The sequence below is a fragment of the Xiphias gladius genome, chromosome 21 (assembly GCF_016859285.1).
Source record: "Xiphias gladius isolate SHS-SW01 ecotype Sanya breed wild chromosome 21, ASM1685928v1, whole genome shotgun sequence".
Taxonomy (NCBI): Eukaryota; Metazoa; Chordata; class Actinopteri; order Istiophoriformes; family Xiphiidae; genus Xiphias; species Xiphias gladius.
In genome coordinates this window covers 19,950,913-20,011,321 of record NC_053420.1, presented here as the reverse complement: position 1 = coordinate 20,011,321, position 60,409 = coordinate 19,950,913, and the positions used below count along the sequence as shown (strand labels likewise).

At 39.0% G+C, this 60,409-nt stretch overlaps 3 protein-coding genes across 5 annotated transcripts in view; 1 reads left to right on the top strand and 2 right to left on the bottom strand.

The window, feature by feature from the left end:
• Positions 1–15,741: 15,741 nt before the first annotated feature.
• Positions 15,742–43,675, top strand: mapkapk2a (MAPK activated protein kinase 2a). Its single transcript, XM_040115892.1, has 10 exons — positions 15,742–16,557; positions 32,126–32,265; positions 38,761–38,825; positions 39,065–39,144; positions 39,309–39,435; positions 39,576–39,651; positions 39,744–39,868; positions 40,994–41,079; positions 41,203–41,283; positions 41,895–43,675. Exons 1-10 carry the CDS (start codon positions 16,336–16,338, stop codon positions 42,027–42,029), a joined length of 1,137 nt encoding a protein of 378 aa, XP_039971826.1. The 5' UTR covers positions 15,742–16,335; the 3' UTR covers positions 42,030–43,675.
• A 3,874-nt stretch (positions 43,676–47,549) lies between these two features.
• Positions 47,550–49,794, bottom strand: il10 (interleukin 10). 3 transcript variants are annotated; one of them, XM_040158546.1, is made up of 5 exons: positions 49,517–49,794; positions 49,244–49,303; positions 48,877–49,041; positions 48,075–48,137; positions 47,550–47,952 (listed from the first exon to the last, which is right to left on the bottom strand). In XM_040158546.1, exons 1-5 carry the CDS (start codon positions 49,679–49,681, stop codon positions 47,857–47,859), a joined length of 549 nt encoding a protein of 182 aa, XP_040014480.1. In that variant the 5' UTR covers positions 49,682–49,794; the 3' UTR covers positions 47,550–47,856. The 3 variants fall into 3 exon arrangements, with proteins under 3 accessions (XP_040014480.1, XP_040014478.1, XP_040014479.1); XM_040158544.1 differs by having other exon boundaries at positions 47,550–48,137; XM_040158545.1 differs by lacking the exons at positions 47,550–47,952; positions 48,075–48,137 and having other exon boundaries at positions 48,341–49,041.
• A 10,218-nt stretch (positions 49,795–60,012) lies between these two features.
• Positions 60,013–60,409, bottom strand: part of il19l (interleukin 19 like) — a 3,672-nt gene continuing 3,275 nt past the window's right edge. The window contains exon 5 of the mRNA XM_040159044.1: positions 60,013–60,197. Within this exon, the coding sequence (XP_040014978.1) occupies positions 60,105–60,197 (93 nt within the window). The 3' untranslated portion in view covers positions 60,013–60,104. The remainder of the gene's footprint in view (positions 60,198–60,409) is intronic.

The window sequence follows — 60,409 nt, the reverse complement described above, 5'->3', positions numbered from 1 at the left end:
TGGTTCCTTGAAGTTGTTAGTCTAGTGTCCTACCCCAGTACTTTGCACCCCCCCATCCCCCGTAATTTGCCTCTGCTTTCATCTTGTCCACCATACCAAACTATCTGTCCTGTGTCCCATCTGGATGAGTAACAGAGCAGATGCACAGCACCAGAAATACTCCTGTGAAGAAAAGAGTGGTAAGAGGAGATGAATGGTAAGAATGACGGTAGACTGACCATCTCCCGTAACAGTGATGACTCATGGATTTTTACACTTGCAGGCTGGTGTCCCGAGGGAGGAAAAAAATCAGGTATATACACAACATGAGCAGGAGGAGGAGGAGGAACCAGCTGAGCAAGATCATCTACCAAAGAAGACGAAAGAGAGAGAGGTGGTGTGTGTGGTGAGTGGGTGGTGGAGCATGTGTACTGGAATTTGACACAGGTGTTAAATGACAGCTGATCTTGAAAGTATGAAGGACGCTTCATGGCAATATGACGTGGGTATTGTTATTTCCCATTGGCCTTGGCAAGGCTCACTCTTTCCATCATTACCATGTTAATTGAAATGACTATGAGATCAGGTTGAACAAATAAGGAAGCAGGCAGTGTATGACAGAGATGACTTTATTTTGGTTATCTTATTATTTCATCTTAGATGTTCTCCATACTGTTGTATTAATCGTCTTTACGCAATAGTTGTGCTACTCTGATATTATTTGCACTATAGCAGATTAGTTGTTTGGAATAGGTGTCTGTAGAAAGAATGTGTTTTAACAATGTTATATTCCTCCTATATTCTAGTTTTTCTTGAGATTTTTCCTTTAGTTTATATATTTATCACTTCTTCTCAAAATCGTGTTAACTACAATTAATTGTTTTCTGAATGCAAACAATTCTGTCTGTCTGTCTTTCAATTTCCTTCTCTTTCTATCAATGTAAAAGCAGATTAGATCAATCCCATTAGACACCAACCCAGTCACCTTCTGACCATATGGTCAAACGCTCCTTCGCCCCACCATCCACTTTGGCACACTAGCTTCTATACTCTGAACCACACACACTAGATGGTGTCTCTCCCCTCCTCTCCTCTCCTTTCCTCTCCTCTCCTCTCCTCTCTCGTCTCCTTTCCTCTAAGCATTCAGACCATATGGTGCCACAGCGGGACTTCTGGTTGTGAGTTTGGACAAGGAGGGTGGGGGGCAGGTGTCAGAGCGGTGACAGGTCTCTGATTACCATGCAGGTTAAGAAATCTTGACCAGCTTGTTGATCCATGTTTGGCTCAAATTGTGTCCATCTGTCTATGTCTCTCTACCTGTCGCTTATGTTCTTTTATTTTTTTGTTTATGTCATTGTTCGGATACCTGTGATGAGACGTGATTAGTTATTTCTTGACAAGACACCATTCAAAATAAATCATTAGCCAAGTGCTCCATTTTTAGTTTTAAGTGTCAGCTCACCCAAGTTACATAAAAAGATAACTGTCACCTAACGGCACTTGTGTCTAACCATGATGGTGGCCATGTTTTGGTTTTATTTGTCAAGGTTTTGAGACATGTTACTGTTCGTCTCTGAGACTTCTTCCTTGAACCCAAAAAAAATGGAAATTAATAGAACTTTGTTTGTAGGTCTCAGCCATTGCCAACTGCATTTAAACGATTCAATAATAACATCAGCGACAATGTCCCAGTAACACAGGGATAACACAGAGACCTCCCTGTGTTCATTGGAGCTACTTGCTACCCAAGAAATCGTCTCTATGAAAAGAACTGAAAGTGTGTTCTGTAGATTATCCAGAGTGGATATGTCACAACCTAAGCAAATAAAACCCAAACTGTCCTCATTACTATATACCAAGCAAGGTAAATGAGAAAATATGTTTTTTTTTTTGTGGTAATTTGGGTGAACCAACCCTTTAATTTTTTATGTTTTACTAACTTTACGTAAGCTAGTGGCTTTAAGTTTGGTGTTTTGGCTTCAATGGGAGCATATCTAGGACCTACGTGGCCAAAATGCCGAACTTCATTCATTGATCCTTTTTTCATCTAGAGAGCCTCTAGCAGTTCTTTGTCAGTCTGTAGGCTTCATTTTCTATGTGAAGGGACCGAAAACCAACCAAATACTCCCCTAATCTTGCAGTTTAAGGACATATCTGTATGAGTCTTAATTACATTGCTTTTTATATCTTAAGGCATATTTTAAGGCATATTTTTTTCAAACGTGTCTGTCAAAAATATGCTAAATTAAATTTTTTTCATTCTCCTTGTACATTCTCTATGACAGAAGACTTGCTTAACTTGTATTTAGGGATATGACAGTGCCTGTTGTTTTGGTAAAGTTGAAGGGTTGCAGTGCTTTTTTTGATGTTTTGTTTGTTCTTTTATTTGCTCACTATAAAAAAATTTTAAAGTTTTTTTTTTTTGATGTCACTATGAGCTCTGTCGTGATCTACCAGAGGGACTTGTGTTATCTTGTGCTGCAGTGCAGGGTCCTCTGTACTTCAGCCCTCCATTTAAACAAGCCTGTTTCTCAGTTGATGTTGGAACGAACAATACAGTCAAAAAAACACACACACACACACAGTCCTGGGTCACAGGGTGCAGACACACACAAGAACTATGTGTGTCGTCTGGCTTCGGTCCACTGGGACAGCTGAGGTACGAACCAGGCGATGGAAGCAGCAGGAGAATGCCACATTAGTCCCCCTGTTGCACCACCGCCCGCACACACACGCAGAGAGACAACAAATGCCCCAACATTCGCAAAAGCAGACTCCAGCCTACTGTTCCTTACTCCTATGCACACAATGACACACTCACAGCTGAGCTCACACTAGTCACACACACACAAATGCACAGCTGAGCACAAGTCTATACAGGCTGAACAGATGCAGATCGTTGGGAGAGGTGGGGTTGTGCTCCAGGAACATTTGCCCACCCAACCCACCAATCTACATTCCACACAGACTGCAGGGTAGAGGAGCTGTGCACGTGTGCATGCTATGTGATTTTTTTGCAAAAGGCATTTTGTTGAGGCCTTTAACTACTTCTTACTGGTTGAAACTTTAGCTGTCTGTCTGTTCCTACAGTTACTGTATTTGCTGCCTGCATATACAGCCCCCATATTTAGGTTTTCGGTTTCCTTGTCTTGTTTACATGACCTGGCTGGGTCACAGTTGGGACTAGAATAGAAGATGACTCACCCCCTGTCTACAGAAATGAATCTGCCCGTCTGCCTGTTTTTCATATATGTGTGTTTGTTTATGTGTCTGTACGTTTGCATGTGTTTTTACGGTTAGGCCTTTCCAGCTCTCTTATAGCCTCGAGGAAGCAGGTCTGCATAGCAACACTCTGAGAAGAAGCATCAAAGCGATTGTTTCACCATATCTATAAATCCACGCACTCAAAAGCTCCATAGAAGTTATTTTCCACAGTCTGGTCTCATTTCAGTGTATAAATGAAGAGGCGGATGATTATATTTATTATAAAACAAGTAGTTCGGAGTTTTATTTTAGTGATTGATCAAAGTATTGTTTCATAATGACTCAAGACTAATACCATTGCATTTTTCCACCTGCTCCTACATTGATATCCTACTATACTGCATGAAAACAATGACAATTATTTGCTCCATTTTTTCCCCTTTCTGAGCCATACAAAAGAACATGGCTGAATTCTCATACATAACATCTGATTCATCTCTCTTTCTCTTTTATGTCCTCAAACTTTCTATTACCTGTTCTTTTTTCCATCCACTGGAGTATAAGCGAAGGCAGGTTTATTCGTATTTGCATCTTTCAACCAAACAACAATTTAAAGAGCTTTACATAAGACATAAGGCATTAAGACAAGATATGAAAGAAAAATAAGGCAATATAAAAAGACTTATTAAAAGGTTTTTAAAAGAGTGGAATGAAACATTACAGTACAGTCACACTGCAGCACAATGTGAGTGATTAGTTCCAAATTGAATTTAATAAAAGGCAGTGGCAAAAAGAAAATATTTAAGTCTCATTTTAAAAAACAGAAACCGTGATTAAGAGAATCTCCCTACTCCCGTCGTTATAGTATTTCTATGCCAATACTTGTGTTCTTAGCTCATCCTCCGTGATGAATGGGAGGTGGAGAGTTTATGTCCTTATATGTACTCCATTACCACTGGAAGCCATAAACGGCTCCTTCACCCAGCAGTGCCAAAGTACTGTCCTGAGAAGACTTCATGAAACACAATTCAGATAATACAGTGGTTCAGCTGCTCTTTCGTTTTTTTTTCCTCAATCTGCTTTTCTCCCATTCTCTTACTCATTCACTCACACTCACACACACTGCAAAGGTTACAGTATGTTTTGATAAGCATGCTGACCCAAGATTGTCCATTTTAAACATGTCACTGTGATGCAACATAAGCTTTGTCTTACTAGATGTGTAGCTGTCACCAACAGAATGGTACTGGTCGATTATCTGTGGGGAAGCTGTACACTCCTATTGTCTGGTAAGGTACCTACAATCTGGACACTGTTGTCACAACCTTTCTGTTGCTGGGTAAATGGGATATTTATGGTTGGTTTCAGCTTTCATGGAGAAGACAGGACAACTTTTACCAGGGAATTTTTGGAGTTTGGGAGACAGTCATCTGCTGGTGTGAACCTTGGCCCTTGTTGCTAAGCTACATTTAATGTATCTCTCCTTCTTGGTCATGGGTCACTGCTAGCACTCAGGTTACTTCACATTAATTGACCCAGTGTCTGCCCATTTGTAAATCAGGGGAATTGCATTTGTAAAAGATTAAAAAAAAGATCAAGCAAAAATAACATACGAATGCCTGGTACTCGCTGGTCCCTCCAAGTTTGTGGTTGTATGTGTGTGTGTACACGACACAGGCTCATGTGCTGTGTCTGTGTTTGCATATGTGGATGCACAGAGTAAACACAGACTCAACAGTTTCCATCACATGCTCTGTCTTGTTTGTTTTTTCACTTTTACCGAAAACTGCTTTCCCAGAACGAATTCAATATGTGCCGGTTGTTATGGCTGCTATTCTGCAAGTACAAAGAATTCTGTGAAATTGCCATTTTGTGCTACTGCTGGTCAACAAGAACTACAATTTAGTTTGCCTCAGTCAGGCCATCTGTACTTTGAATGCTCTCGTAATAGTGTGTACTTGGTAAGTCAATTCAGTGCTGATTATAGTAAATCTAGTTTGAGGACGACACACTACATTACTTTGTCACAAGGGACAAAAGCTCCATTGAAATGTTCCCTGAAGGTATTAAATAGTACACCACAGGGCAATGTTTGCAGGACAGGATGGCACCAGTAGTGTACATGATAGATACTGTATTTGTATATATGTTTATATCTTTGCATGCGTTTTCAGATGTCCTCTTTCTCTCATCCATCCCTCTCTCCTTTGTAGCAGCTGCTGGGTGAATTGTTGTCCGAAGAGCTTTTTCCATGGCACTGTGTGGAGAGCCAGTTTCCATCTGCTTCTGACAGGAAACACGCTGACCTACTGAGGAGAGGAGAGGAGAAGAGAGGTAAGGAGAGGAGTTTCCCTCAGCAGCCAAAATGACGATCACACTTTGCTTGGTAGACTCTCTATTTTTGTCTATCTCTCCCTCTCTGTTTTTCTGTCTGGCACACACACACGCACATGCACTCTGAAGGAGACCGGGGAAACATTTGAACACAGCCCATCAGCTGGTCATCAATAATTCAGTCATTCTGCGCTGCTTTAATGTTTACAGAAACTCTGCACTATCTTAAGACCTGAAGAGCAGTGTTGAGAGAAAAACTGGCTGCTTCGTAAAACATCACAAAACATACTGAGTGTTGCAGGCAAAAACATTGTGGAAGTGCTCTGAGAATAGCACATGCAGTTGGGGGAAACAATGGTTTTTACTTTCGGGCCTACACTGTTAAAAGAGTACTTCAACATTTTGGGATATATGCCACTTTCTGGCAAAGAGTTAGATGAGGGGATTGATACCACTCTCCTATTTTGTCCACTCGGTACAAGGCTACAGCCAGCAGCTGGTTAGCTTAGCTTAGCACAAAGACTGAGAAAAGGGGCTGAACAGCTAGCCTCGCTCTGTCCATCGGTAACTAAATCTGCCTACTACCACCTCTAAAACTCAGTAATCAAGTAGTTTGTTTAATCCGTACAGAAGCTAAAGTATAAAAATTACAATTTACAGGGGTTATATGTCGGACTAACTCTTCCTAGGGACAGGAGCTGGTTGCCTGGCTACTGGTCAGAGCCAAAAAACAATCCCCCGGATTTTGTGACCTTTTGACAGAGCCAGGCTAGCTTTTTCCAACCGTTTCTAGTCTTTATGCCAGGCTAAGCTAACTGGCTGCTGGCTGTAGCCAGGAGAAATATGATTCTTCACATCAAACAATCTGCTAGAAAGCAAATGAGCACGTTTCTTAAAATGTCAAACTTTTGGTTTTTACTAAAACCAATCATCCCACATAAGCCCGGGCACCTGTGTCCACGTGTGAGAAGGGCGAAACTCTGCTCATGGTGGCTGCATGATGCACACACAGTCAAGGTCACAGTCAAGATCTTGGCTAAGACACAAATACACACACAGACACATGCAAAACAAAACAGTGTGAGGCCAGCAGGATTGAACAGTGGTAGTCCACCCTCTATATTCTCTGGCTACATTAAGTCCAGAGTTCAAGAGTTCAGGGCTTAATGTTACTAATCTTGTCAGTTGGTTAAATGTATACTGGAAACGTGAGGCAGGCAGTGCAGCACTGTATATATAAAGTATGGGCAGTATAGACTAAAGGTCCATAATGATGTCTATTTAGGTCACTTATGTGAAAATGGCACGGGTTCACATCTTATAAATAAGCAGATGTGTGTTTGCTGTATGTCCACATGGACATACTGTATATGTAGAAGAACAGCTAGTTGGCATAAGGCGTGACAGGACATGATGTTGGCTGAGGGAAATATATGTTTGAGGAGTGGGCTCCAGGAATGGAAATCCACACCAGTGGAGCATGCTGGTCTGTGGGTCATACAGCCGTACAAGGGCATAGTAGAGGCAGAGGACCATCGTACCAGGCCGGCACATGCACACACATCTGTGGCGGTAGTGTGGTGGTGGTTGGGGGGGGGGGGGTGCCGCCAGCTGGGCAGCTTAAAAATAGTGCGGGTGGATGATTGCAATGCACGGGACTTTAGGAACACATGACCACCAGTCCAATAGTAACTCACAGCAGATTTCTCTCAGCTTTGTGATGAGTGATGAGACAAGAGAATTGATTGAACTGAGTTTTCTCATGGGGCCCTATCTGAGCTGTCTGTCTTTAATAATAACACACTGGTAGAAGCGAAGTGAGTGCACTGTTTGCAGTTTAGGGCCCGTGTTATGGGTATGTCAGGTAGGTCTGTGTTACAGGTGTCACAAGGCTAGTAAGATGAGGAATATGGAGTCTGCTGCGAAGTGAGCTGAGCAGACCCACAGGGGCAGTGGGGCAGTAGGTTGAGTGTAGGAGGTGAAACGTGATGGGGATCAGACTGGCAGGATTAAAGAGCACTGGACTGACCTCTGCTAATGCACAGAACAGAGGAAAGGGATGAAAAAGCAATGGGAGGCTGCAGGAACAGCTGCTCATTAAAGAAGGACCAGCACACTCTACCTCCTCCCCCCAAACACATACACACTCATGCACATATGTAAATACATGTGCGCACATGCACACACACAAAAAAAACAAGCTATTGTGCGCACATTCAACATACACAAACTGATTTGAATTGGAGGATAATCTCATGCACAAAGTGGCTCTTTCACCTCACGTAATCAGTTTACATTAAGATGGATTATTGGATTACATGAGCCTCCCCCTTCGAGGGAAAGAGACAGACAGACAAAGAAGAAAAAGATGGATAGCTGAAACTTACACTTGGAAAACATAGGAAAGATGTATTATTATATTTAAATATTGTATTATTATCATAATCAATACTATCATTGTTGTTATTATTGGTATCACTATTAATAATAAATTGAATAAGAAATATCCTTTTTATTTCATTTCCCAGTTTTACAGCATATCTATTCACATATGTATGTACACAGTTCTGGATTTTTTTGTGACCTGCAATGCAAGCTCATGTCATTTCCCCCTATTTTTTCTCCATTTCTCTTTTTTCTTTGGTCCTCCTTGTCTCTTCCTTTAAAGCAATGATCCACAATTTTGGGAAATACACTTTTTGCCTCACCTATCGGCATATTTCAGCCACTTATGTTTGTGTTTTGCTCTGGCTTTTTGCACATGAAAAGTTTTAATTAATATTTTTCACTGTCACAAGCAAGGTTCTTCGGACCTTGCTTGTGACAGTGGAAAAGTCTGGAAAAGGAAGAGATGTGTACTTTAGTTGAGCAAATATTTATTTACCAGACATGGGAAGTAGAATTGAATTGAATATGTAAGCATAAACACACAGTGTGACAATAATGCAAATCTATCAGGAACAGAAACATCTGCAAACCGTATATGTACAATCTCTCATTTTACACACACACACACACACACACACACACACAAACACACACTCACAATATCCACATTGTAACAATTTATTGTGTGTAAATATCCATGAAAGGCACCTTATGAGCTAAGACCATCCTATTCTAAGTCATCATAGCAGGCCTGTGACTGCACTTATGTGTTTGTGTCTGTCCAAGTGCCCAAACAGACACATTCAAGTGTCTCTATGAGCGTGTGAGTGTGTGTCTTCCCTCCAAGACTTGGTCAGTGGCCTGGAGTGAATCAGGGGGAGAAAAAGCAGGCTGACATTGTTGTGGCTGTGAGGAAGTCAGTGTTGTGCCAAAGCACCAATAACTGCAAAGACTCTCTCTGTGCAGGATAACTGGAGCATCCTGCTAACCCATGTCACTGGATCAGCAGAATCAGACCTGTGTATCTGTGCCTATGTGTGCAAATGTGCGAAAGAAACGAGACAGCGAGACCTACAAGTATATGAGTGAAAAAGTGGATGTGAATGTGTATGTGTGTGTGTGGTTGTTTCTTTAGAATGGTGGAAATGAAATTAGGGCATTCTTTACAGCTGAGTAGGGCAGAAGACGAGCTGGCAACAGAAGTAGGCTAAATAATCGTCCCCTATCATCAGCATTCTCTTGTTTATTGGGGGGGGGGGGCAGGAATGTCCATGTGACAAAAACGTGACAGCAACTGCTTGCACGTAAGCTAAAAACTTGTCCCACTAACCTGAAAAGAATGAAAGAGAGAATGAAAGAACTAATGCTTCAAGTTTCTAGTCTATTTAACCAATTTTAAATTTCATTTTCAAAGTTTATGATTGTTATTACATCAGTTCCACAGTCCCCTCAATCTCTTTGTTTCTCATTCAGTCACTTTCCCTCTCTTCTCAGCTACAGAGCGGGCCTGAGGTCAGTTTGAAAAGGCCACTGACGGCTCTCATGCCTCTGCAGGGACCTACAGTATGCGGTTCAGTCTCATAGATGAAAGGGGGATTCCAGTGGCGGTCACATGCTCCCTGCAGGGCAATAGAGGAGGCCAAGCCATTTCATGGATGACAAGCCATACATGGTTTCCTTTGTGTGGACGCATGTAAAGATTTCTATGGCATTGTGCAGTTCTTCTGTTAAAGTCAACCTGTGCAGGACGCGTGCCTTTTCACGTTTGGTTTCACATGTGCAGGTGATAATGTGTGTGTGAGTGAGAGAGAGCGAAATTAATGTGCTTGTTCTTGGGCCTCAAGGCTTGTAAGTACAATGCACTAGCAGGCAAAAGAGTTCCATGAGAATAATATGAATGAACCACCATTGCAGATGTACTTAAATATATATGAGATGTATTAATAAATTATATTCAATAGACTCCTGCTTCATACCCATGCATACACACACAAAAAAACACAATAATGTCTTGCAGGCTGTAGTGTATTCTCACCGCCAGAGGCCTGTGTTGCAGAGCTGAAATTGGAAGTGACTTTGCACACTCTGTATCTCTCCATCTCAAGAGTTGAACTGCCTTTGAGCAGAAAACGTCCGTGACTCCTCGCTGGGGTTTTTACGACCTTGTGTGTGTGTGTGTGTGTGTGTGTGTGTGTGTGTGTGTGTGTGTGTGTGTGTGTGTGTGTGTGTGAAAATGAGAAAGAGAGGGAGAGTGTGAGAAAAGAGTAAAGGAAAGAGGGGAAGAGGGATCTTAGTCCCTTAAAAGCTGTTGTCTCTGAAGAACTGTACATCCATCTCCAACAAAAGCAGAACAGGCAAACCACCTCTCCTGTCCTCAGAGAGCTTTATCATGCTCTGCTGAGGTGATCAAGGCCAGGAGCAAATCATCACACACGTAGACCAACAAGTGAACGGGCTGACAGACAGACTTATAGACAAAGTTTTTATTTTGTAGTTCTAGCTTTTGCAGTCTCTTTTAAAGTTAAATTAAGACAGGCCATGTGTAAACAAATGCTTTGCGGTGGTTGAAGGATGCAGATAAAGCAGGGTCAAATGAGATCACATGTAAATATGGGTTCTTGGTGCTCTACTTAGCAATTAGAGAGAGGGGGAGACAAAGAGAAAAGAGCAAGTGAGAGTAGGAGATCATACGAGGGGATCATCTGGGGTGTGTGTGTGTGTGTGTGTCTGCGTGCATCGCAGGGGTGAGCAGGTTCAACAGGTCCCATGTTGGGTGGGGGGCTTGCGAGTGTTCAGGTGCTAGAATCCTATATCAGAGCCAGTGCTGACCATGGGTCTATATCAAGAGCCGGCTAGGGTTTCAGTCCCGGGCGATGATGGAGGATTATTCTGAGAAAGACGGGTTCTGGCCAGCCTGAAATAACTGATCCAAACTCGATCTGACTTTTGCGCACTAATGAAGAACAGAGGGAGGAGAAAGAAAGACGAAGGGAGATGGACCTCTTGCCCCTGAAATTTCCTTCCTGTCAGGAAGTTAAAAGCAGTGCTGTGAAACAAGAGAGAGTGTGAGCGGAGCGCTCTGGGAAGGATTGGAGAAAAGGAAAATGTCAGCATGCCAGATTCTGCAGCTCTGTGCACAGGCCATGCATGCCTGATCCTTGTAGACCAGGACAAACTTTGGGACACTGACAAAAAACCCATCAGTTATGGGCAGAAATCCTCTGTACAGTTGGTGTGATAAGAGCTTTCTGGTCTCTCTGAAACTGAGTAAAGAGAATAAAGGCTGGAGCCATGACACTCTCCCCAGGGAGAACACTGTAATGAACAGGTCGTCCTGAGTGTCTGGGGAGCAGTTATAAGTACACCCGGAGCTATGCAAAGTACCCATAACTCTGTAGCTAGTGTAAATTCATCAGCACAAAGCTGTCAAAGCTTGGGCAACAGTTTCCAATTTCAGAGCCCTCTCTCACATAGACCGTGTGTTTGTGTGTACGCGTCTAGGTGTTTTAAAAAGTGTACTCTGTGTGTATATATGGAATTTATGAAGACATGTTTTGTGATTCCTCTTACATAACTAGGGATAATAACAGTGAAATGTATCCAATTGGAATCTATGGAAGAGGACCATGTCACTCCTTAAGGCTCTGCTGGCAAAATTTTCTATTGGTTGGTTAGAAAAGATTATATACTATCCTTATAGTACATTATTTCATTCAATATACACTGTAACTCAATGAATTTATTATCCTTAAAATTACAGGCAGTTACCCTTAGGTCATTAATTAACAAACTGGGGATTACTGTATGGGTTGGATTACAGGTGTAACATAATGTTTGTAAGTAGTAATTCATCATCATGTCAAGTTATGTGTGTATACCAAATGTGATTAGCATAGAACAAGCAATGTTTGAATTGTAATGGATAAACTGTATCAAAGATATCTATGTACAGAACAAATTTTTTGTTTTTCAAATCGGTTTGTACGCTGCCAAGCAATGTACAGTCATACAGTCTTTCAGGAATACTTCAGGAATAATTCTCATGATCTCTGTCTGGCATATGTTTGATGGTGCGATTCAGCAAGCTGTTGTTGCAGTGCACTTTTTGATATACATGGGAAACTATTCTTGACAGTCCACTCAATGATGATACATAACAGTACAATGTTAGTAAAGGAGCATTCCACCGAACTTACACATCAAGATCAGAACTTTCTAAAGTCTAAGGAAATAACCCTGATGCATCAGGGTTATTTAATAAGCTTGGGCTCAGCTTGGATTCCATCAAAATGTGTTGCGGGAATTTTAGTAGCATTTATGCATTTTTGGATCTCGACCAATACTTGGAACTACCAGTCAGGATATCTTGGCTTTTGTTGCCTTGGTTTTGACCATTATGACTCCTGTGAGTCCACAAACGTTTTATTATATCATTTTATTTAAGTGCAGCACTAAATTGCTGGAGTAGCCCTTTAAAATAAAACGGAGACAATTCTTGGTCTCATTAGCCACTTCAGTGGTAAATGTTACACAGATGTCAAATAAGACAAATTTTATAGTACTTATTTATGTATGATATATTTCATGTGTGACCTATCTCTACAATACAGTTTATTGGATAAGTATTGCATAATAATATCCACTCTGAAAACCTAAACTATATCACTAGAATGGAGCAGTGAGCCCCTGATTGTTATCTTGAGACACAGGCAATCACTAGTGTTGCTCTTACCCCATTTATTAAAGACAAATCTAACATTCACATATTTAACTTATTTCAATGATATTAGTTCTTGTTTGATCCAGATCTACCAGTCCAGAAGAGGCACTGGGAGTAGAGTGAAGTGTCTTCCCATAGGTGGAAATGCAGTTGACAAGCTGGGTCTTGGCCCCTCCATCCTATTTATACATTATATTACACAAGACTCTTGTGCACTGTGGAAGCACAGGATGGCCTGTGACAGTATCATGACACATCTTTATTTTGCTTGTACTGTGAATTCTGTAAAAATTTATTTTTTCTCTTAATGCTGCATTTTTCATTTATTGGTGCATTATGTAGCTGGTCTGAAACCCTTTGAGAAATGTGTAAATAAACAGAGGTTAGCTGAGTGTGTTGCTTAACAGGCAACAAAAGAAACCAAAGCATATGCATTGATGGGAAATGAGGGTTGCAGACATTTTTCACATTTTATTCGGATTCGGCTGGCAACAGCTTGACCTCCACAGCTGTTTTATTACCCCACATACTGAGGCATTTCAGCAATGAATGCTATACACCACCAATGCAGTAAAGTTTTATCAACAGAAGTCCCACAGGATCAAGAGTGTTTTCAAAAAAGTGGCACCATTGTCATGACAATGAGGTGTTTGGAGTGTATTGCAGCAGGACAATTCAGTCTCAGTTCAGTGTGAGACAAATGCTCAATGATAATACAGTAAGCTACTTTTAAATGCATTTAAAAACAATTTTTGTGATTATGTGGCTCACCCTGTGTTGTCCTGTGTGGCAAAATCAATTCATCTGCCTCATGCTGACTTTAAAAAAACTTTTTCATCGCAAATACTGAGTTTAACTCTGTTATTACTCAAGGTAAGGCTTATGTCCTAATAAAAAATTAGACTGGCCTGTCATCTAGTGGTTACAAAAGGCGCTGCATTTAAATTCCAGATGGTTCAAGACATGGAAGCTGAGTAAGTGAAATCAGAGCGAGATAAGAATGAGATAAGATTAGATTAAAATCCACAAGTAAAACAATATCTCAGATGATCTTGTGGTGAAAATTATTGGCTACATCTTCTAATTTACCTCTGCTAAGGCTCCTATAAAGTCTTATTTAAAGATGAACATTTAGGGAAAAAAGGCACAATGATGTTCTTGAACTCAGGGTATATATTCACTGTCATTGGTACATCTTTATGCTTGATACCTTAATTACAGATTCATGAAATGTGACCAAATATATGACATAAGCTAACTGATGTTCTCCACTAAACCCGTGAAAAAGTGAACTACTGAAGGAAAATGTGATTGATTCATGCCACCCGATGTCTGATCAAGAAATTGACATTCAGGTGTAACTCTTAGCTTTTCCAGTGTATTGAAAATCTAGCTTTAATCAAGGATACCAGATAGCCAATACTCATAGTCAAATAACAACACATTACATTCTAAAAGGCTATTTTATTTCGATTGCTCACTTGACATACAGATTTATATAGTAATCAGTAATCACTTGAATACAGATGGTACTTTTAAAGGATAATGAGCTTGAATTGTTTAGAGCATTTTGTTAATGGGACAATGATGTAGCCATGCAGGCTTGATTTCAATCAGAGGTGTAAAAGTGCTACAATTTCATAAATACATTCACTGAACTGCTCAGTGTGTTAGCTACCTTTGACACTGAGGTCAAATCTTCAGTATTTTTTGCCTGGTAATATGGAGCTTTTATCAGCCTAGGAGTTGCTTAGATTCTACACGTAAAATGTACATGTGCACTCACTGTATAGGTTGATGACGGTACTTTTAGATTACTTTCATTCCAGCAAATAAATATTCAAGAGGTTCAGATATCTGTGTTTCACATAGCCTATGGAGAATCTCGCCTTTTGGGCTGTCAGCAGTAAAGTCACAAAGAAAAACTAAAAAAAAAAAGTAGAATAAAACCAATCAAAATTAGGCATAAATGGGTAAATTCAGTTTTAATTAGGAAAAGCAGGTAGAATAACAGTGTAGCTTGCTAAATGTGAGGTACAGTAACCTATAGGACTGTGGAAAGAGATTACTGGTGCTATTTTTAAACCCTCTCTCTTATATTATCGAAACATTGAAAGTGGGTCTCTTCAGAACAGCAGAGATGATTATTCTGTTGACTTGAAGTCACCAGTGTGGGGAAGTGAATTTCCCCTTCTTAATGCCTGTGGGGTGATACCGTGGTGGAGAAAGTGTTCAGAGCCTTTACTAAAGCAAACTAATACTAATACTTCACTGTAAAAAAAAAAAAAAAAAAAAACAAAACTCCATTGCAAATAAAATTCCTGCACTGGAAAATTATCAAAAGTACAAGTACTCGATGTAACTACTTTAACAACTAATGACTATTTTCATTATGGATTAATCTGCTGGTTATTTTCTTGACTGATCTTGAAAATAGTGAGAAATGCAGATCACAATTACCCAGAGCCTACAGTGACACCTCCAAATGTCTTGGTTTGTCAGCCAGTAGTCTTGCAATTGTAATTATTAAAACGATGACACAGAAGACTCAGCAAATCGTCAGATAAGAGAAGCTGGAACCATGAAATGTTTTGCCAGTTTGCATGAAAAATGACTTGAACGACTATCAAAATATTTGTCAATTAATCTCCTGTCAACTGACAAGTCGATTAATCAACTAATATTTTCAGCTCCTCTTATCTACTTACATCCGGCAAGTTTAATCTTTAACAGTGCACCATATTTTAAAATTTTTCCAGCCTATGAAAAATCTTAATTTGTTAAGTAACTACTCGCCGCAGCTGTCAAATGAAATTAGTAAAAAGTAAAAAAATATATTGGAGTGGAGGCATAAAGTAGCATGAAACGAAAATGCCCGTGTGAGCTACAAGTACCTCAAAGTAGTATTTAAGTACAGTACTTGAGGGTGATATTTAGGCCAACTGACACATAGCAGGAATATAAATACCGACAAGTGCTGGTTACTTGTGACTTCGTTACAGCAATCGGGTCCTACCTTTTCCAGTTTCATGCACATGTGCCTGGGGTCGGTCAGTTGCTGCTTTGTTATATAAAAGCAGTCGTTTCCTCCGCCGTACTTCCCCTTTAAGCGCAGGAAAAACCCCGGCCATGACGTCAGCAGTAAAACCTGCTCCGGGTGGGTGTCTGTCTGTCTGTCTGTCTGTCGGGGAGCGAAGTGTGTTTGGCATGCCACTGGTGTCGGAGTTTTCTCCCCCCCCCTTCCCCGGGTCTGTCGTTTGTCTTTTGTTGAGTGTTTTTGTCGTTTTGTAACGTTAGTCGCCAGGGTTTTCCGTTGTCAATTAAGAAAGCCAGCCCTTTGGCCGATTAGCGGGATGTTTTAGAAAAACTCCCCGAAGCGCTCTTTGAGGAACCGGTGGACGGCGGACGCCACCGGAGATGGATAAGCTAACCGATAGCTGAGTTAGCCGAGAATCACAGGTCAAGAATAGGTTCGAGCTAGCATGCTAAGAGTTAGCTAATTTAGCATTTTATCAGCTAACTAAGTGACTTTGTTAAACTGTATCGTCAAACTTACTGTCGGTTATTCCTCGGCCCTGGCTGCTACACAGTGAATAGTTTATCAGAGGCCAGCTAACCCCAGAGGAAGACTCGCTCTGTGTTACAAGGAAGAGGCAGAGGAGTATTGTTGAGAGGTGGCTGTTGCTCATCTCTCAGCCCAGACCAAGAGCATGCTGTCCAACGCACAGAACCAGCCACTGTTTCCCATCCTGGCCGGGCAGCAGAACCCTACGGGCCAGTACTTACCCTTCCACGCCAGACCCACCTTACAAATCAAGAACGGCGCCATAACAGACGACTACAAGGTGACCAGCCAGGTGCTGGGGCTGGGTATCAATGGCAAGGTGCTTGAAATCTTCCAGAGGAAGACTGGAGACAAGTATGCGCTGAAGGTAGGTTATATTTGACAAATAAACTGGGCAGAAGTTATGGCTGCTAGGTCAAAGCAGAACTGAGGCATAGCCAGGACTTCTTCGTACCCTGGAAGAAATATTAGGACCCGATGATTTTAAATAAAATGAATCGAGTGGACGTTGGGTGGCCGGCTGTTGGTATCTGGAGCTGTCACCACTAGTTTGGACTGCCCCAACTATCTCGCTCAGCCTACACAGCTTTTGAGTCATAAACAAATACCAATGAAATAAACAGAGCTGAAGTGTTAAGTCAATGGACGGAAAATTAACCTGCAACATTTTTGATAGCTGATTAATATCTCAAGTCAATCTTAAAACTTTGTGTTTATTACTGCTTCTATTGTTTTTAACTTATGTTTGTTTTTAGTAGAATATAAGGACTTTAAATGAAATAGGTAGACTCAGATAACAGAATTGACCAGGTTGCCATGGGCAATACGAAAGTTCATAAGTAATGTGGATGGTTTACGTTAAGGGTTACTTTCCCAATTTTCCATTTTAAGTAAAAATGCCAAAAGGTCAGTTTTCAGATTGTGAATCTTTACTCTTCGTTTAGTACTTTATGATATTAAATTGAATACCTCTTACATTTTGGCTGGTTGGTCCCTGAAAACAAGTACCGTGAAGAGCACTCTTGGAAAATGTGATTGGCATTTTTCACAATTTTCTCATATTTTATAGATTGACTGATTGATGGATTAAAATAGGAAATAATCTGCAGATGAAGTTTCTTTGTTGGGATTTATGGCCTTGTGTGGGTTGTGCTGGTGCTGGTCTACCCACCATTTTAGTCAAGTAGGAATAAAGATTATTTTAAATGCAAACGGTGAATTAATTTGTGACAGGTACACTATCATCTCAGCAGTGATGTGCTGAACAGCGGAGTCCACAGCACGTTGCTTGTCAGGCTATGGCCCTGTTAGAACCTGGCATTAACATGCGTCTTGGGTGGACAGCTCTAAGTAAGTCAGCCATACCTGTCTCCACATGCATCTATAGTGTAACTCGTGATTGGATCTCACTTCCCTTCTCTTAATGCAAATAAAAACGTATATCAATTTCGCTTGCAAAGACCAAACGCATTGTTTTTTTGTTTTGTATTTTTTTCAACCAGCGGTTTCCTCTGTGTGCTCCAGGCAAATCAAATTGCGCAAGATGTGTGATGCACTTGTAATATATCTATGGGCTTTGTGAAATTTTCAGTTGTCGTGGACAAAGCCAGCTTACACAATTTGAGAACGCTAATGAGTATGTACTTTCAATTATGCAGAGGACGTTGGATGAGCAGGTGGTCCGTCAGTGTGGTCCAGGAAACATTTGCGTACACACTGCTAAAAGCGTGTGTCCATACCAGACCACCTCCAACCCTGATTGGATCTAATTGCATCCTCAGTGCGCCTTGGGTGCATTCACACCTGTACTTAGTGCTGTCCACTTGTGATTGGATCACCCAAGAGGCATTTTAATGCCAGGTATGTGATGTTAAAATGTTTTCTCAATCTGTTCAAGCATTTCAGCATCACGTGCTGTAAATGTTTCTCCTATCACCGTTTACCGTGATAAGATAAAACTCCAATAAGCAAATATTGGTTGATCATTTCAGCCCTCTGTTTCTGCTTCGGATTTAAATTAAGGTACTTCCCTGTAACCCGGTAATTAGAAAAAGCTCAGGGCGGGCTGTAAAGTGAAGCTGCTCTATCAGGATCTTCCTCTAGAGATCATTTTCTGTACTGGTCAATGATTGATTAAAGGACAAATGTCACAATAGTTAGCCACACACAGGTGACTGAAACATGACCCTGTGAACCCATGTATTACTGTAGGCTAAGTCAGTTTTTATTTATCACTATAGAAGGGATTGTAGTATAAAGTTTGTTCAAATGACTGTTTACATAAAATCTCCCCAAATGATTCACTGCCCAGGAGCATCCTTTGTGGTGGTTCATGCCAAATTCAGTCTAAATAACTCGGTCACAGCTTTCTGCACTAGAGTGTGCGTGTATTAAACATAGAGTAAAAACACACACACACACACACACACACACACTCGCTTACTCGAACCCATTTCCTATTGTGTTGTGTTGTGTGTTGGAGAGCCATGTGTTTGTACATTGGTAAGCAATGTATAAGTAAGATTAAACATAGAAAGTCATGTTGCACCCCACATCACCTCGTTGTGCTTTGTCAAGTGTCTTTTTCTTAGACAGTATTAATGCTTAACTCTGTAGAAAGTTGCAGCTGGTGAAGATGTTGTAAAATCATGTTATAATTGTAGATAGAGAACTATATGAATTTTCAGGATCATGACAACCCTTTTGTGCATAATTTGACATTATTTATGACTTTATGGCAGGATTAAATGTTGCCAACGAAAAAAAACGACAAAATAGTTCTGAAGACAAGGACTGATGTTAAGTTATAATGAGGTGTAATTAACTACAAGCAACTGGAGTTAAAAAGTTCAGTCGCTGCTAAATCACATAACATAGACTACCCACAGGTGCTCAGTGCTGCTTAACTGTAGTTATCAGTCATTATTGTTTTTAAAAAAAAAAAAAAAAAAGTACACTTGGCTGTGGTGGATTAGTTGGAATTGATAAAGAGATAAAGATGCAATAAAAAAAATGCAATTATGGAAACAGATTTTTAATAAAAAAACAACAACTGTATGTAACACTATTCTTGCCACAGATTATTACTGCCTCTGACTCACAGAAAAACACCCAAAATTGAAGAATAAAAAGCACTGCCAGAAAAAAGGTGACTACATGTGTGTGGACAGAGGAGACATTGGTACATTAAAAACAACACAAATTCCTTCATGATAGGGAAGCAGCAGGAAAATGCCGTGACGTATCAGAGCTACAGGAGAGTGACACTGGAAATTTTGCTTAAAATCTGTGTGACCATTTTTTATCACAGCGTAACTGCACATTACAATGTGTGGTGAATGTTTGAGCTTCTGGACAGAAGGCATCTGTGAGCTCCCTCTCTGATGGCAGTGCTGGAATAAGGCTCGATATGTCAGATAACTGCATATATAAATACACACTTGATTTAAAGGCCACTAAGTGATTTGATTGTAAAAGGCTCCTATATACTTCCATCAACGTCTTCAAATTGCTCCTCCTACCCCTAGAACTTGAAGCAGTTTGGAGCTGGCATATAATTTGCTACCTTCACTAATATCTTTTCATGGTCTTCTAACAAACTGTAGGCAAACAGATTGATGCCTTCACTGAATTAACTAATGCCCTTCTTGTTCCAGTCACTGACATCAGCTGAGTCAGCCCTATCTTATCTTTTCTATTCATTACGGTTACATTAGATGCCAGGACTAGGGATCTGCCAGCTTGGACCAAGGTGACTTCACCTTGTGAAACTTTTTTACCTGTCTCCTGAACCAAGTTTAATAATAACAATGCAACTAAATGAGTGAGTATCTGTGTTTGTGGGAGAGAGACTGTGGTAGAGAAATGTAGACACCCTAAAGTCTTGAAAGTCCTAAAAATTGCTATTTTGCTACCTTATAATGAATTAGACTTAATGCAACCCATCACACGGAATTAATAGTTTTCAGATTGTGGCTTTTGTCTGAGACAAAGTTATGTACCTGATTGGTCTGCCAAAACGCACACTCTCAAAGGGTGTGAAGTATCTGCAAGTATCATTTTACAATGACTAAATATTTGCACACAAGAAACAAGGTTATCGGGAATAATCAGGTTATGGCCACATTCGGACCTCAAATAGCACTGTGTTAAAAAAAACAAAAACAAAAAAAAAAACACACAGGGCTGTCTTTGTGTGGCCCTTTGGCTACAGCATGTGGGTAAGAAAAGGAAGTTTTTTCACAAAGTTCAGTCTGAAATCCATTAGATTGTAGGAATACCAGAAGCCAAAACACTGCAGGAATATACAACTTTGGAACATCATTTTGGATCTTGGGGGCAGTCATTTTTGTCTCAACGTAGGTATGTTTAACAGTAGAATCACGAAATTCACATCCCAAGGTGTTCTGTCTTGAAGCTGCGCTTCAACACTACGCACTGTGTTGCTGAATAATGTTGCATTGCACCGCGGCAAGTTGAGCAGTGTGTGAACCAGGGATGTTTACACATGAGTGAACCTTGCTACCCTCACTAGCAGGCACCAGAAATACTAGTTGGTTAATCTAATTATTAATATTTTATTAATGTACAATGCCGGTTAACTCTTGGCATGTAAGATGTTACACAGCTGCCCACCACTCGCCGGAGCAAACGTCAGCCCCCCTCTTCCTGCGCTAATGCTTGAATGAAGTAAGAAGCTATGTGGGAAGTTGGACTGATTAAATATTGTACAGCCAGTGCAGTTTAGCACTATTTTGATCTATAAAATGAAAATAAGTTTGTATGTAGGCTGTCTTAAAATAAAGTGGCAGATAAGCACTCAGCCGGAGCAATGTGTCACCATATTCAGCACAGGCATGTGGAAGTTAACCATTTAGACTAGTTGACTAGTCTAAATTTAAATTTCTGTTTAATTGATAGATAAATTAGTTGTTGGGAACATCCACAGTGTGGACTCAGGGCAGGTTAATTTCTTTCTTATTTTAATAAAATTTTCTCTCTCCCTCTCACAGTCTCTCTATGCCTTACATTATCTTGCTAATGTATTGGTAAAATAAATAGAAAACTTGCTAAAGATTAATATCTCTATATCACGTATTATTATGAAATACTACAGTTTTGTGTTGTATGTACATATGTGTGTGTATGTATGTGTGTGTGTATATGTATATAAAAGAGAGAAACTTTTAGTTGGACTCATTTCAGTTTTAGTTGGGATTTGTATTTAATTAATTCAGATTTAATTAACCACATTTCTCTTAACCCCTTAATTAAGCAAACAGAGTTTCTTGTTTACATGATGTAAAAGTTTACTGATTTATTGCCCAAAGCCGGCAATAACCAGTTTATTGTACACGTAAATGCAGTCAACATACTAAGAAAGTCCACTGATTTTGCCTCACAAACAAACACATTAAAGTGATGGCCAACAAACTGTTTTAAACAAAAACAGATTTTAATGTTTGTTAGAGAGTAGGGATTCACCACTGACTCCTTAAGTTTTTAGTTTTCTTCATCTGGAAAGGAGCTCTGTTAAGTGTGCAATCATTAAGGTGGTGTAATCATACACAGAAAGACCAAATATTTTCGCATTTTGTGAGTCATTGAAGTTGCGCTTCCTGAAATTTGGAAAGACATGCAAGTCTCTGCAGTGAAGTAAACACACCTGTCAGGGGTTGGCTGAGAAAGAGGAACTGGAACCTTTGGCCAGTTCTAATGGAAGTTTTTTTTCCCGTTTATGGGGTTTGGATTTATAAAATGTCCTCTTGGGCTATTGTAGAGTGGAACAATCTAGACTCTGCTTGAATGGTGTATTTAAAAAGTAGTGTCTTTCCATTGACACCCAATACCCACGCAATATAAATCCCTCTGAGTTTTGCATTCAGACTGTCAGTATGTCTGATTAAAGGTTAACGGAGAGATGCAGAGGAGGAGCTAGGCTCTTTCTTCAATCATGAGATGGTGAGAGAGAAAGGAAGGAAAAGGAGGGACGGAGAGAGGAAGGAAAAGGTTCTGTGGTTGCCCTCTTTGAGTTCTTTCTCTTTCCCTTCTTTCAACTTTACCCTTATGAGAGTGGCATCTCTAAGAAGTCTTTTGGTCATTGCTGGAAGAGTAGTTACTCAGTATTCCACTCTGCCACTGCTTACGTGCTTTAACAAGAGCAATATCCCCCTGCTTTCAGCTTGAAATTAATTTATTGTCAGTAATTTTTCCCTGCTGTGGAAAGTGTTTTGCCTCAGCACTACGGTCTTTGTGACTTGTGATGTCACCGGTCATCTGTGCTGTATCTGTAATCACAGTCACAAGAAATTGTTCGGTGAGAAAATGTTCTCACTGTCAGTATTTTATTGTATACGGGGGTGACATCATTAGCTTGCTAAGGGATAAAACTTGACTTGACAATAATAGTGATAGTTTGTGTTACAGACACTTTCCTAATGTGTCATTCATCAGGACATTAGGAACAACGTGTTCCTCTGGAAGTAATCTTGAACAATTATCCTATTCTAAAGTGAAATACTTATACAGTAACTCAATGCAGAAAAAGGAACAGATGAATCCCCACACCTATGTTGCATGGCAATCTGGAGATGCAAATTAGCAGAACAGTAATGCTGCTATAACAGAGTCGAGACTTTTCACAAAATAGAGCCCAATGTACTTCACAAATACAAAATATATACAGTTAAGCAAAAATACCGAAACCACGATGAACATTGTAGAGCTGCAACAGTTAGTCATGTAATTGATTAGTTGATCAACAGAAAATTAACTTGCAACTAACTGGATAATCGATTAATTGTTTTAGTCATTGCCAGCTTCTCAAATGTGAGAATTTGATATTATTCTTTGTCATATATGAAATTAAACTGAATATCTTAAGGTTTTGAACTGTTGGCTGCTGTGTAAAATTATAATGGGCATGTTCACTATTTTATAGACAAAACAATCGATCAAGGAAATAACTGTCAGATTAATCAGTAATGAAAACAATCGTTAGTTGCAGCCCTAGAACATTCCGCATTATTTGTTGAATTCTATGTTAGTATGCATTTCCATGTTCCTTGCTACAGATATCCTCTGCATAGGAAGTGTCATCAAGTTCACATTTTTAAACTTCTTTGTTTGAATCAAATAATCTGTTTGTCTGTGTGTATTCAGATGAATGAGTAACGTACACATCTTTTAGGAGAGTGGACTATTTATTTGTTACTTGGCCAGTAGATACATCCATACAGACTATATATGAGGGGCTGAGACAGAAAAGCCTATTAATTGACTATTCAAAAGATGTGTTGTGTTCTTATTTCTGTACTTTATTTCCTTTGACCAGCGGTTTCAGTGGTTATAGGTAATACGTGCTGGACTGGCTATAACTCAGTGATCAGTGAAGGGATCTGTATTACAGCCTTTGGTAATATATCTGTGCTGTTTGTCAACGTCAAGGCAAAACTGTGACAGATCACTCAATACGGTACGATCTCCTTTCATATTATTGGGAAAATATTTGTTTGACATTTGCCCCAAACAAACAGATTAGCTGAAGTAAAAGCTCCTTTGATAAACATTTATCTCAGTGTTGTAAGCTCCTTTTGACATATTATGATTAACTGAATTGCAGTTCATATGTTTTGTGATTGGATGCAGTAGCTACCCACCCCCACACATCGACCTTGTCTTTCTCTATTGCCTCCCTTTCTGTTGAGGTAAGTGTATTTGGAAGGATGTGGTAAATTTGGTTGTTTGTATATGGACCCACAGAACTAGCCAGCCAACTGTATCTGTGGTACAGAGTAATTTCCAAGCTGATGAAGCACTCTGTCATACTGAAACAGCACTTATGAATGGTTGCTTAATTAGCTCTTAACAGAAGTAACTTTAATTTAGAGCATAATTTAATATACTCATTGGACCTGGTCTTCCCCAGCCATTTTTTGTGTGTAACCTTTTTTTTTTGCGTGGGTCTCGTGATCAGTTCCCTAATAAGGAAGCAGAGTAGTTGAATAGTGCTGAATGGTGTTAACGGTAAAGGGAAGTGAATGTTTTTCTGTCTTCCAGAGTTCATTCATTCAACACAGTACATGGTCTGTTGCTCTTGTATGAATATTAGCCAAAAGACTGCATAACTACACTAATTTGAAGCCAAATTTTGTGTTGGTGCATAGAAAAGCAAACTGTGCTCAATTTCAGAAGCTGCATCTAGCAAAAGTTTTGTATTTTTACTTTATTTTTTATTTTTATTTTTTTTTACTAAGTTTTAGTAGACAAATGGATTATTATAGTTGTCATTGATTGATTTTATTAATTGATTTAATTGGCCATTTGTTGTAACATGGATGTCGTTAGCCTCTAATATGGTGAAAAAGACAATGGGACAACATTAAAGGAACAGTTCGACAACTACGAAAAGGTTAATAGTTTGCTTATTTCAACATTGTTTCCGAAATTGTCACATTGAGCTTATTTCGACATTTTGGGAAATTAGCTTCTGGCCAAGAGTTAGATGAGAAGATCGATACCATATTAATCTGTACAGTAAATGTGTAGCTGAGCCAGCTGCTGATTAGCTTAGAATAAAGACTGGTAATGCGGAAACATTGGGCTTCCCTGATTTTCTTTAGTTTGTCTATCTGAAAACATACTCTGCATATTTGCACATTTACACACACATAACTAACTGAAAGGCCAGATCACTGGCTCACAATATTAACCCCCTGTCAGCTGAAAACACGCCATTTTGTTTGTATTTATACAGTGAAACCAAAAGTCTCATCTGTTGCATCAGGTTCAGAGGGGTATTCACACTATGAATAATAAGGTGTCAGAAGGGAGGCGTTAGTGAGGCCAGCTCATAGAGAAAGATAGAGGTAGAATATGCCAAATGCCTTTAGTCTCTAGTTCACTTTCTTTAGCAACACTTAACTGTTCATTATATCTGTCTTTATCCCTGAAAACCCTGCTTTTCCTCTGAAGAGACTCTACTACTTCTCTTTCTTTTCTTTGTTTGTCTTCCAGCCAGTGTCAGGAAGTGAGACAGCTGCTTCTGGGAGTTTCTTACAGATTTAGTCCTCTCTCACTTCCTCCCCCTTGTCAGTAACTTTTTTTTAATTAATGTTTTTTGTGTACTGGGACACCTGCTGGCTAAAGATATTCACTCGCAAGCCAGCTATGTGTCTTGAGAGGTTGGATGTAGCCAGTAATGACAGAAGCTTCATTCTGACTGGAGATACCTCCATGGAGTGGAAATTTAGAATATGATGATTTTGTTTTTCAAAGGTATGTTCAAGCTGAATGTGAGATAAATTTTGACCTCATGTTAGTGGCACAATTGACAGCTGGAGTGTTTTTACACTCCTTGTGTACTCGTCCCAAACAGCCTGTTGTACTGATTTTACGCATTGTAGCTAGCAAGGAACGGATTCACCAACTTTGTGTGTAGTTTTCTGTGTTTGTGTCAGCTCTATACGCAATCATTCCAACTCGAAAATTCACTTTACCTTCAGTCTGAACAATCCTTAATGCCATTGCACTGACTACTTTGACATGGTTTTCTTTTTGTAGCCACATAAAATAATTTTAACATGGGAGTCTGATTTAGCACACAGATTTCATGGATTTCAGTCAACAATGTCACTGACACGTTAGAAATTGTACAATACACGAGCTACAGTGCAGCTGTTTATATGTGTCACGCACACACACCTAAACCTACTGCTAACCATGACCCTAAAACCAAGTCTTGACCCTCAAACAGCCCTTTGAAGGTGTTTCAGAAAGTGAGGACTGGTCAAAATATCCTGACACAAACATTTTTTGCTGCTTCACCGAGCGCTCAATGAACAAGTCACACACACAAATGGAGACACCTCTTCTGTTAGATTGTTGTTTAACCCTTACTGTCAGGTTAAAGGGCCTTTCTTTTTGAGTCAAGCTTAACCTGTCACCCCTCTATAATCTCTCTCCTCCACAGGATTTTGCTGCTCTATCACCCTCACTGATATTTTTTTTTCTGGTTTCACCATCTCGACCCTGGCCTTTTCCTTGGCTCAGGAGTGGCAGGTGGAAGATAGTGCTCCTTGAGCTTACCCCCATCCCACCTCCCACTGTCCTGCCCCAGACTAGGGAGCTTTTGTGTTGGTTAGATGAAGTGTATTGTGTGCCCATCTGCCCCCCCCTTATCGCCCTCCTTCTCCCTAAGCTTCACAGTTTAGCCTCAAAGGGACAACAGCAGATGGGGGGCAATGCAGTCACACAAGCACCAGCAGAGAGGTGGAAGGGGTGTTTTCTCGTGTGTGTGTGTGTGTGTGTGTGTGTGTGTGTGTGTGTGTGTGTGTGTGTGTGTGTGTGTGTGTGTGTTAAAAAAGAGGTGTGAAATCTTTGTTTGTGGAGGGAAGTCTGCTATATTTAGATGTGCTCATATCTTTTTTGGTGCATGATTGTTGTTTCCAGTAAATAAATGCACATATGTCAACTTTTTAGTTCTTCTTTGACATTTGGAAGTCAAAGAAGTGACAGTTAGACATCAGTTTAACAATGAAGTTATGTCATCACAGAAACTGCCATGCGCATAACCGAGCAAGTCCAGAATTATTCTCACTGGTACTTAGTGATGTCAATTTAGACAGCATTGCAGTTGGTACAAAGACCAAAAAGCTATTAGCTAGTAATGATTATAAAGCGATAGCTTTGTCATGGAAGCCAATTCAAGTCAGTCGATGTAAGTAATGTAACTTATTTAATATAGTTGTGTTGAATAAATAAGACATTTAAACAGTATTTTTACCACCTGATCTGCCATCGTTACTCCCCCTCCCCACACATGTTTATGTTTAAGAGAGTTTATCTGGCTATTTAAGTTAAATTTCTAATACATAAAATTAGTAATGAGGGGTTAATCATCTTAGACATTACTGTACAAGAGATAAGGCCTTTTTCACAGCAGGCAGACTTGTCATGGCATGAAAAGCCAAGGTGAAAGAACTTTTTTTTAACGATGGTTCAGTTCCATTAGTGTTACAGTAAGTCATGCCAGTTAGCCATCATGCACAATACCCGGACCCTGGTATTGTGTTACTTTTCTAAGCTCACCTAAATGGTGTGTGATCGTTAATTGTGTAATTAATAACTATTACCTGTTCAGAAAAAAAAGTAACACATTTCCAACTTTTCCACCAGTTTTGGCCATCAAAACCATTTGGGCCCTGCACAGTTCAGTTCTTTGACATTAAGAAGTTGGAGGATAGAACAAAAGATCTACATTAATGTCAAAGAGACCATAGAACTGCAGTTTAATGTTGTTAGCAAGTGGTAATTGTAGTTCTTTACATTTACAATAAGGTTAGCATGTTTTATTTTCTTTCTCTACATTGTTATAGCCCTGCTGGGTGCCGCACCAGCGGTTTACTAGACAGAGCAACCGTCAAGCTATATGTTCCATGATGCAGAAAACACTTTTGTTTAATCCTATAGTGTTAAACTTTTTTTTCTGTCATATCTGTAGTAATTTGAAATTGATGTGCCTAGTAAAAAATACTGTCCATTAATAATCACATCTATAGTAATAGATTTTGTACCTATAGTTTCATCTTAAAAATAATTTTAAATTACATATCTTATGTTACTTTTTAAAATGTCAACAAGATTTTGGCTCCTTGTGGTTATGTCAATACATTGCAGAGGGTGAATGTGTCACAGGATTACAGGGCATCACTTCCGTCCCATGCCTACGGAGTTTGCGTCCACAGGTTCATGTGTCCATTTGGGCATTTTTTCATTTTGCTGTGACGCGGGAAGTAAGGCCCACCCTTGTTTGTTCTGTCCCAAACGGTGGTTGAACCGTGCTGTGTGTTCAGTGATGAGATAAAGCGGAGTAAAACAGCACAACGCCATACCAGCTCTTCCTGGTAACAAAGTCAGTCACTTTTTATTGGTTGGTCAGTCACTCACTCAGACCCTCGCTTCTCACCTAGATAATTATTGTATTATGTAACATGCCAGCACATAGATTCAATAGCCAGTATTAAAGCTAACTGATTACGTAAATCCCAGTAAAACAGCATACTGCCAATGAGATTACAGAAGTATAAAAGTATAAAATCTGTTTGTTGTTATCTCTTGTCCTGGATGTCTTGTTTTTCCTTGTCTTTCTCGTCGTTCTTCTGTACTTTTTTATGTAATTTCTTCAAGTTTTCTTTTCTTTATCAGGTTGACTTTCCATTACCAGTGTCTTTATAAACAAATTCATGATGTCACATGCAGAAGGCAAACAGTATTACTTTTCAGTGTTGTAAACTAACAGCTTTCATTGTCACAAGCTATGTTGTTACTAACCTTGTCCTTGTCAAAAGGATAATAATTTGGTAGCTCTTTCTAATGAAAAGACTGCTATTCAGCAGCTGACTGTTAGGACTTGGCAGCCGTCAGCTCGTACAACACTTGAACATAGCGCACCACAGAAAGAAAGTCGGCTACACAATCACAGAGCTGCCTGCAGTGAACTCTACAAATCAAATGTAATTAAAGTAATAAAGAATTCAAAAACCTGGTATGCAAGAGTGACTAGGAGAAAATTTTAATTGGCCCTTTAGTAGGCCTTAAAGTGTGTAAAAATAAACCTGAGAAGAATTGACATGTGCCTGAACTCTGCACTGCTTTGAGAGGCATGGTAAACATTTTACTGTTGATCACGCTGGCTTCACAGACAGCATAAAGAAGTTCTGCTAAACTGTCATACATGACAAAAAAGCATGTGCAACTGATAACATTTCCTCTGAAGATGTAAAATGTACTTGTCAAAAACTTAATTCCTATTATAAAAGACAAAATTGGTCAAATCAGTCATAGTGATCAACAGGCCTATCCTTACCAAAGTGTTTGAGAGAGTTCTGATGGACAGGTTTGAATTGTTTATCTTCACAGACGATCAATTTGGCTTTACAAGCGATCATGGCACAAATATATCCTTATGTTGCCTGTGTGTTTTGAATCAAGCCATCACCATTGCAACAGTGAACTGTCGCTTTAAATGTTTCTCATTATCTTGGGGTAATTTAATTTAAATGAAAACACATTACTAAACTGCATATCCCCTTTGACTGCTCTCACGATGTTTCTATAACAACACAACAGCCTTTTTGTCTTGTTTCATATTGAAACAGGTGCATGAACACACAAATGAGAACAGAGAACTTGATGCTTTTATTGCTTGGCTTTACTTTCTGGTTTCAGCTAAGGTGGGTTTGAGTTCAGGCACTTTGCAGGTTGAACTGTCTTGGTTGAACTGGGTCAAGTACTCTCAGTAGTCTGAGTGCAAATACATAATCAGACAATGGCTTGAGTCAGGTAGAGGAGTCAGGTCAGAACTGTCAGTTTATTTACATACACAACCAGGTTACAGTTGTCTTTCTGCAGTTGCCTGTTTTCTAAAACATCAACTTGTGAGAAACCTGGTTTCTGCAATTGGGGTAGGGGATTAGGGAAACCTGATTTCCCCAGTAAGAATAGGAAAAAAACTAGGAAAAAAATATTTCTTGACCATAAATGTGGGTTTCTAATTGGATTTTTTCATTTATGCATGAAAAAGACGAAAAGTATTGCAGTGACATAGTAGCAACAGGCTTAAAGGAGAGATCACAACATTAGCAATACATCCTCATATTCAAAATAACTGAGTTCAAAGTTCAACTAAAACTGACACAAAGAAGCTTCTAGAAGTCCAAATATATCATACTCCACCACTGAACATTTCATCATTTGTAACGTTCAGCCATAGCTTTGCCTGTCCTGTCACTGTGCCATTAGCCCTCTGGCATCCACCCACCCACACACACAAACATAATCAGAAAGCCGCATCTTTTACCAGTAATACAGTTATAATAATTAAGTAATGCTTCAAAAATAATGTAGCTAGGGGAAAATGGGATTACTGACCTGTGGCTTTACAGGAACCTGTTTACCACAGTGCGTGTAATCACACAGTCTGATTTCCTGTATAACCTGGTGCTTCTGACTAACCATGTTTCTTATGCGCATGTAACTGAAAGTTTGACAGTCTTGTGTGCCAGGCCAGAGAGCAGAATGGATACTCTGGCTCCCTCAGCTATCATTGCCCACTGGAACGAAGCCCACTGTTGTGTTGTGACCGTGGGAAGGGTTGGAATGTAATACACGACAAGATGGACAGACGATTGCTCATTGTCAAAGCTACAAGGCTGAATTCTTTCGCCTGACTGACAAGGATATTCATAGGGATTTACATCAGGGATTGTATTCTATTTCTTAGAAATAAGTCTATAAACAAACACAGGTGCTTATTCAACATTAAATCGTCACTACCTCACAACTTTTACTTTTAGAAATTTTATTTCTGAAAAGTAGTAAACACTGCTGTGTGTAGTTTAAAACTTGTCCAAAAATTACTATGAATCGATTCAAATAAATTCTCATTTCAGTCTTGTTTTTATGGTGTAGCTATACAATCAATACTGCTCCTGTTTGGTGGACTTAAAGGTGATTATATTATATTTACTCTTAGAGACCGGCTGGAGCTCATAGTTAAGTTTAGGCCTATATTTGACAGAACAACTTTTTTTCTACTGTAAGGGAGTGTTCAAGTTTCCTGTGTCAATCTCCATGGCATTTGCTGTGTTATTTACAACTGGCAAGGTCATAATACATGACCTTGTCCAGTGTAAGTTCTTCTGCTTACTAAACAGAGATACCCAAAAAAATTAAGGCTTGATATCAGTCATTTTTTGTTCTTTGATTGTGAATTGTTGATGCACAATCTGAACAATTTACTTTAATGTCTCTGAGTCCTTAAATTGATATGGTGCACCACAGCTCCTGTTGAGTCTTTTTTATTATTATTATTATTTACCCCTCTTTTTAGTTGAGGGGGCGCAGGTAGCATTCAGATAAAATAAAAGGTAAAAAGCTTGTTGGATATCTTTTCTTATGCACCATTCAAACAAAAAGTACAGCTGAAAGAGCTTCCCAGAAAAAGGTTAGCAAAGAGGGATTATTTCAAGAAAATATTCAAAATAATATTTATATTTACTTATCATACCTATTACTTAGAGAAAAGGAATTAACTCAAATATACTCTAAAATCATATTTAATAGAAACAGCAACTGTGTCAATTAATGTCCTCAGATGACCGAGCTTTTCATTCTCCATGTTGATGGACATAATAACTCTGGTTTCCGGAGTAAAAAACACAAAAAAACAATGTACCTACACGAAGTTCCTTGTTTAAATTCAGTATAGACAGCAGTGCAGTACTGAGTTTAATTACACCTGGCCATAGGGCCTAAGTCAGGGGCTTCTGAGTGTCCTTGAGCCACATCCTGAATTTCTGAATGTTTCAGAAACCTTTTTTTGCAACTGACCTTCAAGTTTGACTTCCTGTTGTAGGGTGGTGAGTAATAGTGATATTTTGCTGTTGTTAGGGATTAATTATAATATAGCAGCAATGAATAAATGCATGTATCATGTCAAGAAATCATTTCAATTGAAGGTACTGTTGTTTAATGGTTCATAGACATAGTGTCACACACAGAGGGTGCTACATTCACACAAGACTGGATTAGAAAAACAAAGAACATCTTTTCAACAATGTGCCAGCTGGTGGCAGCACTGCACAACTGTCTTTTATGTTTACTGTTTGATGTGAATTAGTAGTGGCATCAAGTTGGTCTCTGGTCTCCTTTTAATCTAGTACAAGACATTGGTTTAGGCCAGACCTGACTAATCCCACCATAAAACAAATGATTACTGGGGTTCCAGTTTTTCCCTTTGCCCATTATTTATTATGGAAAGAAAATTAACAGTTAAATAGTGATGGTAACTTATGATAAATTTTATAAATTTAATACTTTTGATTATATTTGATGTTAATCAGCCTCACCCTCCATGCCTCTGTCCTTCTGTCCAGATTCTGCAGGATTGTGCCAAGGCCCGTAGGGAAGCAGAGCTCCACTGGAGGGCGTCACCTTGTGCCAAAATTGTGCGCATCATTGACGTCTATGAGAACCTCTATCAGAGCAGGAAGTGTCTGCTCATTGTCATGGAGTGGTGAGTGCAAAGTCAGGGTAACACGCACACGAACACCAGAAAAAAATGTTATTGTGTAGTGGTGCATAAAATTATCATAATTGACTGTACCTCCTTATCCTCCAGTCAAAAACTTTACTGCCAAGTTGGTTTTGGAGTGCTTTTTCCACTGACAGTGGAAGCAGGCATGTTTGGGTTTTGTGTGGTCACAATTTGTGATGCTCCCCCTGACAGATGGATACCCTATGTGAATGTGGAAGTTTAGTCTAGTTTAGTGAGATAATGCTTATGACTAGGTTTGTTTTAAACACATTTCAGGCAGGTTAATTCTTTTGTGTATGTCCTTAGTAGAAAATGACCCATTTCTTCTAAATTAGCTTATTATATTTTCCACGCCTTCGTATTTCCATCTTGCAGCAGTTTAAGCCACCAAAACCACCATCTTGTTACACGTGCACTCATTAGGTTTGTGGTTACCATTGTAGTGCAGAGGTAGTGGACCTGACTGCCTGCACTTTCACATGCAAAAACGCTGTAGCTGATGACTAATTTCCTTGAGAACATGAGCTCAGCACGAATTACCAATAAAGAGAAGTACTTCTGACGAAACTAAAACATTTCCTAGAATATCACACCAGGTAGACACAGTAGAACACTGAGATCTAGCTATTCTGAATCTACTTTCCTTCTGACACTGCAGAAACTGGGTCAGTCAGATGACCTTTATTTTACCCTTTATGTTTTCTTCAATGTTGTAAGAAGGGTCATCATGTCACTATGTCAAGTCGCCATGATAATTTAGGAACTTCAGTGATGATGAGTGTGCAGCTGCTGATCTGCTCTCTGACCCATCTTATACTAATATGCTACTTGATGAATTGATCAGCTTTGGATACAAAATCATATCTGGAGCGCAAGTTCAAAATTTCTTTGTTGTGGTCAACTGTTGGTCCAGTAGAACCCGAGGTAAGGATGGTGGCAGTTGTAAACTCCATTAGCGATATTCTGTATTTTTTGTCATTGGAAACAAACCCCATGAAAAGACTAAAGCTAACAATGAACTGATCCCTTTTAGCTAATATTGCCTGCATAGCCAAAGCCCAATCTAGCTGATTCCTCTGTGCCGTAGACCTCCATTGTTGTCCCAAACTATTAAAAACAGATTGAGCCACACTGTTGCACTGGGTGACATGCTGCTCTATTATGATAAACATGGGCATTTCATTTTGTTATTATTTTTATTGTCAATCCCATATACACGCCCCTAGAGATGTAAATACTATAGCACGATCAAATACGTAGCAGAAAATAGTTCCCAACAAATGCACAAAAACCACAGTGCCAAGCTGTTTTATGAAATATGTTATTCATTAAATCTTTATTAAGAACAAATGACCTTGGGGCCCAGATCCACAGAAAGATTGGGAAAGTCTATCGACTAACACATGGGTTAACGTTGGGTTGTTTTTTTTGTTTTGTTTTTTTTCCCCCCTGGTGTGTCACATTTGACGTGACACGCCGGAACAGGGTTGGTACACAGTAGAAAGTAGCATGGAGGCCAGTAACTATATTACGGCGGTAATCTTTTACCTTCAGTCTCTTAAAACTCAATGCACTGCCCATCGGAGCTGGAGCCGATATATAACCACTAGTGCAGAGTCATTTGACCTGGGAATGAATGCTGAATGTACCCTATACCACTGAAGACAAAAGCCGAATGCTAGTAGATGTTATGGGGTTTTTTTGTCCAGTGTGAAAGGGGCTTAAGTTCCAGCTGCATGACCCAGTCCAACAAACCTGCAAAAAATCCTAGCAATATAAAGTTTATCATATCTAGTCCTGGTTGAGACTGTCAGAGAGGCCAGAGGTACTGGGTCAATTCTGTTGTTATTTTGGAGGCTGTAAGGTGTTGTGTTGTTGAATTCTATGACATTATATTTTAAGAGGTTTGGATTGTCCAATTCCTTATGCACTGCAGTCCTTATTAGTGCAAATTGATTTCTTGTTGTTGCCAGCTACTTCTTTTATAACTTAATAGACTAAATAGTTGGACTCGCCAAACCTGGCCTTGCTAGGTCAGAAAGTCAGTGAGGGGAGGCCAATTTTAAAAAATAAATAAATAAATAAATCCAGTTAGGTCCATAAGTATTTGGACAGTGACACAATTTTCGTAATTTTGCCTCTGTATACCACCACAGTGGATTTGAAATGAAGTCATCAAGATGTGACTGAAGTGTAGACTTTCAGCTTTAATTCAAGGGGTTTAACAAAAATATTGCATTAACTGTCCAGGAATTACAGCCATTTCCATACACAGTCCATCATTATCAAAGGCTCAAAAGTAATTGGACTAACCAACATAATTATAAATATAAGGATTATTTTTAATACTTGGATGAAAATCCTTTGCAGTCAATGATAGTCAACCTATTGACATCACCAAATGCAGAGTTTCCTCCCTTGAGATGCTTTACCAGGCCTTTACTGCAGCCACATTCAGTTGCTGCTTGTTTGTGGGTCTTTCTGCCCTCAGTCTGTCTTCAGTAAGTGAAAAACATGCTCAGGTGGATTTATCATGTGACTGACTTGAATATTCAAATTTTTTTTGGCTTGAGAAAGTCTTGGTTTGTTTTTGTAGTATATTTTGGGTCAGTCCATCTGTACTGTGAAGCATCGTCCTGTCAGTTTTGCAGCGTTTGGCTTAATCTGAGCAGATAGTTTAGCCCTATACACTTCAGAATTCATCCTGCTACTTCTATCAGCAGTCACATCATCAATAAACATCAGTGTCCCAGTTCCACTGGCTGCCTTACATGCTCATGCCATAACATTGCCTCCACCATGTTTGACAGATGATGTGACGTGCTTTGGATCATGAGCTGTTCGTTTCCTTCTCCGTACTCTTTTATTCCCTTCAAGTTAATCTTGTTTTCATCTGTCCAAAGAATCTTGTTCCACAACTGGGCAGGTTTTTTTTTTTTAGATGTTTTCTGGCAAAGTGTAATCTGGCCTTTCTGTTCTTAAGTGTTACAAGTGGTTTGCACCTTGTGGTAAACCCTCTGTATTTACATTCATGAAGGCGTCTCTTGATTGTAGACTTTGACAGTGACACACCTGCCTCCTTGAGAGTGTTATTGACCTGGCTAGATGTTGTGAAGGGGTTTTTCTTCGATCATCCACTTTGGTTGTCTCCTGTGGTCTTCTAAGCCTGTTGGTGTTGCTGAGCTCTCAAGTGCATTCCTTCTTTTTAAGATTGTACCAAATTGCCGATTTGCCCACTCTTAAAGTTTCTGGTATCTGCCTGATAGGTTTGTTCTGTTTTTTCATCCTAATGATGGCCTCCTCCACTTGCATCAACATTTCTTTTGGCCGCATATTGAGAGTCCCTATGAACAGCTCCTAAATGCAAACTCAACACTTGGAACCAACTCCAGACCTTTTATCTGCTTAATTTCTATGAAATAACAAGGGAACAGGCCACATCTGGCCATGACCCTGATCATCGGTTAATTTTCCAATTACTTTTGAGCCTGTGAAAATGAGGGTCTATGTACAAAAAATGGCTGTAATTCCTAAATGGTTAATGTGATATTTTTGTTAAACCCTTTGAGCTGAAAGTCTACACTTCAATCATATCTTGACGGGTTTTTTTTTTTTTTTTTTCAAATCCAGCGCTGTGTGTGCTGTTTACAGAGGCAAAATTATGAACATTTTCTCACTGTCCAAATATTTATGGACCTAACTGTATACGCCTAGCTATTAAAGTTAGTTAACATTGCAATCTCGACGACTCTAACACATTGAAGAATCTATAAGCTACCAAATGCACAATAAGTGCTGAAAGTGACAGTTAATATTGCACCTGATCAGATTAGATTAGAGTAAATGTCGCCTTTTGTTCAATGTGTAAAAAAATATGTAAAACATGCATTTATTCAAATTAAAAAGCATTACCAAATTGATTATACTGACATTTTTCGAAATGAATCTGTTGCGGAAAAAACAAAACAACTGATGTGTATTGGGGTTTTTTTTTACTAAACGGTTTGATATTTCAAACGAGCATGTCTTATCCCTGCTGCTGAGGTGTTTCCACACTGTACACGAGATGTGAAAGAAAGTAGAATAAAAATGTGACAGGGTGTTAGTGTTTCTGCTATGGTGGTGCAAAATGTGCAATCTTAGTAGTCCCATTCCCATCAAAATCATTAAGTATTTATTCTGCTGAGAATTCACGTCAGCTCTGAACACTTTCAGAAACACATGGGGTGAGGGTGGGGTCGAAAGACCTGAAGTTTCACTCTACCTTTGACCACATAAGAAAACTTGTCAGACCAGTGTGAAAACCGTTTCCAGAATTTAGGGTTGCCTTACTCTTATTGCAGTTATTTTGATATCAGAATACGATGGATCAAGCTTCTGTCCGTTTCTCAGTATGCAAAATGAGAATGTGAGTGATTAATTTTGAGAAGTTCAAAGTGTGCTGTGGTTTAGCACAGTCATCAAATGGCTCTAAGTCTCCTTCTGTCCCGTACATCCGTGCCTGAAGAATCGGTCTGTGCTGGTGTGCATCTGTAATCACACATGCAAAATTGGCATTGATGAAACCTGAAACTCACAGTCATACTGAGCAAAACAATTAAATGAAACTTATTATCAAGTAAGTTGAGTAGGACTTTCTCATACTCAATTGAATGCAGGTTAACAACCACTAGCTTTGTATTTGACAGTACTTATTTACAACAATAAGTTGTAACTCTTAGTCTTGGATGTGTCTGTGCTACCTTAGTAAATACATGTGTTGTTTAAAAATGTGCGAGTCTTTCAGTTGATCAGGGGATACTGAATAATATTCCCAGTGTCATAATAATGATCCATGCATTTATTTTATAAAATTGTGTGCTTGTAAAGTTTTTTCATATACTGGTACGATGTTAACAATAACATTATAATAATGCAACTTGTGTAGTTTTGTCGGTCAATTAAAAAATAAAACACAAGGAAAGCCGTCCACTTTAGAGGAGCATAATCAGATGAGAAGTTGGCTCTGTATAGTGGGCCTAATGCAAATGCCAAGAGTTTTTTTTTTTTCGGTCATTGTATTTTGGTTTGGTAAATGCTTCCATTAAACACCCAAGTGAGTATAGCCTTCTTCTGTCTCCATTTCCAGCAATATGGCTACAAACTCTAACATCAGTATTTCATGTCCTTTGATGATATAGATATTTACGCCTTTTTCTCTAAAATGGCTTTACTACAAAGAATTTTCCTATTCATATCAGTGCCATTTGATGCAATTTGCCAGTCCCAAACACCAGACCAGTACAAACACAATTTCATTAACTGTTTGAATTTATTTTTTTGGAGAAAATGGAAAATCTTAGGTCTGTTTCCCCCAAAGTAACTGAGCACGAAGTAATCAGGAAATAATCAGGTTGTGGCTAAATGGCTGTACAGCTCTAAATTATTGTTTTCCTCTTGAACTTCTGTAGAATTATGGTCTCCATGTTCACTCATTTCCAACTGATATGTGTGATAACTACTGTTGTGTTCCTCTGTCTCTCTCCCGCTCATTCTTAATCTCACACATACAGACACACAACTAGCAGAGTTCTGCAAATTGTGTCTAACATGTAATTTTCTGTGTTGTTGGAAAAACTGAATATCATGATTCATCAACGATTGTCATCATTTTTACATAGAAAATGTATTCTCTTTTAAGGTTGAGGTGACTCGATGATCAGCCAGTTGATTTTTAAATAGCCTGCAGATTGTTGACCTAGTCGGAAACATGGTTATAATAGTTTGCAAGTGTATAAACCAGTCATTCAGTTGGTTTCACACAGTGGACACTTAGGTTGGTCAACCAACCGACCACAGACCATCTCTAGCGGTCTGTGGTCTGAGGAAGAGAGAAAAATCTACACCGTCTTTTGCCTTGAAAAAACTGGATTATGTTTCATGCAGCTGGGGCACAATTAGGCGAGATTTTGCATCATGACGTGTAGTTAGCCTTAAAATTTGATCCTATAGTAATCCCCGGTTTTATCTTGGGTTCCAAATATAGGAATAATTTTTTTGCCAGGAGCCTTTGTTTGCTAATTTTAGTTAACTACTACTCAAATAATTCTGATGAGGTCAATTTCGCCTTTGTGTTTCCATTCCTGTCATAGCAACACACCACCATGAATGTGTGTAGGTGATTGGGTCTGTGTAGAGCAGAGTGATGGCCTCTCTTGTAGTCCAGACATGATTCAGTACATGTCATTCCAAAGGTGTGGCTGTTGGCTGTTGTTGATCTGTGATTGGCTTATTGAGACCTGTTAAAGTTTTTGGTTTCATGTGCACTGGACATTCAAAATCATATCAAAAAGTGACTACGTAATGAGTACATCAGAAGGTAAATGTTCTCATTCTTCAGTCTATGTAGAGTCGAGCATGAGAAATGAGATGAGTGAGGAGTTCCTCCTAAGTCTATCTACTTAAAAATCTCAGATCTTGACTGTTTTTTTCTAGCATGGATGGTGGTGAGCTTTTTAGTCGAATCCAGGACAGAGGAGACCAGGCCTTCACAGAGAGAGGTAACAAACATTGCCTGCATTTCTTATAATACAGCAGTATTTTAGTACACAATTACATAGCACATCGGTTTAGATATAACGTTGCATCCACACATCTGGAATATACTGACACCTGCTACATATAAAGATCACTATTAACGTCCACAACATCATGCCGTCCCTATTGGTGAAATTCACATTTGCTGCTATGTCTGGCCTCCAATCTCTACTGGGGTTTTTTTTTTGTCTCTTTACTTCAGAGGCATCTGATATCATGAAGAGCATAGGTGGCGCAATACAGTTTTTGCATGCAAACAACATTGCACACAGAGATGTCAAGGTTTGTGTCATAACTTTTTATTACCACACTGGTTAATAAGATATTTCCTTGCTCTTTATTGAGAAACATAAACAATCTAAGAGGAGGATTTAAGGGTTGACTTCCAGTAATTAATGTCATATTCTTCATTTTCTTCTGGCTTGCTTCCCGAATCCTCCCTGCAGCCAGAGAATTTACTGTATTCCACGAAGAGGCCCAATGCCCTGCTCAAACTCACAGACTTTGGCTTTGCCAAGGAAACCACCTCACACAACTCTTTAGATACTCCCTGCTACACACCCTACTATGTTGGTAAGGATTGGTTTCTTGATGTGATGAAATAGTCTTTCTACTTCTTACTTATTAATAGACAGTAGAAAAAAGGACACATGACATATTTCATCTCTCTTCTCTTCATTGCTTTTCCATCATTCCGCCCTCTCTGTTTGCAGCTCCAGAGGTTCTGGGCCCAGAGAAATATGACAAGTCATGTGACATGTGGTCGTTGGGTGTCATCATGTATATCCTGTAAGTCAGTCTTTTTTTAAATCTCTTTCATCCCTTCATCACATTCTTCATTGAATGCAGTAACAAACACTATCATGTTAAACTTTCACCAGGTTGTGTGGGTACCCTCCTTTTTATTCTAACCATGGTCTAGCCATCTCTCCTGGGATGAAGAAGAGGATTAGGATGGGCCAATATGAGTTTCCCAACCCTGAATGGTCTGATGTATCAGAAGATGGTAAGGCTATTAATGTAAACTGGTCCCATTGCAGGTACTCATTTATTTAGATGTTTATGTATATGCTCTATTTCTATACATAGAAACTGGAGTTATTGAGTTTAAATGTGGTAAACTGAGACTTTGTCTTCTTCCTGTAACTTAATTGAAAACCAGATTGATGTGAAGGATTATTTTGTTTATAAAGAAATTGAAAACTAAAAGTAATATGTGAAAAATCAGTCATAAAGGGTCAGTCTTTGCGCTGAGAAAAAGAGGAGCGCCTGCCATGTACTGGTCTTACATTAAAATAATTTCATATAAGCCAGAAATAACAGTTCATCACAATGTTATTCTTTGACAAGCTTCTGCAGGCACTCTTTATAAAACGCCACACCTAGACATAACAGACAAGCAGGTCTTAACTTTCTGACCAAGAAACTGAAACTGATGGATGCATATTTGCTACCGTCATTCAAATTCACTACAATTGAAAGTGATGTCTTATTTCCTGAGTAATAAATTGGTTTTTGAAGAGAAAAGAGAAGCTACATAGTGCATATTTTGCCTGCACTTATCCAATAGCTACTTCTATCAGGGGGATGTATGAGTATATGTGGGGAAAAAGGTATGGGTTGTACTTACTGAAATACACTACTCAAGAACCCATGCAATCCTTATATGTCTGTGTGTGCTATCACCTTTTTCACAGTAGGATTTCTCAGTGCTGTTCTAGACACACAATCAACAGCAAAACAGTGCAATATCTTGGTCCACAAAAGGTTTAATTATCTCGCTGCCCCCTCCAGAACATTAGTTTAGCTGCAGTCTCAAATTTTCTACACTTTTTTCCAATTCCCATAACATACATTAGAAGAACTATGAGTCCTGCCAGCATTAGTATATGTGTGCCTCATGTATAGGGACATTTTTTATGCTAGTCAATCACTATATAAAAATAGTTTTTAATAATAGTCTAGATTGTCATCACCATGCAGGGCCAAGGGTCTCTACCTGTGTTCTCTGAATCCTGGTTGATCTCTGTCTGTTTTTCTTCTTGACCCTGTTGGATACAACTGTATGACTGAGGTTTATATAAACACTAGTTGAAGTAGCCAAAGATGTAAATAATAATTGTGTTTGCAGCTAAAAAACTGATTAGGACCCTACTAAAGACTGAACCGACCCAAAGGATGACCATCACAGAGTTCATGAATCATCCATGGATCAATGTAAGAACACTAGCTCTACATTTTTCTAGATCACTTTCATATCATCTTTTCAACTCAGACTTTCCGGCTGGTATCCCTACACTGAAGTAAGATTGCAATGTGTTTGTGTGTGTCTTCCTAAAGCAGTCAATGGAGGTTCCCCAGACCCCACTTCACACCAGCCGTGTACTAATGGAGGAAAAGGACACATGGGAGGAAGTCAAGGTTAGACGTCTAATTATCTTTGCATCAGTTTTCCGTGGGGGGGGAAATGGCAAAGACAGTTCTGCCTGCATGGTAGTCACATCAAATGGAATCTACATGTGTTCAGGAGTTCCCACCGGCCACCTATCATGGTCTTAATTTTTGTTGTCTAATTTTATTTTATTTTTTCTTTTAAAAAAAACAACAACATCCAGTTCTATCAGAAAAATACCTATGATTACCATAATTTTACTTTTTATATAATTGCCCCAATTTTAATTATGGCTTATGCCATAGAACTACATAATTAGCTATACCGCATAATTAACTATATCGAAAAACAATTCTATGATTATCCCAGTTTTAATTTAATATATGATTACCCCAAAGCTAGTATACACATAAAGGTACCATGCCATTATTATACAGTATATGTGGTTTTTATTCTGAAAGAGCTATGTGACTGAACTCTATATCTCGCGGGAATAGCTTCAGATTGGGTACACGTCATCCTCTGGCACCTGCTTCACTGGCTTGATGAGCAAAGCAGTGTAATGTTATAATGTCTATATGAAAACAGCAAACTCTGGTTGGGTAAAGCAAGTGGCCTAATGAGTTTCTTCATATTTCAGGAGGAAATGACCAGTGCCTTGGCAACAATGAGGGTTGACTACGAGCAAATCATGATCAAGCCCATTGAGAACTCAACCAATCCACTGCTAAAGAAACGGAGGAAGAAAGCCAGTAACGCCATGGTGGACCCATAGTCTGCTGCTCACTGAAAGATGCACGCATGCATGCACATATAAACACAGGTTGTAAAAAGGAAGCAATAATTTGTCGACATGTGAGTCGCATTGCATGGATTTTTCAGTGTTTTATTTTTTCATGGCAAATTCTAATGTTTTGTAGGAGTGTTTGTTTTTATTACTCTACCATTTTAACAAACCCACCACTCTGCTCTGGCAGAGAAGATGTGGATCTGTGTTTTTACACCAGTGAAGAGATTATGAATTCTAGAAAAGGGGAGGAGAGGGAATCGGTGAGATCTCTCTCCTCCCCTTTCCCAATTATCAGGTTGTGTACTCAGAGGGGCTTGAATGTTGGAATAGGACATGAAGCCTTAGCATTTGCAGTAGTACTCTTTCACCCCACAGCCCTGTTCTAGCTCTAACCCCAAACCTGTGAATGTTAAATCAAATGGCTAAATCCCAAAAATAAAAGCAAGGGAAGGTTTCTTTTACGTACATGCAAAGTAAGCAGATGTATTTTGAACTGACAAGGAGAATGTAAGGACTCTGTCCCTGACTGTTGGAATGAGCTGGAAATAGTCACTCATTTCTGGGACTTGGACTGAGAGTGTCTGTCAGGTTCAGTTTTTCTTTGTGAATGTTGACCAGAGGCCTATGCACTCACACAAGGGCCATGTGCCATTCAGACAGAGCACCTCACTCATGGCCCCTCTCTCCTATTTTAATCTATCCTTGTTTTTCAGGTACATAGTTTTAGGGCAGAGAAGGACGGCACATTTAAGAACAGAAACTGGCTCTTCTTTCTCCTCCATGTAGCTCATAGGAGAGTAGGAGCCATCTGATACTGTATTATTTCATGGATTTTATGAAAATTTTAGCATAGGCCTTACTGAGTGTTTCTAAAGCAACATATTACTTTTAACCCCTACCTACCATTTGGTTCAGGCTTTTACCAATGTTATACTTAAGAATTTATAACATTGCCAGATCATATATCAGGTTAATGCTATGCAGATGTGTTTGTCAGCTTGAAGTACTGCTGGGGCCTTTTTGTTATTGTTGACTTCTCTTTGCAGATGTGTTGGAGAGATGTCAAGCAACAATTTGTGTGTTTTTATGTAAGCAGTAGCACCCTCTAAGGGAGTACATGGTTTAGAATGGTCATTTAGAGTTTCTGTTGGTTACACCAGCTCAACTGTCAGGAGTCTCAGTGGGACTAATCTTGGTCAATGCCAGTGTTCTCCAACACTTCTCCACACTTCCTGGAGGATTGATAGGAAGGAGAAAGTACTTAAGAACTGTTCCTCTTCCCCGAGCAGAATCTGACATACCACCAGCAAGCTGTCATCACATTCACAGAGGATGTGATGGTTGGTTCCTCTTCAATGTTCTGTTAATGCAGCAGGACACTTTCCAGCTCACTTGGGATCATGGGAAATGATTGTGTTACTTTGTCAGTTTGGTCCACTTCACTTTGTAATTTCACATCCACATTACCTGTCGCATTGCACCTACAAATCTCTCACTGTAAAAATGTTCATTGAATGTTTGGGGCAATGATCCCTCTGTTTCTGTTTTTTTGTTTGTTTTTGTTTTGTTTTTGTTTTTTGTTTTTTTAAATCCCTCAACACTTTTTTGTAGTGGAAGCACAGACGTGTTTGTCTTTTTTTTTTTTTTTTTTTTTTTTTCCATGTCTTGCGTCAGTTCAGGTCCACCTGCCATACTTTTGTCCGCTTCAGCTTTGGATTAAAAAACACATAAAGCAAAAACCTGCTCACTTATCTCTTGTCATTTTCTGAAAACAAAATTATTTTGACAGTGACTAAGGAAAAAAAAACAAGGCTTTAAACCTCTAGAGATAACATTCTTTAATGAAATAAACAGGAAAGAAATACAGGCCCTCAGTAGCTCGAAGCACAATATGTAAAGAATGGTATGGATGACAACAGTAATGTCTTTTTCTATAGAATAGGATTTTTTTTTTTTTAAATTGTAGACTATCAGAGAAATTATCTTTATAAATGGTCATCTTCTTGATTTATTTATTTTTCTACAAAGCCAGTTAGATGATATTTAAATGGACAAAATCAAGGTAAAGAATTTTTCAGTTGTAGTGTATAATGAGAGTCGTAATTTTGTAATATGAGTTGAAAATAGAGTAAAAGTTGTTGGTTGTTGGTTGAGTTCTCCATTTATCGAATATCTTGATTGAATCCCTACACCATGGTTTGGTAAGGAAATAAATAAAAAATGTAAATACCTCTGCCTCAACATTTAGAGAATTTTTCAGCTCAATCATGTCTCCAGTTATGACTCAGGTTGTTTGGTCGGCTTGGGATTTGTGGCTTTGACACAGTGTGCAAAGACTCAACTCGTGACAAATTTGTATCATCCTTGCTACCATAACTGACTCCTGGAATATACGTATTTGCAAAGCAGTGTGGTGGAATTGAGTCAACACGGACATGTGCCAACACTGGGGTGTTTAGAGCAGTTTCATGCCAATGGGCCGGGTTTTTTCTCTCTTCAGGCGCAGGTCAGCCGTTGGCTTCAGCTTCCAGCTTTGAGTGTGATGAAACCTACAGTCATCTCTCTCAGCCATGTGAGTCTGTCAGGTGAGTGAGAAGTGGGGCTTGAGGGGAGTCCCTCATGATCGGAAGCGCTGTGGAGGTCCTACCCCCCTCCCTTGCCTACAACAAGCCTCAAGATGCTGACACAGCACACTCTTCACAAAGGAGGGAGGGCCCTGCACCCATTAGCATTTAATGTCAGAGGTAGGAAACAGACTACATGGTATAAAACTAAGTAGGTAGGTAAAACTCAGAAAGGTTAGGGGTACTTAGTGTATGTAGTGTCTGAAGTCATCACTGCCAAGTCATCTCAACAGTTTAACATTGAAGATTTTCCATCATTATTATTCACAAATGTAAAAACGTGATAAATTAATTTCCTAGTTTGGAAACTTAAATGTCAGTGTGGTGGCCCCAGTATGTCATTATTGTGTAAACCCTTTTAAAGGTGTGGGGAAATATGGAGGATGAAGACTTCTCAGCTGAGGTGCTGACACAGCATGGAATTTTTTTGTGATCTGGCATGCCATCCTGATTCAGACACAAACACACTCAGACAAGAAAGAGCTGGCTGACCCCAGACAAGGTAGTAATAGCGAGATGCCACACATTATTTCTGTAAGAAACCCACAGCTCAGAGTGAACCTCAGCAAGCTCCTCAAACATGATATAATGGAAAGGCTTTTGCTGTCAGTTTTACATGTTCAGCACTTTTTGCTAATCTTTCACATGTGCTGGAAATCCGATCGTTCTTACTGTCAGATACAGTTTGGGTACATGTTGTGGTTACTGTGGTTTCTGAGTTTTTTTTAATTTTCTTCTTTTCGTTTCTTTGCTGCTTAGTTTTTTAGAACATGCTTCTTTTGAAGAAAGACATTCTTCTCTGTCTTTGCCGAAAAGCTGCAGTGGGAAATGTAGACACAGAGTAAATAAGGTCTAGGATTTTCACCTAAGAGCATTTAGCCTTTAACTGGACAGAGACTGAATGTTTTCAGGTTATTTGATACTCACATACAGTCCATAAATATACATGATATCTTTTGGTAAGCAATAACTTAAAATTGACTTCTCATGATGCAAATATGCTGCTGAACAATAGCGACAATAAGAGGCTTTTTGTTTCTGGCAATTCTTTTTGTTTCTGCAACCTAATATGGTCATTCCCATATTCAGGAAGTACCCAGAGTGTCACTTGTTGCACAATAATACAGCTGACTTATTTTCAGTGTTGACTTCTGTTTGTATTATTATGAAATGCTATAAAATATAACTTTGTCACACTTTGGGCAGAGCTTACACATGCCTTTCCAATGAAAGAGAGAGGCAAGAGGTGAGGAAAAGGGTGAGTGCCTAAATTTTCCTTTTTCCAGAATTTTATTTTATTGTTTTCGTTCATCCTGGGCTGAAACATTCAACAGCTCTTTATTCAAAAACAGAGAGTGGCTTTTATTGCATTGTTTTGTTATTTCTGCTATAAATGGTATTATTTTGGGTTTTGGTAGGGTATTGCTTTTTTTTTTTTTCTTAGGCGGGGCAAGGTCCAAAGAAAATATTAATAATGCTAATGAGGGCCTTGCTTCTTTATCAAATAAAATATCAAATTTAGCCCTCCCTCCCATCCTAATAATTTATGTTCAGTCCTGCGTGACTAAATAAAGGCAGTGGGGTTGGAACCCAAGGCCCTCTTGCTTTGAGGATTTTGGATATCTTAACTGTTGAGGGGAAACAGGCATGGCTTGGTAGATCCATATTTTAGATATTGAAAGTAACCATTTTTGACCATTAATTGTGATCATTAAAAACACTGATACAATATTTCGAATCATGGTTCCTACAGTGGAACTATAGAGGAGCCTGTAACTAACTGTGCCAGTTTTGAATGGTGTATCAGTTAACGTTCAGACTAATGACAATGATTCTCTCAATTTTTTCTCAACCTACCTCGAAACTATAGCTCTCTGTAAAGAGGCATCCAGTCATTACATAACAGCCAGACTTCATCTTAACCAAGTTAACAGACAGGCGACTCAAAACGTAAACACTTGTTCTGAGGACGCTGAAGTCTGACTCAACACTTATTTGATAACTCTTAAAGCAGTGAACACAACACTGATCAACAAAATCATCATGGATACTGTTATTAACATTGGTCAAAATAAAATGGCCATGCTCCATCAGACAAATGTTATGAATGATATCTTTGCATAAGGTACTGTCATTGCTGTAATGATACTATTCAGATTGTCCCACGTCAACTAAACAAGTGACTGACTAAGTGTCTTAGAGTAGTTTCAGTGCAGAGACCTGAGTCAAGTCAGGAACCCTGCAGACACTTGTGTGCCTTCGCTGTCAGAGTAATGCATGTACATACATTCAAATGTTATTACAAGATGCAGAGCATGTTTTTTTGGTGCCATTTTTGTTGAAGAGAGTCTTTTATTACTCAAGCCGATGAATCAAACCCTGAAAGCTGTAACCTCAGTTACTATGCAGGAGGTGACATATCAGCACATAAAAAAGTTATCATTTATTTTTGAATGCAGGGCTGCTCTGTTTTACGTGTTCTGTTAGTTCTGTTTTATATGTGTGTCTCTGTGTGACTAAGTGAGATTGCTTTTGCATGTGTGTGAGTGCATGTGCAAGTGTGCGTATGCCATGAGGGTGAGGCTGGCTAGTTACAGTTACGGTAAGTTAAGATACAGCAAGGCTGCTGCTGGTAAGTGATGTATATGGGTCACGTTTGAGGTTTGTGCAACAGCCTATTCAGTTTACACTCTTGTAGTTCCCCACGTAGAGACTGCAGTACTGCAGGATGTGATGTATTCAGTGCTCTACCAGTTACCCCTTCCGAATAAATGTCACATGATAGCAGCTGTATCATCTTGTGAAATAAAATCCAAGGAGGCATGCATTATCTGTAAGTCATTTATTCGGCTTTAACATAAAAAACCTAGTGATAATAAATACAAAATGCATAAAATAAATAGAACAGCTTCCTAAGTGACAGTTTTGGTTCTAACTTCATAAGTGTAAGACTCAATATGGTCTTAAACAGATACTTGTCCCCAGGACAAAAAAGTAAAGAGAGGTCTCAGAACAACAAAGACATCATTTCAACAGACTCATAAAAGCAAATCAACATCTGACAATATTCACACCACTAAAAAAAATGTATTGAATACAAATGAGTGCAAAAGTCAATGACTTATTTTCCCTGAGATGAACGAAGTCACATTGAGATTAGGGTCAGCATGTCCTCAGACAGAGGACACTTAGTTCCTCTGCCGTTTAGAGGCCAGGTATGTCTCAATATAGTTAAACAGCACATCCAGCTCGCCCATGGCCTTATATAGACCTTTACTCTCCATCTGTGGAGAAACACATGTTTCACTTCATTAAAATGCTCCGTCAAAATACAAGCGTGCACATATGTAGAGTGTACATTTTGAAAACATCTTTTACCATTAAAAGATGAAACCTTGACACTCACCTGTGTGTAAGAAGAGTTTAGGTTTTTGATGTCAAATTGTTTCCTGCATGAGAAGTAGCTTCTCTGTAAGAGGAACAACAGAGAGACGATGTTACCACAGCGGTCACCAGCGTTCTTAAGATTGCCATGCCCTGAATTCACCGACCCAGAAAGCTGCCCTCTTCAACCCAGTGAATAAAGTGGCCATTGTACATAGGCAAAGGACCTTGGTTAGGATTTGGGTCCACGCAACATGCGGGGCAAAAACTTGATGAGCAGTCGCGTGCCTTCCCAGTTCTTCCCCTTTAGCAGGAAACTGGATGATGCACAGTTCTGCGCACTGCTGCAGTTTAGGAATCACTGACCAATGCAATATTATGAGCCATCCTGTGAGCCATCACTGAACTCCTCCACTTTCTGTCACAGTCAGCTATTTGCCTCATGTCCAAATGTTTTTGGTTGTAAGCTGAATCACAAGGGGGGTTTTAGGGCGGCTGTGGTCGTCATCAAGTGTGACATCCAACCATTTGTATTCCTGAAAAGCTTGGTAGCTTGGACTGGTAACCTATGATAACAGACGGCAACTTATACTGTATTTTATGAGCAACCGCAGTCCGCGTGTTTTGAACTTTTAAGATGTCATAACAGGATCATTTTCAATGCTGGGACTATTCTGGTCCTCACTAATGCATTCGACAACATCGCGGCGATTTTTGCACGAGAACGGCATCATGTCAGCAAGCGGCACTTGGACAAAGGTGAAATCGGTGCGTGTCTGCGTCTCTGCGCTCCTGTGGGAGCGAGACGTCTGTCGGCTACTCACACATTTGGTGACATCGGTCTTGAGCTCGTCGAAGATCTGCTGTATGGACTCCACGTGAGGCTTTAAGTCCCTGGTCTCCTCCGTCACTCCGGCCATGGCTGTCGGCAGGACCGTGCTCAGGTAGAAGTCCAATATGCTGTCCATGGCTTGGCATGCAAACGGGCTCTGATAGGGGAGGGAAACACCAGCCTGGTTACATGCGGCCGGGTAACTCTTCACTGGTGTGCACGATGCTTGCTCTGTCGACAGTTTTAGTTCTCTGTGTGTTTTCTGATTACATTTGAAAAGCAGCGGTTTTTTTTTTTGTTTTTTTTTCTTTGTTAACCACAATTAACCAACTTCGTCAGGAGTTTATATGGACACTTACTTCAAACGAGTGCTCGATGCTCTGGTCTAGCAGAGCTGTGTCCAAGTCGTTGTTTGCTTCCTGTCAAAAAACAAAAACAAAACAACAACAACGTTGAGCTCAGTGTACCGAGAGACAGTGTCAGCAGCCTCAGAGGTGAGGAAAACACAGCATCACCTGTGAGACTGAGAGGACACACGCCGGCAGGGGCGGTGGCAATCTTTCCAAATGATGCTGCTCAAACTGTCAGGGTACACGCAGCGTCTGCAGAGTAAATGTCGTGCTTTTACTCACATAGAAGTCTCTGATCCGTGAATAGTCCTCTCTGAGCTTCTTGAGCCTGACAGGGAAGCCCTCCACGAAACGGCAGCACTGGTTGTTGCACATGGGACTGCACCAAGCAGTGCTGACGAGAGACATGACAACCAGGGTGGACAGGAGGAAAGACCGAGGAGTCATGCTGCTGGACAAGCTGCTGAGGTCTTGTGGCTGGAGACAAGAGCAGAGTGGGCCCTCAGGAGTGCAGATGCCGCTGGCTCGATGGACTTAGTGGAGTTCTTGGTATGATCTGGATGAGGAGCTTAGGAGCGATAAGTGCATATATGTGGGCTTCATCTCGTGTCATTTATAGCCAAAATTACATACGTGAGGGAGGAGACTGATTGGAAGAGAAACGGTTAAACATGCTTTGTACATGCGGGGGAAAATCTTTTTTTCAGAATCATACATTATATGTGGGTTACTCCTCCCATCAGATAGGCTGATTCTGTTAACCATGAGAAAGGAACGAAACATCTGACAAAGCACTTTGTCAAGGAATTTTGATAGATGACATCATTGCATCATTCTCATTACCTTTGCTTTACCTTTGCTTTAAACACAGGCGCACACACACGCACACACATAAATACAATTTTATTATATATAATAATAGTAATAATAATAATAAGAAGAAGAATATCACTATTACTATAATTATTACTGTTAGTGCACTACGGTAGTATTGTCTTTATCCACTAAACTAGCCTAGTTATGGAATTTATATAAAACTGATAGATAGGTGCAAAAATTGCATTAAATGCAGTAAATCACATTATATAATTCATTCTCACAACAACAAAGGAAATAGTGCCACTCGGGCAAAAATTATAATAAGTTGTGGTTTGAGTTTGATGACGCTGTGGATTCCCTCTGTATGTGTGAACACAGGTGACATCCGCACGTCTTTGCTTTTTTGATGTGAGTAAGTGACAGGACTCATGGTAATCTCTCTAGAGATTCCATGATCTTTGTCAGAGAGTAAATAGTTGATGAGGTTTCCATGTATTTTAACCTAAAAATAATTTTTATATATATATATATATATATATATATATATATATATTTGTAGAAGAAGAAACCTCAGAGAAGTATAAGCGTAAGGTGTATTTTCCCTTCAGTACTTTTTCTGTTGTACGAAATGTCCACTTCCATGCATACTGCAGCGCACGCTGTGTGATTTACAGTTTTCTGTTGGGCAACACTGGTATTTTGAAAAGCTGTTGTAGTGAATACCATTCCAGGTCATTATTGCTTCACATAATCTGTGCACATAAACTTCAGGATGACTTGTCAAGGTTCAGGTTTAAGTTCATCTACTGGAAGAAGCATGTGTGATACTGGGGATAACACAGTGCGCTGTTCAGGAAATTAAATAAATAGAAGTAAAGGCAGGATACAGTTAGTACAGCCCAGGCAACTCAGACAAATGTGGAAAACCCTGCACCAATAATAAAAGTGGAACTTGAGTTTGTTCTTAAGAAGGCCCTGTAGTAGAGAAGATTTTAAAAACCTAACTAGAAAGAAATCAAAGAAGTAAAGTGAAATACAATACACATTATAATATGGCATTCCGTTTTATGTACTGTACTGTACTGTGTCATAATGAAATGCTAAGAGGATGGTTGTTTAGCCTTTTGCCTTAAACAACAGAATGAATAATTTTTCCTCATAACATGAATTTTCCATGCCACGTTCAAATCAATTCACAACACAGAAAACAAAGTGAGGAGGTGTATCACATTTCAGTGTTGTTCACCAGAAAGTAGCATTGCAGGTGCCAAGGACCTTTTTCCTTTTTGAAATCAAAATGCATCTTCAATCCCAAAATGAAAACCGTACAACTGTCAAGTCATTGCTTGGGGGCATATTTCAATCTGTTCAATCATGGTTTGGACAATTGATTGTTTTTTATTTTTATTTTGGCATGACCATTGGGTTTCCATTTCAAAAAAGAAAATGCTTCCTTTCACCTCTGCATGTAAACTAATGATAGTGCTTTGTATTTAGCTTTGGCAGGTTTATGTTGCTCTCTCCGGGACAACACTGAAAAGTAATAGAACACTTCATTTTGTTTTCTGTCTTGTGATTCGATTGACAATGTGTATTGTATTTCTCTTTATTTCTTTATTTGTTTGTTTTTATTTAGTCAGGTGAAAAGTCAGGTGAAACAGTCTTTTGTCAATTCTGAATATATAAGTTGTGACAGCTTATCGTGAGCTGGATTTTGAACAAAAATTCCACCAGAAGTGTTTTTTTGAAGATGTTTTGCTTATATGTTATTCCTTTCTTATTATAATTTTTATCAGTTTTTTAAATTTATAATTATTGGTCAAAAGCAACCAAAACATAAGGAATGCAAAGAAGTGAAGCTTTATTTAACCAGGTCTCCCTAAGATTAAAATCTCTTTTTCAAGAGAGACCTTGCCTAGAGGGCAGCATTAAAACCTTGTTACAGCAGCAAATATAAACAACATAAACAGGCTAACACAACTGTCACAATCTACTAAATGGTATACGAACTGAAACAAAGTTAGATGGTGACAGTTTGGGATTGAGAGAGGAAAAAATCCAGGGAGAAGTCGCTGACTTAGTCTCCAGAGAATTATGTAAACTGCGAAATCCATGTAACACTGGACGAAAAGAACTGCAACAATATGCAGAAAATGAGGTTATTGTACAAGCACATGCAAATTACAGCAGCCAGACAAAGAATGCTGGTTTGTGGGGTTCATATAAACTAACTGCTGTTCTGTAAATAGCTCAAAATGTAAAAATTTGAATATTCTATTAACAAATCTGTTATAGATTGTCATGATAATGCAGTACATGAAAATGCTCGATCTTTTTTCTTGAGTCTTTCAAGCAACATATATATTTAAATATATGTACATATATATATTATATGTATACATAAGAAAGGTTATACATGGAATTAAGATGAGTCAGCAGTAAGCAGTTTATTGGAAACCACTCTTACTTTGGCACACAGTGTCTATGTGTCTGTGTGTGTGTACGCACAGTGTGTAAGAGTGATAGGGTCTAAAAGCAACATACATGTCTTTCTGCATTTAGCTGTGTGATTTCTTGATTTTGTGTTGTTGCAGGTGCAATTCAGATGTTTCTGCCTAGGTTGCTTCTATTTCAGTTTTGGCTTTGTTTATGTGTGTGGGAGAAAGATTTTGACTCTGCTATTAAGTCATATAGGTTTTTTCATAAAGTAACTTATGTTTAGCTCTTAAAACAAGTCTACCAGAAGTAACCAGAGAAACTGCTGAGTGATTAAAAACCAAAGCCACGTACTATCAATGAAGTCTTTAGACAGCTGTTCACAGAAATGGGTTGTATTGACAGTAAGAATATTTCAGTGTAGCAGTGTGTTGCGTTTTACTAATCCAGTCTATCATGAGATATTAATTTATTTAAATTATTTCCTGTTTTACAAAAAGTCTGTAACACCACAAGACACTTTAATTTAGCCACATTTCTCAAGCTCTATTTGCATTCTCTCTCACTTTATTATTACCACTACGTGACTAAACAGTAAACTGAGAAATGAAATTTGTGAATTTCAGTGAATGGCACCAAAGCTTTCCAAAGTGCAGGATTCTGAGAGTATTAAAATTTAAGTGGATGTTTGATTTGTCTAATTTTGTTCTCTGTTTGTATGTTTTTCTGAATTGACAATAGTAGTGAAACTAATTTCATTAAATTTTTTGGTTATAACCCTGTGATTTAGAAAATGTTCTTATCCTGTGGAGGCTTCGTATCAGCAAGTTAGTGTTCCTTCTGCACTTTATCCAAAAGGTGAGTAGTCAGTGACATTTCTCTCACCGCCTATTCTAATCAAACTGTTTCCTTCAGCCAGCTCTGCCAGGAAACAGTGTCCCTCTCCATGTCCAACCTGAATCAGTCACTTTGTGGTCGATCGGTGAGTAACAATACGCAGAATGTCGGCTGATCTAGACATGATCAGGTGCTAATTTTGTGAGTTTGTCACTTTGTTCTCTCTTACCCCGTACCCTCCTTTACTTAGTTTCTGATGACGCCACTGCAAGTACACTATGTCTGCATAGTGTACTTGCAAATGTCACCATTAGAGGAAATCTATCTGTCTTTACAAATAGATTCCCCACATTCCTCTTTCACTTTCACACCAGTCGTCTGTTTGAAGCTGCATACGTCTGTGTTTTTGTGTGTGTAGCACTGAATCTTTCAGAGGTCTGCTTCTGTTATTGTTTATGTAGAGTGGCTGTTGTTATGTGAACATAAATAATAGTAATAAAGTGTGTGTGTGCTAGTGTTTTAGAGTGCTAGTTTTTCTCAATAATGTTGTAAAGAAAAGAGTAAACTATGTGAAGTATATATGACGTGTCCAAAGGTCACAACACAGTGATACTGTCCCATCCAACCACCCACCACTCACTCACGTTAATGGAATGCTGTGACAAGTTGTATTAAAGCTAATACGTAGGTGGGCAGATGCCTATTACCAGGATTATGCAGAACGGAAAAGGCAGCATTCTGTCATCTGTATTTCCTGTGAATGAACTACAGAGACCCCTCTAGACTTTAGAGTAATTCTTTAGTCATTTAGCCTTCCTCCCAGTTCACACATCATGGTGAATGTGAGCTATATATGTTGCCTGCTTCATCCTGTGGATATCAACAATTGTTATATCTGTGGTAGATCTTTCAATGTAACTGTGAATTTGAAATATTGCATCCAAATGTGAATTAAATTACCTAATAAATAAGATAACAGGAGACTTCCTCAGAAACCTTACCATTTCTGCTGAGCTGAGTCAGCAATATTAGACAAACGTATTGCAGTAACCTGGAAAAAAAAATAGCTCCCTCTTCCTGCTGACCAAGTATCTATTTATGACGAGATGAAACTTCGAAATTCCCTCTGTACACAACATCCATTTTGGCCTGGACATTATCAGTACTGTCAGATTTAATTAGGTTAAGCTTTTCGGTTCAATCAGTGATTGATACATTCCAGTGTGATGCTTTAAAAAGTATGACGCTTTATTCTCCATACTTTTTTTAAGTGTGTTTAGGTAAAAGTGCGTAAGCACATGCGTGCATATAGCCATTGGCATATTTGCCTGTGATGGTGTTAACCGCACTTATGTAAGCACTGCTCATTATGACAGCTCATATTTTCCTGTGGTGTTTAAACTTTTGAATGCTGAATTGGTGAAAGTAAAAAATAACACAGTTTCTCAATGCAATTTAAATGATGAATCACAGTTTCATTGTTTTATATTCACCAGTTAATTTGGTTCTTGGTCTGTTGATGCACAGATGTGAAGCAATGGTGAACCCGCAATGTTTGAAGAAATGAAGAGGAGATGTAACCCTCATGTCCTGTCATTATGCTGCTGCTGCTGATTACAGTGTTGGCTGTATTGCGTCTGCTCAGCTGTACTGGATCAAAACACTCTGTTGTCAATGATCACCACTACAGGGTTATAATGCAGAGCAGTCATTACTTGTGCTGCACTCTTTGTAGATCTAAGGTTTTGATACTGTTGATCATAATGTTTTTGAACAAGCTATTTTTCTTAATGATTCAGACTGTTGTTGCTGATGGTTTCAAATCAAGTCCCGAGACAGTTGTTAAAGTTGTCCCACAAGGATCAATATCAGGCTCCTTAGTTTTTAGTCTATACGTACCTGTTTATAATATTTATTCTCCAACTGAACATTGCCATGTCTATTTTTATGCTGATGATGTTATCCTGTATGCCACTGGCTCTACTGCAAACCACCTTTTTCCTAATTACAGTCTGCTTTTGTTGACCTCCAGACCTTTTCTGTTAATTTAAAGCTTGTTCTAGACACCAAAAAGGAAAAATGTATGTATTTCACAAGAGCATTAAGCGTTAATGTTCCTACTCCGATGGGATGTGATGTTGTATGTATGTATTTTGCTCTCAGGGTTATCTTCCCGATTAAATAAAGCTTACTTAACTAAACACCTAACTTGTTTGGGATAACAGGAAACACAGCAGGTTATTCAAAGGTGAAATGACAAAGTGACATTTCTTAATACTGTTGAAATTAAACAGACAAAAAAACACTAAACAGTTTTTTAAATAATTCCTTCCTTCCTGCTAATTAATACATGAAAAAAATATTAGTATATTGAGATTGCACTTCATGTGTTTGTGTGAGTAGTCGCACAGTCACATCTTAGCCGATTTAGTTAGACACTGTATGTTTTCCATTTACCCTGCTAAATGATTTAGCCACAGACGGACGGATGGATGGATGGACAGACTGATGGACAAGCTGAAAACATAATGCCTCCGGCCACAGCTAAACGATTGAAACGTCTGTCCGTTTTTCCGTCCCATTCTCTTGAATGCGATATCTCAGGAACGCTTTGAAGGAATTTCTTCAAATTTGTCACAAGCATTCACTTAGACTCAAGGATGAACTGATTAGAATTAGGTGGTTAAAGGTCACCGTGACCTCACAAAACACATTTTTGGCCTTAACTCAAACTTTCATGTGGTAATTATGACAAAATTTCACACAAATGTATAATAGGTTAAACTGATGAATTTATGACAATTTATATCCAAAAGGTAAAAGGTCAACTTCACTTTGACATGTTCTGAAAATACACTTTTCTGGCCATTATTCAAGGCATAACTCAGGAACAGGGGGGGAGATTGTGATCATATTTCACATTCGGTCAGATACTGAATTGGGGACACTAATCTTGGTTGCCCCCCTTGCAACTCTGGTGATTGTATAGACTTTCTTAGCCTGTAAACTGAAACTTGCCTGGTTGGTGGAGGTATACAATGAGCCGGTAATTCGAGTTTTCAATTCATTACCTAATGCCCACTCAAAAATATCATGTTCCACAGCCTGTTTTTAAATGAGGCTTAGCTCAAGGTTATTAAATGACCTCCAGACAACAGTTTTCTTTAAAAATATATTTAAAAAGTAAGGTATGATTTGATCTTCATGAGTATGCTGTGTCACGTTTTTGGTAGCATACCAACAGTATAATACATAGCACAGGACCCTTGGGACACTCAACAAAACCTTGTTAGCTGTGGTGGTTTTTGTTTGTGCAGGTGCACATCTTTTTCTTTTCAGATATTTTTGAGTGATACCTGATATAAGTTAGATACTAAAATATTCTCAACAGAAAATTAATGGATTGGACAATCATCAGCCCTAGCTGCTTAAAAACAACTGGACTCTCATCAGAAAAGGGTTAAATTGCTCCTGGGGCTTGTTTCTTAGCATGCTCTGCAGTCCATGAAAAGATGTTCATGTACGGTATAGTGAGTGGTTATTAAGTTTACTAAATACCTTGATGAACTCAGAATGTAGGCAATCAATTGTTCTTTGCGCTCTCAAAAAACTATAAAACTATAAAAACTCAGCAGCAGACACAAGAAACCGCACCAGTGATCATCCTTTTTGGGTCACACAAAGGTCAGACAGTAACTCCCACGCAATCATATTACATACTCCTAAAATGTTTATATAGCCTTGAGCAGTCTATTTTCCCGCAGAGAAATATCCAAAAATTCAAACAAGTGAGGACAGAAAGCACATTATCAACACTACAGGGTATAAACAACACAAGGATTCACTCAAACATCTTTTATCAGTCATGTGTCCAGAAGTTTCATTCCCATCTCACTTACTCCTGCTATCCTTCACGTGAAAACCATAAAAAAAACTACTTTCAGCAAGTTTGCATTTACTTGAAAAGGAAACCTCTCATGTCCAACATCTCACCTCTATGAAAGGAGTAAATAGTTGCATGCAACATCCAGGACAAAAACTTGATGAGCAGTTGCGTGCCTTCCCAGTTCTTCCCCTTTAGCAGGAAACTGGATGATGCACAATTATGCACACTGCTGCAGTTTAGGAATCACTGACCAATGCAATTTAATGACCCATCCTGTGAGCTATCACTGAACTCCCCAGCGAACTATTTACTTCATTTCAAAAAGGGCCGGGAATGTTTTGATGGGGAGGGGGGTTTTAGGATGGCCCTGGTAGTGTGACAACTAATCATTTTTGTTCCTGAAAAGGCATGGTAGCTTGGGTGCTTTTGTATAAACACAAAAACCAATTTATACATACATTTTATGAGCAACATGTGGGTGTAGATGGTGTATGGCCCTTGGCTGCTCATTGCCGTTGTCGGACTTGTGTCCATGTTTAATCTTTCATTACAATAAAAAATAACTCTCAAATTGTGAAACTATTGTAGCAAAATACTTTTGCATTTTTCTACGATAGTTAGTGCTACATGCACATATTACTCACATAGAAGTCTCTGATCCGTGAATAGTCCTCTCTGAGCTTCTTGAGCCTGACAGGGAAGCCCTCCACGAAACGGCAGCACTGGTTGTTGCACATGGGACTGCACCAAGCAGTGCTGACGAGAGACATGACAACCAGGGTGGACAGGAGGAAAGAACGAGGAGTCATGCTGCTGGACAAGCTGCTGAGGTCTTGTGGCTGGAGACAAGAGTAGCATGGGCCCTCAGGAGTACAGATGTCGCTGGCTCGATGGACTTAGTGGAGGGAGATGAAGTTTTCTGCCTTGCGAGAGGAGAAATCTTCTTGGTATGATCTGGATGAGGAGCTTAGGAGCGATAAGTGCATATATGTGGGCTTCATCTCGTGTCATTTATAGCCAAAATTACATACGTGAGGGAGGAGACTGATTGGAAGAGGAACGGTTAAGCATGCTTTGAAAATTTTTTTTTCAGAATCAAACATTACATGTGGGTTACTCCTCCCATCAGATAGGCTGGTTCTGTGAAGATATCCCTGGAAAATGTTCCTCAATGGGGATTTCATTATTTCATATTGTTGCAGTTTGGTTTAAGCCACTTCTGCCCAGTCTGCTGATGTTTCATTTGTGTTTTGTTTTTTAAGGTTTTCCAGATTTCAAGTCTGCTACCCTGTAATATATCTTTAATAACTATTACACTGTTAGTCAGAGTGCTTCTTCCAATCATTGGGGTCTTTAGGCAGCCGTTCACAGAACTGGAGTGTCATGAAAGTATGAATATTTTATAGAATTAAGTATTTTGATTTATCAACCACACAACCAGGTGCTTTGTACAGTGAAGGAAAGTAACAAAGTACATGTACTGTACTTCAGTTCAGTTCTGGGGTTCTTCTTGCTAATACCTACTTTACTTGAACTTAGACAAGATTTGTAGTAGTGTATTTGTAGTAATGTAGTTTTTTATTTTTTTTTCATTGTAGAATTGTAATATTTACTCAAGGATTATTTATTCCTATTCTTCTTCTACTAATCCCATCTGAAATTTCTTTTTAGCAAGCTATTGTAGCATCAGTAAAAGCAAGAGGAGAGACAAAAAAGAGAGACAGTTTGATTTAGCTAGATCTTTCTAGTTTTAGTTTAATTTTTCTCTCGTTTTATCGTTAGCAGCAAAGTGAAAAAAATGAGCATCTTACAGAAATTCCCCGTGTTTTTTCAAATGGCAGGCAGCTTATTTACTTTCATTTATTGCCCTTTCTGAAATTCCTTTTGTATCTGTGGTGAGTGTCTGTCAAGTACCTTAACAACAGCAGAACTAAACCTGTACCATCATCCTGATGATAACAGCTCATATTCACCACTGTGGGGATGTGATACATCACTATGTCTAGGATCCAGAGACAATGAGAATCAAGTAGGTGTGCAATTTTTCTTTTCTTGTTGTTTGTGTATCTGCTTTTCTGATGTGGCAATATTACAGAAACTACTATTACAGAAATTATTATTACAGAAAATAACATAATCAATTAGGTCAATTCTTGTACCCCAACTGGTACTTCTGCAGTTGCCAGGGGGCACATGGAGAGATTGTGGAGCAACTAATTTGAGAAAATTATAAATTATAATGGAGTGAGTACTGCTGCTGCTGTGAATGATAATGATAATGATAATTCTGCTGCAGTAAATCCTCTTTTTTCTGTTTAAAACCCTGTATTTTCGTTGATCACCACTAGATGGTAATGCAGAGCATGCATCACTTTTTGTGTTGAAAGGAAACAGTCAAAGTTAGTGTATAAAAATATTGTTTTTTTTAATTGATGTTGAAATCAAAGCATTTTTAATATCAAAAAGTTTAAATCTAAGCATTATCAAAATGAAACATTTGTTTAGTCTGCATAATAACCTTACAGTAAAAGCACACATACAATACCTTAACAGTTTTCTATTCTTGATAAAATAAATACTTAAAAATTTATGTCATTACCATGTTACATCGTGTTATATATCAATACAATATAAGTATTGTAATGATATATAACTAATATATAGTATTATAAATATTGCATTAAAAAAATTCAGTCCACCCTTCAGTGGATAAGAAACACATTAAGTTAATTGAAGTGCAAAATAGAGAAATGCAAATTGGCACAGATGTGAAGTTAAATGTGTCATCTTCACTCTGCTTACAAGTAATGTCAGGCTTAGAGTTCCATCTTTGATGTTAGCTTGGGGATTCATCAACTTAAATCGCTCTGGCGTTGCTGAGTTTCTGCCTGATCATGAGTGTGTTTTCTGGCTGAGTCCCTCAAGCCACTCCAGCACAGTGTCCAGTTCTCCCATGGCCTTCTGTGCTCCCTGGTTTATTTGAAGCTGCGCAGAGAAAGAGAGAGAAATGGAGGAACAAGAGAAAAGTGGAAAAACTGGTTTAATGATGAGCACAGCTGTTTGGAAACAATTTTCTGTTTGCTTTGACATGTTGGGGTGAGCGGTCTGGTTCCCTTGAACCTGCAGCTGTAACACTGAATTACATTTTTAATACACAGAACCAGATATTCATAGACTTTAGGATAAGTAAAAATAGA

Coding starts and splice junctions, on each gene's coding strand:
- il10 (XM_040158544.1), bottom strand. CDS start 49,681: ATGACTCCTCGGTCTTTCCTCCTGTCCACCCTGGTTGTCATGTCTCTC. Junction 49,304..49,516: donor CACGGATCAGAGACTTCTAT/GTGAGTAAAAGC, acceptor GTTTTTTGACAG/GAAGCAAACAACGACTTGGA. Junction 48,138..48,876: donor AGACCGATGTCACCAAATGT/GTGAGTAGCCGA, acceptor TTCCTCTTACAG/AGAAGCTACTTCTCATGCAG.
- mapkapk2a (XM_040115892.1), top strand. CDS start 16,336: ATGCTGTCCAACGCACAGAACCAGCCACTGTTTCCCATCCTGGCCGGG. Junction 39,436..39,575: donor CTACACACCCTACTATGTTG/GTAAGGATTGGT, acceptor CTCTGTTTGCAG/CTCCAGAGGTTCTGGGCCCA. Junction 39,652..39,743: donor GGTGTCATCATGTATATCCT/GTAAGTCAGTCT, acceptor AACTTTCACCAG/GTTGTGTGGGTACCCTCCTT.